The sequence below is a fragment of the Lathyrus oleraceus genome, chromosome 2 (genome assembly GCF_024323335.1).
Source record: "Lathyrus oleraceus cultivar Zhongwan6 chromosome 2, CAAS_Psat_ZW6_1.0, whole genome shotgun sequence".
NCBI classification, from domain to species: domain Eukaryota; kingdom Viridiplantae; phylum Streptophyta; class Magnoliopsida; order Fabales; family Fabaceae; genus Lathyrus; species Lathyrus oleraceus.
In genome coordinates, this window is record NC_066580.1 from 67,172,173 (window position 1) to 67,244,261 (window position 72,089).

Consider the following 72,089-nt stretch of genomic DNA (forward strand, 5'->3'; position numbering starts at 1 on the left):
AGTACTATGAGTCCAATTGGACTTGTTTCCCCTTGTATACACTTATGATTTACTTGGTCTTGGTATCCATATACCTTTATCTTATGACTCTTGAAATGGTATTCCATTACCATTCATCATGATGACACAATAGGAACTACATTCTTCTTTTTCTTAACCTAGTTTTGAGTTTGGATGAATGATGAAGCTCTTAAGAGCTCGGGGTCCATCCTTGTCTATTTTAATGTTATTCTTATTTAATTTCTTTATTTCTCAATTTAATTTTACATTTCCCTTTTACTTTGGTTGAAAAAAGGATTCCTTGCTTGGATGATGTCTACCTTTTGACTTGCTAGTTGTACATGAACTTTGAGTTTGTTAGTTTGTTGATACCTCTTGAAGTTGGGAAGTTATATTTGATGCTTTGAAGAGGACTTTTTTATTGCCTCATGACCTATAAGCATCCCTCTTTTAATCTTTGCTCATCTTGTTGATTTTTGATAAAGGATTCCTTTTCTAGGATGATATCTTTACTTATTTATCAAGTATCTTAGCTTTGATGTATGTGTGATGTTTTGGTATTATTGAACCTCATCTTGAGTTAAATTACCATACAATTCACAAAACCTCTTGATGTCATATGTATACTTTCATTATTTGATTACTTGTTGTTTAAGCTTCTTTGAACTAGTATGATTAGTTGCCTATCTTTTGGCCTATCTTGGAGCATAGTTTATGTGATTCATTCATTATGCTTGAATTGAATTGTATATGGAATTTAGTATGTCATATACTTCTGACTCATATGGTTTGATACCATTTTTTCTATAATTCTACTTCATTTATGCTTGCTTGAGTTTTATTGGCTTTTAGGGTCATGCCTATGGTTTGATTTTGATCACTACTTGTCTCAATCTTTGAGTGTTGTTTATAATGCCTTTGTGATGTCTTTAGTTTTATTGAATTCATGTCTATGTTTTTTATCTAATTCGTTTACCATGCCATTTGTCATGTCCAACTTGTCCACATACTTGTGTTCATTTCACTTTACAAATTTACATGATGATTGTATGCTTTGATGCTTAAACCATATACGATGACCTTTAGAAGTAAGACATGTCCTTATGTTTATTTGGATGTGATGGTGCTGCTCATTTTGATTTGATAACTTGTCATTTGCTTGTATCCTTCTTCCATGACTTGATATGGATTACTTTATTTATATTTCATCTACTCTTACATGACTTGATATGATTTGTTTAGTTTCTATCCTTTGGTTCCATGACTTGATATGGATTACTCTGTTTAACTTCTATTTGTTCTTTCCATGACTTAATATGGATTGATATGGCTCGTATCTTCTTTCCATGATTGGATATGGCTTACTCTATTATCTTTCATCTGTTTTTCCATGACTTGATATGGATTTCTTTTATTTTATATTCTTTAATCTTCCCCCCATGACATGATATGGATTGTTATTAATCTTCTTTCACCATGACTTAATATGGAGTTGTCTTCTTCTTTCATCCTTTTTCTTTCTTTCTTGTATGGATAACATGTTCCCCATAGGATTTCTTTATTTCATCATTAGTTAAGTTTGAACTAAAGTAGACTTTAGGTTTATTAACCAAGCATGACAACCTTAGGTAGACCCCCTTTGATCCTTAACTCTAGGTCAATCTTTGCATGCTAACTCAGGTAGATGTTTCCCTCTTATCCTAACTTTAGGACCACTATTGTATGCCAACATTAGGTTTTTTTATTTATAATTCCTTTAGATTTCCCATTTCTTATTCACATTCATTCTAAAAACAAAAACTTTTCTTAATCAAAACCCAAAAATATTCTAAATACTATTCGAACTCTTTCAACAATAAGAGAGAAGTACTCAGATACCTCCTATTTTGGGTGGATCATTTGATGTATTCTTTTAACAAAATACTCAACCAATCAAAATTTATTTCGTCATTTGGCTTTTCTTATGAAAATTTTCAATAAGGGTGGTTTCCCATAAAAAGCACCAACAAATCGACATTTTTAAGAAGAACTACGGTGCTCTGATTCTTTATTGATACATAGGCATTGGGTTGCAAAACCTAAGCGAGCGCAATAATAAAAACTTTTTTTTATTTTGTAAGTAATTCATCCATTTGCATGCATTCCCTTTAGTTAGTAAGTTTTAGAATAAACACACCCTTTTGATTAGAACAACAAGAGTGGATCCTATAGAGTACTACATACGTGAGGGATGCTAATACCTTCCCCTTGTGTAATCGACTTTCTTACCCATATTTTGGTTGTGAGATCATTAGATTCATCCTTTTGTAGGTTTACTCAGTGATTCCTTTCCCTGCCTTAAGATAAATATCATTGGTGACGACTTTGTTTTGTGTGCGTGTTTCTCCGAGATGCGACAGCTGGCGACTCTGTTGGGGATTCCCTAAGCAAGTCAGTCCTAGATCTTGACTATTTTCTTTTCATTAGGTATTTATTTCTTTATGTTTCACTTGCTCATTGCATTCATTTCATTTCATTACTCTTCATACGTTCGATATTGTTGTTGTGCTGCTTGTTGGATTTTCTGTTCGCAGGTTAGGTGGGATGTTACTATGAGGTAAAAGGCCCACTACCCAGGCCAGTGACATATAGGTTAGAATGGATAGTCGTGTTAACTCTCCTGGCGCCTGACACGTAAGAGTTTGTATGGAATACCATGCCCATATGAGGTTCTGGTGAGAATGCTTTGGTCTTGCATGCCTTATGCATTAGACATAGTGTTACCATGGGAACCATCGATTCTGGTTGCCATTTAGAAGCCTGATCTGTTCTGATTAGAACTTACCTGTGAGTTGGGGTGGTTGTTACAAAACAAGCCCTCATCATACTGAGTTTTCTCAGGATTACGTCAAATTTTTGAACTTAAGACATTTATCCAGTTATCAAGCACGACAACTATCCATTTATATGGAAACCACATTTGCGTTCATAAGCATCGTTATGTTCATTCTCTTAACACATATGTTTTATATTTCTAGGTGTTTTTTAATACTTGATTCTCGTTATTTAAATCGTCTTTAAAGATAGATACTGGTAAAGGTGGACATATTTCTTACAAGTTTCCTGAGGTCAACCTGGATTCCCTTCTCGAGATGGCTAAGAGATCCCCTCCTGGAAATATGGAAATTTTCAAAAGGGATTATGGGAAGATTGTAGATTACCTCAAAGCTCCTCTCAGCAAATATCAATACAGTGCACTTCATACTCTGCTACAGTTCTATGATCCTCCTTTACGGTGCTTTCCTTTCCTGAATTATCAGTTGGCTCCGAATTTGGAAGAATATTCATGTATTCTGGGAATTCCCATCAAACTTCAAGTTCCTTTCAATGCGTCTATGGAGGTCCCTGATTCTGAACATATTGTTGTTGCCCTTTATTTGGGCAAATATATGGTGGATGCTAATCTTAATACAAAATGAGGACTCCCTGGGTTTCATTTGAGCTTTCTTTTGACCACTCTGGATGCTTTGGCTATAGAAGAGAATTTGAAGGTTTTCAACATTGTTTTGGCTTGCAGTATCTATGGCATTGTTTTGTTTCCCAACATGGTTGATTTTGTCGATATGAACGTCATTCATATCTTCATGATGGGGAACCTCGTACCAACACTTTTAGGAGATGTTTACCATTCCATTCATTCCAGAAATCAAAAGAAGAGAGGTGGCTTAGTATGGTGTTGTGCTCCTCTTTTGTATCATTGGTTCCGAAGCCATCTCCCTTGCAAAGGAGCATTGCAGATAACAAGGAAACCTCGAAGTGGTCTAAGAGATTGATGGGACTTACTTCCAATGACCTTGTGTGGTATAATTTGAGATTGGATAGGATGGAAAAATATGAGGTGATTGTGAGTTATGGATAATTTCCTAATATGCCACTTATGGTCGTTAAGGGAGGTACAAACTATAATCATGTGTTGTCACAAAGACAATTGGGCTATGCTTTGAAAGTACCTCCATAGGATACAAGTATACAAGAGTCTTTAATCTACAATGTGGTTGATGGTGTTGAAATAATGAAGAAAGTTGTTAAGGCCTAGAGTCACATTTTATGTAAAGGAAAAGAGTTCTTTGGCAAGAAAGATTGTGTTGCTTATCTTCCTTGCACTGATTGGATCAAAGATAGAGTTCAAACTATATTTTTTGCCTTTTCCGATGGAGAAGCCATTGTATCCTCAAGATCCAGATCACCCTGATTTGGTGCCTAGAGAGTATTTCAATAAGACTTTGCTTTTGAACGAGAAGTTGAAGCAGGAGAAAGAAGAGTTAAGCATGCAAGTTTTTAGCTTTAGGCAAGAAAAGGTGGATTTGGCTCATAAACTTAGAGAGAGATAGATAGAGAGAGAGATAGATAGAGAGATAGAGAGAGAAAGAGATGAATTGCTTAGTGAATATGGTCTTGCTGTGGATGGAAGGGTCAGAAAGAAGCCTAAAGCCGACAGAATTAGAGGGGATACTTCTACAGTTATCGAAGAACAAAGGAGAGATCTTGAATAAGTTAAAGAAGAGATCAAGCAAAAGCATCAAGAACCTGAATCACTCAAAATCTCCAAAGTTAAGATGGAAAGGAAGTACAAGGCCAAGGTTAAAAGGTCAGAGAAACAACTTCAGGATAAGAATGTTCAATTCGAAGAGGAAAATACCCAGAGGCTAGGAGTGTAAATTCAGCTCAAAGGAAGCCACATTCATTTGGATAAATTTATGGAGGAGATTGCAAGCCTCAAAACTCAGTTGAAAGAAAGTGATGATACTCCCTTACAGATTCAACTCTCAGAATGCAATGAATGTGAGAAGTTGATTGAACAATGTCGGTACTTAGATGGTATGATTTTTCAAAAGTATGTGGTTATCTGAAGCCTTGTCCAGAAGTGCAATTGGAGGAGACAAAGAAGTTGTTTGAAGAGTCCAAAGCCTGGAGCCTGAAGTATCTCAAGAACGGAGGACCTCTGACCTATGTGGATTGGAAAGATTAAGATTGTCTTTTTGTTTTCCATATAGTGGCCACCATCAGAATTGTTGATGGGGTCTTTTGATTTGCACTTTTATTTTGATTATCTGCTTATTTCTCTTGTAAGAACTATTTATGCTACTCCGATTTGTTAATGAATTTGATATTTGGTCTATCTGGTGTTCATTATCTATCTTCTATTTCTTTTCGCTTATATAACTTGAATAAAAAATTTAGAACCCTAGAAATACACAAACATGTCATTACATGCATTACATTCATTCATGCATTCATGTTGCATTCATAATAGGTTTTCTGGTTGGACCTCTCTTATTGATTCTACTCTTCCTAGCAGAGGTTGCAAATCCAGTCATTCACCATGGCGACTCTATTTTGTGTGTGCGTTTCTCCGAGATGAGGAAATTCTGACACTTCATCTTTAGGTGCACCGGCGAGGCTACGCCAACTAGAATGGTTACAAAAGGTCTTTCCAGGATACTATTGTAGATGTAATTGTAGGGGATAACAAGGAATTTTGAATTTATCATCGAGGGTCCTTCTAATCACCTATAGAGAACATCACCTCGACATATCCCCATTGTATCAGGGTTTTCGTTACCTTTAGGTTTATTGACCAAACCAAAAGTAAACATACAATTCGAGTCGCCACCGCACTTTTATTTGTCCAAAGGAAAGGCTAAAAAGCGAACAAAAGCCAAGTAAGAAGTTTTTTAAATCAAAAGCTAATAAAAATGTCAGAGATTCGGGTAAGGGGGTTGGTTATGAAATGGGAAGCTTTTACGCACCCAAAACATCCTTAGTACTCTAAGGGAACCCTTTTTGCAAATATGTGTTGTAGGTTGGTATTTGTGAAAATATTTGTACAAAAGATTGGGGGATGAGAAGAGAATTAATTATTTACAAATTTGTTGTTTGAATGGATGAACCCATTGCCTACGTGCCATCACAAAGGAGGATCAAAATCTCGTAGTTCGGGGTAAAAATCTCAAAGATTGGTGAATTGATTTGATCAAAAGCCTTAAGGTCTTTTGTTATCAAAGGGAGAAAACTCAACCTAAACCAACAATACACCATGTGAGGAAGGCTTCAACATGCTAGTGAGGGGTTAACCCTATAATAAGCATGGAAGACTTATAATCCAACACTAAGGATGAGGTGAGATTTACATCAACCACTATGATAACTCAAACCTATGACTAATGTTTTTGAAAAGTTTTAACAAGTGGCCATTGAAACCACAAAAACAACTTGAAGTGAGTTATATTTACAAGTTAGATTTATTTACAAAATGAAGTCAAAGTTGGATTAAAGATTTATTCACAATGAGTATTAATGAAAATGGTTTTGAAAAATCAAAGGCTTAAGGCCTAGGTTTCTAATTTGAAACAAAGTCAAAGTTTGAAGAAAAAGATTTTTGGCTTGGTTATAGTGGGGAGAAGAAGAGAAGGGCTAGTCTTAAAACATACAAAGATAAGAGGGGAAAGATAAACCCTTGGAGTTCCTTTTCTTGGAATCATAGAGATGATTCAAGCTGCTCGTTTCCTTTGGACTTAGCATATAAGCAAGCAATCAAACAAATTGAACTCAAGCTCCTAGGATCTCCATTTGGCTTGTCTCTTAACTTGGCTACTCATGACAATGGTTCTCTTTTCACAATATCAAGGTGGGATCCTTATCACACAAAAGCAAACATCAAAAAGTTCACAACACAATAAGGGGAATGGACAAAGAATAAGTTTGGAGGAGAAGTCCTTTGAAGTCAACTTTGAATTTTAGCATTCTAAAGGCATGAGACCTAGTTTCTCTTCAACAATTTAGCATTCTAAAGGTATGAGGCCTAGTTGCTCTTGAACTCCTTTTAAGCATAGGTAAGTCCTAATTCTAAGTCCTTTCTCCTTTTGCATTTGGTTCACACAAAACAAACACAAAGCAAACACAAGATAGCAATATATTTATATACAATAATGAGCTCAGATGAGCAAAAGAAAAATGACATAAACATAAAATATGTGCTCAAGTGAGCAAAGGGAAAATCAATATGAATAAATGAGCAAGAAATAAATGGCATTAAAAGTAAATAACAAGAAAATAAATGCTCAAATTAAAGTTAGTAATTAGTGGAGGTTATGTTAGCTTGTCAGAAGACAATGTAGCGCTATGTTAAGCAATCGTAAGTGGACTAATATAGTAGTCACACCTATCTGAGGCCGGTCAATAAAAATATAGGCAAAGAACACAAGTTAGAGATCATGACTAGTAAGCCAAGCTCCACAAAATTGTCATGTCAAAACAAAAGGGGAAGGGCCTTGTATTAACTTTAGGTTATTTGCTTGACCAAGAAGCAACCTATCTTGGACACAAAACAACTCACTTGATCATGGAGCAAGTTGAGTTTGGTTTGGATCAAAGAAGGTTAAACCTCTCATTTGTCAAGACCAACCATATGACTTTAACTCATTGGCCATTGATGGAAAGAAAGGGATGAAGATGAAAGGGAGGGGAAAAGAAGACATCAATCAATTCCAGTTGATCAAATGTGGATCAAACCAACATCAATCAACACCAAACAGAAAAGAAATGAAGATTACAAGTTAACAAGTCAACAATATTTTTTTGGTATTTTTTGATTTAAAATAAAATGCAAATAAAATATAATCGAATAAGGTCAAACCTCAAATTCAATTCAAATCAACTTTGAAAAGTCCAATTAAATTCTCATAGGTTCAACATAGTCAAACAAGCTTTAACTAATTTTCTCATAAATTTTTGAAACAAAAAGCAATTTAAAACAATTAAAAACAATTAAAAATAACACAAAATGAATTAAAATCTCAAATAAATCTCAAATAAATCTCAAATCAAATAAGAAATTGATGAGACTATTTTTCATTGATTTATCATGATCCATAAATGCTATGAAAATATTTTTGGATTTTTCAAAAGTTAGAAAGTATTTTAAAATGAATTAAAACTATTAAAAATTAAATAATCCATAAAAAATATCAAATGAAGTCACAAAAATAATTAAAAATCAAAATATGAAACTAGATTTTTCAAGAAATTTTTTGGCATTGGTCTCATATTTTTATGACTTCAAATGAATTTTTTATGAATTTTTGAAAATCAAATGAATTAACTAAAAATAAAAGAAAATAGAAATAATGGAAAAAACCACAACCGCGTGATACAATTCATTAATTGACGTGGCATGGATGGACTGTCCAGATCTGAGGGCGCAACGTGTGCTTGAGTCAAACGCGCAACATTATGAATTAAAATAAGTAAACACAATGGAGGATCAGGATTAAAACGTGGCAAGGTGATCCAAGGGCCAGGAGACAAGACATGTTGTGGTGGTGGTGGAAACCACCGTCTTCTCCGACGAGCCAACAAAATCCGGCCATCAGTTGCAGAGAAAAAAAGTTTAACAAAAATGGAAAGTAAGGACATGGAAATAAAGCTCGTGTGATGGAGATCACCACTGTATCCATGGATCTTCCTCACTCTTCCTATATTGAGAGAAATATGAAGTGGAAGATCATGGTGTTCAAACTGAAAGTGCACGAAATGGAAAATTGAAACCACCATTGGCTTGCCTCAAGTGTGAGGACTTCAGAAAACCACACGAACACAAGAATGCTACATTGAAATGAGAGTTTTAGATCCAAAAAGTTTGAATGTATATCTCTGAATTGAAGCACTTCAGGCCACAAAACCTTCAAGATCTTGGCTCCTCTTTGCTCTAGGGATTCAGTGGAAGTGAAAGGCTAAGGAATTAAGCTTTGAAGATCAACTAATGATGCTGAATTTCAAGCTCGAAAGTTAGAAATTTTTTGATCAAATTCCTTTGGTATGGCTATGGTTTCAGTGCTGCAGCAATTTAGATCTCCAAAAGGTTGATGAATGAATGAGAGGGAAGCTCTATTTATAGCTGAAGGTCTCAAATGATCACACTTCTCATGTGTGCATGGCAAATTGAAATTGGATGCATGGGCCTGTACAGGCGCGTGTGAGGCCCAATGATGAGTGGAACATCTTGCTGAGTTCATATGGAATGGATTTGGAAATGTACATGAAATGAAATCAGCTTGCATACCATGAAATAAAATGAAATATCCAAAATGCACATTCATGGAAAGGTCTTTGAAACTCCCAAATGGTAAGTCCAAAAGAGTAATGTGAGTAATGGTTGGAAAGCCCTTGAAATAAGGAACAAAAGTCATGTTGGGAAAAAATTCATTTGGCATTTGGAAATTGATGAAAACTAGATATGAAAATCCAAGTACAAAACATGTTCAAAGTACTTTGAATTTTTTTCCCAAAAGCAAGCTTAATCAAACCCCTCTATTTTCATGATGCAAGCTTCAAATGGAAAACCTTCCACCATAAAAGTTGTAGATCTTTTCAAGATGATCAATTTAGGCTAAACGTTTGCATCATTTAAATTTTCTATGACAAAGTTATGGGCATTTGAAGTTGGGTACTTTTTCAAATTCAATGAATTAGGTCCAAGATGACCTATAATGTTTTGTATTATAACATCTGTTTATTTTAGGATTATGAAATTTTGTCCAACATAAAATTTTAATTAAACATCTCAATCTTTCCAATGAATTTGGTCTCACCTCAAAATCATAAAAATTAAGGAAGTTATGCCCTTGGTAAGTTGACCCAAAATTAGGGTTTCAGTCAAAATGACCTATAATATTTTGAAATGAATGATGACCTTCCAAGTTTCAAATGGATTTTTTATGAACATGAACGTTTTTCATATGGTTCTTAGGAACATGTTTTCTCTTGGGATCATCTTCATTTGACAAACACATCAAAATTTATATCTCAGTGGTGCTCAGCTTAGTCAGATGACTTGACTGGTCAACTTCTCAAGGCCAAACTTCCAATCTTGATGATTAAATGATTGAGGATTCCCAAATAGGCTCAATATGCATAAAATAATGAATTAAAGAACTTCCCTTGATTAAATTTGATCATAGGTTGAGGTTGCTTCATGAGCAAGGCACATTTAAAGCATAGTGAAATTAGGGTTTCCTTGGGAAACAATCCTCAAGCCCTTTGAGTTATCTTGATCAAATTGGCAAATTGAGATAATTGGGTTACATATATGATGATTAGGAGCTTTGTGGACCATTGTCATGCTTTTCCTCATCTTCATTTGGCCATTTCATTGAGCTTAGGAGCCTTCTATGAGCATTGGAGCACATGATCACTTGAGCTTCAAAACAAAAACAGTTAGTGACATATTTTTGTGCTTTTGGTTAGGGATCAAATAAGAAAAGTAATAATATACAATACAAGCATTCTTGGTGGTCTCAAAACACTCAAACAAGTCTCATTCCTAGGGTTAAGGAGCCAAACATGTTATGATCCTTGAGGCAATGCACTTGTGCAATAATATGATGTCATGAGGGATCTTAGGGTCAAAATTAGGGTCTTACACCCATGGACAAGTGGTGGTTCCATTGAACTCCTGGAAGTTATAACCTTCATATGGCCATAAGTTGCCCTTGTCGATGATTATCTTCATAAACAACTCCAAGTGCATAATGTCATAGTATTTGCCACCATCGATGAGGATTCGGGAGACATCAAAATGCTCAATTGTAACGGTGATTACCAGCGGAAACTTTTGTTGGGGACACCTCAAACTTTCTCTAAGTCCTAGAACCCTACATAGGTTGATCAAGAACCTTTGCCGATGACTTACATCACTCTATAGACAACCATCATCTTGACAATCTTTCTCTTCATCGTCCTTTTGGATGGGAGATTTTCCTGGGGCACATCTCCATTGATGGAGGAGATGTATGGATGTTTTCCTTTACTTGCCTATCTAATTTCACTGCTAGTCCCGACCTCTACAGTCTTCGAGGGGGATTTTTGTTTAGGTGATTCCTCCCTATCTCTTTTACCCCATTGACATACATGGTCAATCGGCCCTTATTAATCTTCCCTTCGATGGTATCCTTCAATTGGATGAAATCGTTCGTGTTATGGACGTGCTCCTATGGAAGCAGCGGTTCTTCAATTTATTAGTGCAAGATCTTTGCCTAACGGGATAAGGATGTCAGACTCTTGCCTTCCTAAATTCAATGTTGGCGCAGTCCTGATAGATCTTTTCCTTGAGAGACCGTCAGGGGGTGTACTTGTCATACCATCCCTGCATACCTCGGTTAGGTTCATCTCGGAGCCGGTCGGACTCCTTTCAAGCCTGGAGACCAATGTGGATTTTGGTTGATGCAGGATTGTCAAAACACACACACTTAGATTCTCCTCTAGGAGTATGTACGACTCAACCATGGTAAGCATCTTCTAGATGGTCTTCATTTTGTTTCTCCCTCTTAGACCTGAAAGGATGGTCCCTTATGAGGCCATTCTCAAAGATCCATCGTTGAAGGCCCTTTGATGCCCCATTGACCTCGACAATAACTTGCCTGAACTGATCTATGTAAGACCGCAAGATTTCCTTCTTCCTCTAGACGATATCGCTCAAAGAAGATTATGTTAATTGTTATCTCTTCCTTGTTGTGAAGTTTGCAAAGAACCACTCATAGAAATTGTAAGACCCTAATTTTGACCCTAAGATCCCTCATGGCATCATAACATTGCTCATTGCATTGCCTTAAGGATCATAGCATGTGTGGCTTCTTACCCTAGGGTTGGGACTTGTGTGAGTTGATTTGAGACCACCAAGCATGCTTGAATTCTATATTATTGATTTTCTTATTTTGTTTACTAACCAAAAGCACAAAAATATGTCACTAATCTCTTTTGTTTTGAAGCTTAAGCAATCATGAGATCCAAGGCTCCTAGGAGGCCCCTATGATCAATGAAATGACCAGATGAAGATGAAAGCAAGCATGACAATGGTCCCCAAAGATCTCAAGCATCATATATGACTCCCAAGTATCTAAATTTGTCAATTTGATCAAGATAAACCAAAGGGATTGAGGATTGCTTCCCAAGGAAACCCTAATTCAACTGTGCATTGACTGTGCCTTGCTCATGAAACAACCTCAACCTATGATAAAATTCAATCAAGGGAAGTTCTTTAATTCATCATTTTATGCATATATGTGCCTATGTGAGGCCTCTCAATCATTCATTCATCAAGATTTGAAGTTTGGTGTTGAGAAGTTGACCAGTCAAGTCATTTAACTAAATTGAAATCCATTGAGACCTAACTTTTGATGTGTTTGTCAAATGATGATGACCCCAAGATAAAAACTGTTCTTAAGAACCATATTAACAACTTTAATGTTCATCAAAAATTCATTTTAAACTTGGAAGGTCATCATTCATTTCAAAACATTATAGGTCATTTTGACTTAAACCCTAATTTTGGGTGAACTTCCCAAGCACCTAAATTCTTTATCTTTCATGATTTTGAGGTTAGACTAAGTTCATTGGAAATTTTGATATGTCTACTTCAAATGTTATGTTGGACAAAATTTCATAATCCTAAAAGAAACACATGTGATAATACAAAACATTATAGGTCACTTTGGACCAAAGCCATTGAATCTTGAAAAAGTCCAACTTCATGTGCCCATAACTTTCACATAAAAAGTCCAAATGATTCAAAATTTAAGCCCACATTTATTTTCTTCAAAAGATATACAACTCTGTTGTTGGACGTTTTTCCATTTGAGGCATGCATCATTGAAATAGAAGGGCTTGAAGTTGGTCACTTTTGGCAAATTTTTCAAAGACATGTTTTGTGCATCAAACTTCATGGCCAGTTTTCATAAATTTCCAAACTCCAAATGGTTTTTTAGTCAACATAGCTTTTGTTCCTTATGTCAATACCTTTCCAACCATTACTGACATGCCTATGTTTGGATTTATTATGTATGACTTTCGAAGAGAGGAACATTTGTGACCATTTATGCATTTCATGATGAAACTTCATACACAAGCAATTGTAATGCAAACCACACGTACAAATCATTTCCTAATGCTATCAGCTTGCAATTACAATTGGTTTTGGTCCTCACATGCGCCTGTACAGGCCCATGCATGGAGGACCCAGTGATCATGCACACGAGTTCTATTCACTCTCCTTGCAGCTTCAACTATAAATAGATGCATTGCTTCATTCAATTATCAACCTGAAGGCGCCTAAAACTCGGCTGGAATTGAATCCTAACCTCTCACCAAAAGAATTTTCATTTTCATTTCTCTTTTTCAAGTTTGATTTTCAACAACATCAGTTGATCTTCAACACTAACTCCTAAGCCTTGCACTCATACCATACCTCAAGATCAAGCTGCAATCAAGAATTAGAGTGGATCTTGTTCATCAAAGCTACACTTCAAAGGTTTACATCTGAACTGTTTTGCTTCGAATCTCAACATATATTGTGCTTTGCTTGAGTTTGCTTGGTTTTCTGAAGTCCTCGTGTGAGAGGCAAGCCAATGGTGTCTTTAATTTTGTGAATTGATGAACTTCAGATTGAACACCTAGATTTTCCACCTCAGATTTCTCCTTCCATAGGGATCTTGAGTGAAATATAAGGTTACAGGGGTGATGTACATCACCCCAGCTTTAATTTGGTATAAGGATCGTATGTTTTGGTTGAGGTTGCAAAACCTGCAACTGGTGGCCGGTTTTTGCTTGCTCGCCGAAGAAGAAGGTGGTTTCCGCCACCGTCCACACGTGGAACATCCACAGCCTTCAGATCTGGCTCACACGATCTAATCCTGGCCATGCTTTTGTTTGACTTCATTTAATTCATGATACTTCGCGCTTGACTCATGTACATGATGCGCGCGCGCCTCTGATCCGTTGATGATGTACACGTCAATTAATGAGATGGATCTGAGCGCTGTGGTTTTTTTCCTATTTTTAATTACTGTTTTATTTTCTTTTATTCCATTTATTTTCAAAAATTCATAATTCCTTCATTTGGAATCACAAAAATATGGGACTAATTACAAAAAAAATCTCTTAAATTCTAGTTTCATAATCTGATTTTTAATTATTTTTGTGATTCCATTTAATATTTCTTGTGAATTATTTTGTTTTTAATAGTTTTTAATTCATTTAAAATACTTTTAGATATTCAAAAAAGCCAAAAATATTTTCTTAATACATGTGGATGATGATAAGTCTATGAAAAATATTCTCATCAATTTCTTAATTGATTTGAGATTTTAGTCCATTTGTGTTATTTTTCTTCATTTTTAATTGTTTAAAAATAGTTTCTGTTTTAAAAAAATGTTGAGAAAATTTGTCAAACCTTGTTTGACCATGTTAGACTTATGATGATCCAATTGGACTTATCCAAGTTGATTTGAATTGGATTTGAAGTTTGACCTCACTTTGTTCATTTTATTTTATGTACTATTTTGATTCCAAAAAAATACCAAAAAATGTTTGACCTTTCTTGACTTCTAATCTTCATTTCACTTCTGTTTACCATTGGTTGATGATGATTCCATTCATATTTGACAATTATGTTTTGATTATGTCATTTGAATTTCCATTTTGTACATTTCATCTTCATCTCTTTTCTTTTTCTTTTTCTTTTGACCAATGAGTTAATGATCTGTGGTTAGCCTTGACATATGAGAGGCTTAACCTTCTTTGATCCAAATCAAATTCAACTTGATCAAAGATCAAGTGAATTGCTTTGTGTCCAAGATAGGTTGCTTCTTGGTCAAGCAAAGAACCTGAAATCCATACAAGGTCATCCTTCTTTTCTTTTGGCATGGCAAGTTGTAGGCGCTTGGCTTACTAGTCATGGTCTCTAACTTGTGTTTATTTGCCTATAGCTTTATTGACCGATCTCAGATAGGTGTGACTACTACATTAATCCATTTTCGATTGCTTAACATAGCGCTAAATTGTCTTATGGCACACTAACACTAACTACTAATTACTAACTTTTAATTCAAGCATTTAATTCTTGCAATTTACTTTAATGCAATTTAATTTATTGCTCACTTATTCATATTGTCTTTTCCCTTTGCTCATTTGAGCTCATGTTTATGTTTATGCCATTTTCCTTTTGCTCATTTGAGCACATTATTGTGTAAATATATTGTTGCCTTGTGCTTGTTTTGTTTTTGTTTGTGTGAACCAATGCAAAAAGGAGAAAGGACTTAGAATTAGGACCTCACCTATGCTTAATGGAGTTCAAGAGCAACTATGCCTCATGCCTTTAGAATGATAAAATTGTTGAAGAGAAACTACGCCTCATGCCTTTAGAATGCTTACATCTTGACATTTACTTGAAAGGACCCCTAATCTAAACTCTCTCTTTGTCCATTTCTTATTGCATTGTGAACTTTTTGATTGTTTGTTCTTGTATGATAGGGATCCCAAACTTGAGATAGTTAGAAGGATCATTGTCATGAGCATCCAAGTTAAGAGAAAGACAAGCCAATTGGAAGATCCTAGGAGCTTGATTGATTGCTTGAGTTAATTGCTAAGTCCAAAGGAAAGGAGCATCTTGAATCATCTTTATGATCTCAAGAAAGGAACTCCAAGGGTTTTAATCTCTTATCTCATCTTTGCATGTTTAGGACTAGCCCTTTTCTTCTTCTCTCCACTCTAACCCAAGCCAAACTCATTTTGTGGAAACATTGACATTGGTTTCAAACCTAGAAATCTAGGCATTATGTCTTTGATTTCCAAACTCTTTTCATTAATACTTATTTTGAATTGAACCTTAAATCAACTTTGACTTCATTTTGTGAATACTTATAATTGGTAAATCCAACTCACTTCAAATGATTTTTGTGGTTCCAATGGCCACCTTTGTTAATACCTTTTTCATAAACATTAGCCATGGGTTTGAGTTATCATAGTGGTTAATGTAAACCTCACCTCATCCTTAGTGATTGAACTATAAGTCTCCCATACTTATTATAGGGTGGATCCCTCACTAGTATGTTGAAGCTCTCCTCACATGGTGGATTGTTGGTTTAGGTTGAGTTTTCTCCCTTTGATAACAAAAGACCTTAAGGCTTTTGATCAAATCAATTCACCAATATTTTGAGATTTTTACCCCAAACTACGAGGTTTTGATCCTACCTTTGTGATGGTACATAGGCAATGGGTTTATCCATTCAAACAAAAAATTGAAAATATTGTATATTCTTTTTCTCATCTCCCCAATCATGTTTGCACAAATATTTTCACAAATACCAACCTACCATACAACATTTGCAAAAAGGGCTCCCTTAGAGTACTAAGGATGTTTTGGGTGCTTAAAACCTTCCCATTGCATAACCAACCCCCTTACCCAGATCTCTGACATTTTTATTAGTTTTTGATTTGATAAAACTTCTCGGTTTTTGTTCGCTTTCTAACCTTTCCTTTGGATAAATAGAAGTGCGGTGGCGACTCGAATTGTATGATTTACTTTTGATTTAGTCAATAAATCTAAAGGTAACGAATACGTCCATGATGTAATGCTACCGTCTGGAAGGCCATTAAACCACAACCTGGATAGTCTGATAAGAGTTAACAAATATAGCTTTCACTTAGATGTGTCATCAATGCTAAAGTATTTTAGCCGATCATTAACAATATACACATGCTCGTCGGGGCCTCCCTTTCCATCATATTCGCCCAGCTTGGGCATCTTCTCCATGAAATTTGGTATCTTAATTTCTAAAATCCTTATAGCCAGTGGATGCTTCGACTGCACCTTTCCCAACTGATTCTCTACTTGAGCTAGGGAAAGAGCGTGACTACTACGGTCCCCATCGGGGCTCTTGGGAGTATCTAATGCTTCCTGCTCCTATATTGATCTCTTAATCAAAGAGAATCGTCTTTATTTTCCCCTAATAGCTTTAGGACGGTAGTACGGGTTCTCTTTGACGCAACCTCTTGGACGACATTTCTGCGAGGTGGAGCATTGTAGAGGCTTTCTTCAAGGCATTGTAGCCTTTTGTCGAGTGTGTTTGAATTTTACTTTTGAGCAATAATATACACATTATTCAATAGTTCATTTACACCTTGCACTCAGAGGTTTGGTTAGGCAAGGCTTTTGGTAGAAAATCTGGAGGCGAAACAAGAGGATTGATCAAGGTAACTTGAATAGGTCTGGTTACCTATGAAGCATGAACCATATTTGTATGCAATTGAATCATTGCTCTATGATTTTTTATTCCTTGTGGAAGAGGGAGAAGTGGATGATTGAACATTGTTAGAGCAGAAGTGGCTGCCTCACGCGCATCGACAACTTTGCGAGTTGCAGAAAATCGAGTAGCTATAGATCCAACCATCACTTTAAGTTATAGAAACTGAAGATCTAGAAATTAGAGGAACCGTAATTGAGATGATTTTTGATTGAATCTAAACGCGATGGATCTTCAAATTCGATTAAGCATTTTCTTGATTTGATGATCTAAGGAGGTTACGGTCTGATGAATCAGAGAGACAATGTGAAATCACTAAAATTGTAGGAATCAAAAGTTAATTCTCACAGAAGGTGCCATAGTTTCGTTCAGAAACCAGAAATAAGTTAAGAAGTAGTGGTGACAGTGGATCAAGGCTTCAGATATAGTGGAGGGGAGGGGGGGAGGCTACAAGGTTAGCACTTCAATGCTCAAGTCAATATGTGAGAAGAATAATACACTTGTCATATCCCAAAATTTACCCTATCCTTTTGATTTTATCTGGCTTATTGCTACATTCATCTATATATTCATATTGATTAATGTCATTCATTTACTATTGCATTTTTAAATAAGCATCATCAATTCAAGGATTTTGTCAATTATGATACAAAGATGGGGATTAAGCTTATGAATCTCGTTATGACATGTCTTGACTGTTACAACCATGGTGGTTGGTTCATTCTTTATGGATCAAGTCTTGTGGAACCCTAATTCTTGGACTATGGTCTTTTGTTACTATGAACTACATCATGGCATTGAATTTTGAGGTTACTTAGTGATTATCTTGGGCTTTGATTTTGTTTGATTCATGAGATGGTACTTCATTCAAGAAATCAAGATTCATGTTCAAATTCATAATCAAGATTCAAATTCAAGAAGTCATTCAAATGCATATTCAAGTATAAGTGCAAATATTCAAAAATTCATTTTTGTAGGGAGAAGAATTCATTCTTAAAATACAAGACACATATTGTCATTCAAGAGCCATTTTCATTACAAAACCTTCAAACATTTCATTGCAAAAGGTCCAAAATCAAAATTCTACACAAAATTACATTTTTGACCTACAATTGACTTTTAATCAACTGTTGACTTTTTAGTCAAACAGATGACCAAATCAACTAATTATCCTAAACCCTAATTCTACTTTTTCCCTCATTTACAAGCCATCCCATCTTTGTGATTCTCCAAACCTCCTTCATTTACAAAAATATACTAAAATTGGTCAAGATTGCAAAAAAAATGTCATAGACCCAATATGGTCTATAGTAGAACCAATGGGGTCCATGGGCAAGCTGTTGACAGTTTGCTAACCACCATCCATCAAGCCATGATGACACAGATAAAGAGGAACATCTCATTCCTTCTAACCAAGACATCACCACGTCCTTCGTAGATGACATAACAAAGGCCAACCTATGGATATGTGGCTTTATCTTACTGAGAACGAGAAGTTCAGTGAATTTGGTAGTGAAACTGCTCTTGTATGTCATGAAACAATGATTCACATGTTGTTCTTTTTGAAGCCCTTGCTCTGATAATGCATCTTGATGCTGGAAAGGAGACGATGTCTCAATATGTTCAAGATATCATAAAAAAGACATCAAGCCCAAGATGCAACCTCATTAAAATATCATGACCTCAGTATTGAGATGCGTTCTTTAGATTCGCTTTATGGTATGTGCGATGTTACAAATGCAAGGGATATAATTGAAGAACTACTGCAGTATCTCCGTATAATAGAGCTTGCAATGCATGAAGAATTGTCACTTAAAGCGGCTATTTTAGTTGAGAAGTTTGCACCAGATCTTTCATGATGCAGCCTTAGGATGGTGTGAAGCATCCATATGATGGTGGTGTTAGAAGCGTTTGTGCCCGTCGATTGATGCAGTATCTCTACCATCAAAGACAACGACCAAGTGATAATAGTATTGCATATTGGAGAAAACTCATAGCAGCATATCTTCATCGTCGTGCTGCACAAAAACTTCTCTACAACAAGCTCATGACAAAAACTTCTCTAAGAATAAGTTCTTGTTGCCGATCTGCTCGAACTTGTTCAATTTTGGTTAAGCTTCTTGATTTTACTCAAGATATAAATTTTGCGATGGAGCAATACACCAATGTCACATACATACCATCATGCTTCGAAGCCGGCCAATGAGGTTTTTAATGGTCCTCTTTCTCATCCTTGAATATCATCAAACAAAACCATGATGCAATTTACATAAGAGTCAAATTCTTAATTCTTGCCTCAAGATTTGTTATGGGGCTTCTCAGAACGACGAAAAGAGTGATTGAATACGACAATAAAGTCAGAACAAAAAGTATCGTCCAAATTCTGAGATACTTATTAGCAAAGTACAACAAACCCAAACGACGGCTCGATGGACAGTAGTTGCTTAATATCGAACGAATGATCACAAAAGGAAAACATGTCCAATATTTGGTTTGAGTTCCATCAAAGGAAACAAATGCTAATGCTACATCTGTTAAATTTGGTTTCAACAAAAATATTGACAGTGTTCCATAAGCATCTTTTACCTTTTCTTTATCTGCTGAGCTTAATCAGCTCAATTGCTGCGGCCGGTGTTGTTGATTCGGTGCCAAAATTTCTTGAATCAAATAATGCTGATGTCAAGGCTAGTTAGTTTCTGAAGCCTCTGCTCAATCGACGAAATCATCTTCAGCACCTACGTCATTGTCAACATCACCCGCAAATATATTTACTTTGGATAACCGTTTAAGTCAAAATAATGGATATACTGCTTTAAGCCTTACATTGTCCTCCCCATTTCTACTTGTGGTTTCAAATAGTCCAACAAGTCAGAATATGTTCAGTAGTTCATCCCTTGCCATAAGCAGTATCAACATCAATTCCATATAACCCACTTCACTAACAATTTCTTAACCGCCCCTAACTGTCACTAACAGAAAAGTTAACACTGTTAATTGATCGAACTAACACTAACAGTGCCCTAACTCTAACAACCGCTGCCCAAAAAACTGACCGAAATAGTTGGGAAATTCCTCTATATAATCTTATTCCTCTTCATTTATCTTAAACCTTGATCCATTTTTCAAACCTTTATCATTTTTCTACAAATTCAGCACTCACTCTCTGAATTCATTCTCTCCCTCACCTCACACTAAAGCTCTCCATCATTGGAGCAAGCTTCACCTTGAAGCTTGCCACCATTGAACTAAGCCTCCTACACTACATTCTACACGCGCATAATCATCGACAACAACAACCAATGCACTAGCCTATAGACTAAATTTTCAAGAAGAAGAAGAAGAAGGAATTGTTGCAAGGGAAAAGGTTAAGGATTCAAATTGATTACCTATAGATTTTTATTCATTCTTCAATAGCATCTTCATCTTCAGTTTCTGACTCTGCAACAACTTCCAAGACAATCCTCTGTCTTGCAGGTCGGTGAGGCATTTCTATTCCTCTATTGTTTGCTTGAGTTTTTTATACCTCAATGTATCTATTTATGAGGGGAATCAAAACCCCGAGGTAGAGTGGTCCCCTCCTCCTCCATTTAATTTTAGTTTCAAAGCTTGGGGTTTATAACTTGTTAATTCAATTAGAAGATTCGATTGAATTTTGGAATGAATTGAGGATATATTATGATGCATATATTAGGGTATCCAACTGTTAATAGTATATTTGGATTGTTATAACTGCTTAGAAAGTTATATATAAATAAAAACTAATCATTCAATGTATGCTTTTGTTGAATAAATGAAATACTTCCTTCTTATCTCTATTCTCTATCCTCTCTCTATATATATTCTTCCTCTCTTCCATATCATTGGTATCTAGAGCCTGTCGACCACGGGAACACCATTCATGGCAGATGCGACGCGGCTGCAGAATGGCATTCGTGAGGCGGAGGAACACATTCTGGCGACGATGGAGCCATGTATCACCAGGAAAATCCGCGAATTGGAGAATTGTTTCAAAGTTCAATTCACCAATGTGCAAGAAACTATACGCGGAATTGGATTGCAGATGTCGGAGTTAACGGCGTCGCCATGGTGGCGTCGGAGATGGAGCACCTCGAATCGCAACACGATTAACGCGTTTGGATTTTCCAAAATTCAATCACGGCAATGTGGAATCCTGGATTGTGAAATGTGAAAGTTTTGTCGTGCTGGATGGAACGCAAGAAGGGGACAAGGTCTCGGTTGCGAGTATCGCTCTTGATGATAACTCTTTTCGTTGGTTCCAAAGTCTAGAACAGGGATCGAATAACCGATTGACATGGCCGAATTTCACCGAAGCATCGAAGATGCAATTTGGCCTCCAGTTTGACTCACCGATGGAAGAACTCAAGAAGTTGGTGTAGACTGGTTCGCTGGAGGCGTATCAGGAATCGTTTGAAAATTTGGTGGGTATAACAGCTTTGATGGAATCTCAAAAGAAACAATGTTATTTGGGAGGCCTTCGATAGGAATTGTGTAATAGTGTGAAGATGTATGTCCCTCGTACGGTGTTGGAAGCTACTCATATGACAAAGTTGCAAGAACGAAGCTTGGAATTATGGCAGAAACGGTTGGTGCCTTCAAATCAAACCCATAGTTCTTGGAGTGAGAAGAAGAATGCAGTTTCTAACACCTTTGACAAGAAATTGATGCCTCAGGAGAATAAAGGGATAATTGAAGGTTCTCAAAAGAGCGTTTTGGAAAAGCCGACATATACGTTTCAGAAGAAACTTTCCCCTAAAGAAATGGATGAATATAGGGCTAAAAACTTGTGTGTTTTATGTCATGACAAATTCTTTCCTAGACATGATTTCCCTCAAAGGAAAAAAATGCAAGTTTTCCTTATGGAGGTTGGGGAGGAATACCATTTGGACTTAATTGAGGTTGATTCTATTTCGGAAGGAGTGTCTAATGATCCTACTCATAGTGATGAGTCTACTGTTTCCCTTAATGTCATTCAGGGATACTCTTATCATCCTATGATGAGATTGATAGGCCGGGAAGAAAGAGAATTCATGTACTCATAGACACGGGAAGCACTCATAATTTCATTAGCCAGAAATTATGTAAGAAGGGCTCAATATTCTACAACCTATGCATCCCTTACGGATAACTGTAGTTGATGGCGGGCTTATACACGGTGTAGGACGGTGTGAAGGCATCAGGTTAAAGCTTCAAGGGTATGGCTTTCTTACTAATGATATTGTTATACCATTGTCTAGTTGTGATGTTATATTGGACATGCAATGGTTAAGGCAATGGGGTGTGATACAATGGAATTTTAGCAATATGGCTATGGAATTTTCTATGAATGGTATGCATATGAAGTTGCAGGTTGTTAAAGAAAATAAAAGTATGGCGGTTTCTGCTTCTAAATTGCATCAGTTAGTGGTTGAATATAGCTTTTGTTATATGTTGCAGTTGTTACCATGTTCCATTGAGGCATTGTGTTGTTTTGTGACCAAGGAGGAGCTAGAGGATCCTGTGATGAGGGCTCATAGAGAATTTGTTTTACATGAATTCCTAGAGGTCTTTGAAACACCTACTCAACTGCCACCCTTTAGGGTTATTCATGATCATCAAACTGTGCTAAAGCAAGGTTCTAACCCAGTTAGTTTAAGACCTTATTGATATCCACTAGCTCAGAAGGATATCATTAATGGCATGGTTATGGAGCTCTTGGATTCAGGATTAATTCAACCAAGCTCTTCCCCTTTTGCTTCTCTAGTTGTGTTAGTAAAAAAGAAAGATAGGAGTTGGCGAATGTGTGTGGATTATAGGAGGTTGAATGAAATGACGGTGAAGGCTAAATTTCCAATTCCTTTGGTGGAGGATTTATTGGATGAATTGGGTGGTGTCGTGGTGTTTTTTAATCTGGATCTTAGAGCTAGATATCATCAAATTAGGATGAAAACTGAGGACATACCAAAGACAACTTTTGAAACTTAAGGGGGGGTAGTATGAATATGTGGTGATGCCTTTTGGATTGTCCAACGCACCAGCTACTTTTCAGGGAATAATGAACACTAATTTTTCTAGTTTTTTGAGGAAGTGTGTTCTTATTTTCTTTGATGATATATTAGTGTACAACCCATCTTTGGAGGCATATGTGGTTCATCTTCGACAAGTGTTTCAAATCGTCAAAGGTTACATCTTCTATGTAAAGAGAAGTAAGTGTGCATTCTTCACTACACGGGTCGAATACTTGGGTCATTTAATTACAACTACAGGAGTCACCACTGATCCAATTAAAGTTCAAGATGTGAGAGCTTGGGCGACATCTCAAACAATTAAGAAATTGAGGGGATTTTTGGGATTAACAGGTTACTACATGAGGTTCATTAAGGGTTAGAACATCATTGCTTCTCCTCTTACTAATTTGCTCAAGCGGGATTCTTTCCATTGGTTCCAAGAAGCACACATTGCCTTCACTACATTGAAAGACGCTTTGAGTAATTCCCCGGTGTTGGCCATCCTTAATATGCAAAATCCATTTGTGGTTGAAACATATGCTTCAAGCACTAGAATTGGTGTTGTGCTAATGCATGACAGGCACCCTGTGGCTTTTATTAGCAAGGTTTTATCTCCTAAAAATAGGCTTTTGTCCGTTTATGACAGGGAAGTATTGGCATTGGTTCATGCAGTCTCAAAGTGGCACCAATACCTTTCCTTGAACACGTTTACTATCCTTACTGGTCAGCATAGCTTGAAGCACCTATTGGAGAAGCGTCTATCTACCCCAGGCCAATATAGATGGGTCACTAAGTTGATGGGTCTTTCGTATGAAATTTTGTATAAGAATGATAAGGATAATGTTGTTGCAAATGTCTTATCTAGAGCCTCTCATGGTGAAGTTTTACAATTGACTGTCTCTTCTATTTCTTCTGAATTATGGGATTCTCTCCTTAAGAGCTATGACCAAGATTCAGCTTTACAGGACCTCGAGCTGCAGGTTCTCTCTAATCCAGCCTTGCATCCCCATTTTTATGTCACAAAGTTCATTCAGCAATGTGAGACTTGCCTTAGATGCAAGTATGAGCCTAAAGTTGATGCGGGTAAACTTGTTTGCTTCCTCTATTCATTCAAGTGATCATAAGTCTCTTGATCACTTGATTGAGTTATACTTATGTACCTGTTTTGCACTAGATCTCAAGTCAAAGTCTTACATCCAAGACCTTGAAGAATCTGGACATGAAGTCCTTGATCACTGTTGAGCTTCATCCTTCAAGCAACAAAAAGACTCTTCTTTTAACACTTGTCAGTTATGATGCGAATTGCGCGCCACGAGCCTTAAGTAGTGAAGAAGGAATGAGAGGGAGTATTCATATTCTCATTCTGAATATCTTTGGATATGGGATGCCTGACCCAAGTGTTCACAGTATTCTCCTTCATTCATAGACTTTAGCGTAATTCAATTCAAATTGTCTTCGAGCTTACTTCCTCACAGTCAACACTTTCATTTCCTTATCCATTTAAGAATAAAATCTCTTTTTGCAAATAAACTCAAAAACATTTAAAAATATGATGTGAATTGCACGCCACGAGCCTTAAGCAATGGCGAAAGATGAGAGGGGTATATTCCTACCCTTATTCTGAATATCTCTGGATATGGGATGCTTGACCTAAATGTTTAAAGTATTCACCTTCATTCATAGACTTTAGTGAAATTCAAATCAAGATAAATTTTCCAAAGTTAAAATCAATCACATCCCATCAAGTTCAAAAACCTTTTCACAAAGGACATGTTATTTCTGTTCCACCGTAATACAAACAACGCTTAAGTCTCCCATGCATGATCATATAAGTAACATTTAATTGCTAGAACACGAACATTAACATCGTTCACTAAAAATAACCAATAAATTTGTACTTTCTACCATGAACTATGAAGCTATGATTTTCTCATTGCACTATGAGAATACGTAGGCACGGGGGTTCGAATACATGGAGAATATATTAATTAATAAGCTTATTTTTACCCTTATCATTTGTAAGTAACCTTTAGATAATAACGTTCATTCACGCAAAGAATAATCAAAATGGTTCCTGTTGAGTACAATAGATGTGAGAGGTGCTAATACCTTCCCCTTGCATAACCGACTTTCTTATTCATTTCTTTTCCCCCGGGTTTTATCAATAATTTCCCTTTCTTTCGAGAATAAATAAAGTTCAGTGACGACTCTGTTGTATCTTCGAGCGTGAGATGCACTCAAGTATATTTCACGGAGCGACAACACTATAACAAAAAGAATATTTTTACCCGATTGGGAGAAGCATTCTACCATGTTTAGTGACTCATGGTAATTAAAGATGTGGTAGTATATGCCCTCTTTACTACTACGGGTTGATACCCGTTGTAAAAACACAGTAGCGCATAACATATCACTAAAGTTGTAGAAATCATCCATAGTAAAATATGGAGGTCATGGGTTCGATACCCAGCTCCAGCATTTTAAGAAATTTTTCATCATTTCATCACGGTTGAACGTGCCAACCATAGTTAAAGACTTAATATACAACTTTTCACTACGACTATAACTCTCAACCGTGGTGATATGTTCACTTGAGTTTATTATAATTTATGTCGAGTGTGTATTTCACCAACTGCTAAATAAACATATAACATTTCAATGTGATTTAGAAATTAATAATAAGACAAATTGAGTTATATTAGAAGAACAAGTTACACTAATCAATGTTTTTTGAGCTTTCTACAATCCATTATTTGTATCCCGCTGGTTCAACGGTTATAATTCTTCAACCAACACTTCCTTCTCTATTATGTCATTCTACATAGTATTAATAACTTTGCGGAATGAACTAGTAAAAAAGAAAGAGTTGATTGAACAAGTATAAGCATTAAACAAAGTTCTAACCACCAAAGAGTAAGGTCTGGATAACAGGCTAAAGAAAGCTCGTAAGACATTGGTCAATGTAAGTTATTTTCTAACATAACTTAATTTTTCAAATTATTATTTTTTAATTTAATTTGAAAGGTTATATATTTAATGACGGGTTGGTAAAACACTCAACCCACATACGATATAATAAACTCGTCTTCTAGGTCATGTTGGCTAAATGAAAGGATAGCTGCAATGTACAAGTAATAACATTAACCAAAACATAAACAATAACATACATATATAAACACATCATACAATAACAAAACAACAACATTTTTCAAACATACCTCAATAACATTATTTATCAACATACCTCAAGAAAAACATCTAAACTAAAACAATACGCAACATTTATCAACAAAATACAATAACTTATCTTAACAAAACAACAACATATCTCGACAAAAATATCAACATTCTTCAATAAAACATCTAAAATAACACAAACAACAACACTTATGAACAAAATCATAAAACTTACCTCAAAAAAACACCAACACACCTTAACAAAATATCAACATACCTGATTAAAAAACATCTACAATAACAAAAACAACAACATTTATTACAAAAACAAAACTTACATTAACATAAATAACAACTTACTTTAACAAAACAACAACGTATTGTCGCATCTTGAAAAATACAATCCTTCGCGAGACGTTCGCGAACCCGCGAAAAATTATTGAATAGAGTCTCCAGCAAAATTTATTTATTCCAAAATAGGAAAGGGAAAATATCGATAAAACTTTTGAAAGGAATAGAAAATTATCGTCACAACCAAATTCGGGTTCGGGAGTCAATTATACAAGGGGAAGGTGTTAGCACCCCTCACGTCCGTTGTACTCAATGAGAACCTTTTAGTTAAACTTGCGATTGAATGTTAGGTTATGTCAATTGTTTTCTTCGAATGATAAAATGTGTAAAAAGAAAAAGAAAAGAGGTCACAAAAATGTTTTTATTAGGGTGTTTGACAAGATTGCGGGTTTTCCTCATCCTCACGTACAATAAGGAATTCAAAGCTATGTAGTTCTTCACAAGAAAAAAGATATTTTTGGTATTTTTTGTTATAGTACTTGACGAGACGTTGAATCTCGCTCCTATCTATCCCCATGTGCAATGGGGAACTTAAAGCTACATAGTTCTTGGTTGAAAAAACTTTGTTTGTTGGTTGATTTTAATTTCTAAAATGAGTTTAGTCGCACTTGGGCATAAAAATACTCAATGATTGAAATAGGTTCGCGATTGGGCAAAGAAAGACTTGTTTGAAAGTATTCGCACTTGGGCGAGAAAAGGTTTGATGTGCTGAGTATATTTTAGGGTTGAAAGACGATTATTCATGACTTGCAAGGTATTATGACTTTAGTCTAATAATCGAGACTATGATTGGACATTACACTCAGGTAGTCTTTTTAATCCATTTTTTTGTGAAAAAGGTTGAGTATTTACGAATGTTTTGAGTGGAAGATGGACATTTAGGCTTAAAAGCTATTACGACTTGGGCCTAGTATTTGGGATTATGACTGGACATTACACCCAGGTAGTCTTTTTCTTTTGATTTATTGCAAAAAGAAGACGTATTTGAATTCTTGCCGGAAGACAAGCATTTGGACTGGAAAGGTATTACGGCTTGGGTGTAACGCTCGGGACTATGACTAGACATTACACCTAGGTAGCCTTTTTCTTCCAATTTATTATTGGAAATGGTCAAAGTATGAGTTAGTCATTTTTATTTTGTTTGAGAAAAGAGCTTGATGTCAAGCGTTTTTATGTGCGTTGCAGAATGAATTATGAAAATGGTTTGATATTGAGAAAAAGACTTGTTATTTGAATTGCTCTCTAAATGAAAGAATGGTTTGATTATGATAAAGAGGTGAGATATTTTGAAAACCAACTTGATGTTGATCAAGTATCTAATTTGATTTTTGAAAGGCTGATTTTATGTCGTCAAATTATGTAAAAAAAATCAATTGCCAAAATTAATCAATTAATTAAGCTAATTAAAAATCAATTAACAAATATAATCAATTAAAATTAAATTAATCGTTTAATCAAGTTAATTAATAAAATTAATCAGTTAATCAAGTTAATTAAAAATCAATTAAAAAAAATTAATCAACTAATCAAGTTAATTAAAAATCAATTAATAAAATTAGTCAATTAAAATAAAATTAATAAATTAATCAAGTTAACTAAAAAAATCAATTAACAAAATTAATTAACTAATCAAATTTTATTAATTAAAAATATTTAATAAATTAGTTTTATATAAAAAAAATTAAAAGAGAAATGATAAAAATAGTAAAATTATAAAATAAAATAAAAAGAAGAAAAAAATAAAATAATAATAATAATAATAATAATAATAATAATAATAATAATAATAATAAAAGTTATGGGCCACGTGGGCTCCATGCTTCATCTTCCACTTTGGTTGTCTAACATAAGGTGTTTGAAATGCATAATGTAGTAATAGTAACGATTGCAAGAACTAATTTGAAAAACACATTACTAGTCTATTTATTCCACATGTAATTGTCTCAAGAGCACAATAATATGCTCAAAAATCAACAAACAACAATTAATTTTTTTTAAATTAATCGTTTACAGTGGGATGCTCAAGAACACCAATTTTCTGAAAATTCATATTTCAAGTTATTTTACACAAATGATTAAAGGATGTGAAACATACTAACTGCAGCAATAAGTTTATGTCAAGAAATCAAGTAAAAAGCAAAAATTGAACTTTATCCACGCGAAAAATCCTCAAGAACACGAAGAACACCAATGAGTTTTCCGACGAGTTTGCAAATTTCGGCAACCCTCCGATGAAGCTCCAAACATGTACCAATCAATGTAATATGAATTACTCTTCAATCTTCTCCTTCTCCTCTTTGAAATTATTCAATTATTTTCCATTTTTGAGCAAAATTCAAGTAGCGAAAATGTTATCTTTTTTACTCTTTTTTTTGTATGGTGATATGGTGTTGTTTAAATATGCTAAGATGAATGTGAATGAATTCAAATGTGAAGGTGAGTTTTGAAAGGAGTTAGAATATGAAAAATGAAAATGAATGGTTAGGATTGCACCAATTAGTGATCCATGTGAAAAAATGTTTAATCAAGGGTTAGGATTGTACCAATTAGTGATCCATGTGAAAAAGTGTTTAATCAAGGGTTAGGATTGTATCTAAGTGTATTTGTTGAAGTTAATTTTATGCTAAAATAATATTCCAAGTTGATTATGGTTTTTTATTTGTTTGAAGTGGTTTATGTAGTGGTTTTGGTTCATGAAAACCACGTGGTCCCAAGTTGAACTTTGATGCATGTATGCATGTTATGGCATGAACTAGTGATTATTTAATTCAAAATTTTGTCACCGCAATACTTGATTATCATGTTAGTATGCTTATGTTCATCTCATATTGGATTTTATGATTAAACATGGTTTTATAGGTCCAATGAACATGGTAATGGAGCATGGCATGATGGTTTGATGAGGAGAAAATAATCATGGAAATGAAAGCAAGATGATATTGTATGATGATATGTGAAGAAAATAAACATGTTTTTTTTGGACTTTATTAAAAATAAAAGTATTCATGGTTTATGATTTGAATAAAAATTGGTTTATGGTATGATGCAAAACAAATTAAATTAAATTGTGATTTTTGTTTATGAATGGAACTCAAATATGAATGCAAATGCAAATTGGTTCAAAATATGATAAAGAACAAATAATGATGTAGTTGACTTTTGTTGACTTTTCTTAAAGTGTCATATGATTTCTAAAAAATGCCAAAAAAAATGAATGTTAATGATATGGTAAGAAAGAAATAGGTTAAACCAAAAATAATAAAAACAAGGCTATGCATATGATAAATGGATGAAATAATCAAGGGAAAAAACTGGGGTATTACACATATCTCAACAATAACTTAAACACTTTATTCATCTCAACAAAAAAAACAATATAAAAGCTATAATCTCATCTTAACGACAAGAAAACAATAAATCTTATGTTGGACAAAGGCAAATGTTTCACGTAGCCTTTGAACAATAAAAACAATAAATATATCACAAGTATTTTGAACAACAACAACATGATATCAAAACTCATAAAATGTTTCATGTACGTAACTTTCCTTGAAAATATTCGTGGAAAATGAAGATAAGTATATGAGCTAGCTACTTGTTTCGTGACACATTTCCTTGATTTGTACTAGTTGGAGAAGTTATGTTGGAGTTTTGTAAAGTTATGATGGAGAAATTGGGATAAGGCGAGAGAAGTTAGGATTTCATTTTCAAGGAAGTCAGTTCTGAAGTGAATTAAGTTAGCTTATATAGGTAATATATTTCAGAATGGTTGTTAAAAAGAACCACGATGAATTGTCCTGATACTTCATCATGGTGAAGAGTGTTTAATTTTTATTTCAAAATATAAATTAAGTGAACATACCATTTTTCTAACAAAAAAAACATAAAATTGTAGGTGTTAGGATTCGAAGCGTATCACTCTTAACATATCACAACGGTTGCTAATTTTGATCATGGTTATATGTGATTTAAAAATAAAATAAAAATTAAAGGCGTCTAATGAACGTATATTATTTCGGTTGGTTATGTAGCAGTAGTAAGAAATGGTTATGAAATGTGTTTTTTGTAGTATTGGTAAAGTGAAATTGAATTTGAAACTTGCTACCTTAATTTGGTGCATTCTCTCTAATATAATGAGAGGAAAATAAAGAACTCGTTATTTGTTAGGAGTGAATTATGAAGAGCCATCAGATGTACTTGGAGTTGAGATCCTTTGTAATCATTAGGATGATAATCCTCGTGGGATGATAAGATTATGGAAGGAGTATGGCTCTTTCATGGTGGTCGGTCGGGGTCGATATGGTCGGCCTTGAACAAAAGCAAGGAAATATAAAAAGAAAAGGAATGAAAATAAATAAAAAATGTCAAAGATAATAAAAAAAATAGAAATCACCAAAAGAAGTTGTAAGTGGGAAAAGAAAAGCGAATTTTAAAAAAAAATGGGAATAAATTAATATATGCTCTCTTACTTTCAAGGAACCTTTGAATCCAAAGAAAAACCATTACAATTTGTAGATCAACCATATTACAACCCTAATAAAAACTTTAGTGATCCATGAATGACTGCATATTATGTGATATTGCTTAGAGGAAGTACAAAATTGATTTGTAGATCAACACCATCCAAGGTATGATTTAAATATAAGCCCAGTGAGATTATGATTCTAATGAAAAATGATTATTGATTTGAACTTATATTGAAATCATATATTGGTTGAGAAAGGTTTTCATCTTCATTCTTTGATTTTCGGATGGTTGTGAGGTTGATTTTGAATTTGCATTTAATTAATCATGCAACATTACAATGATTTATTCCAAAAGTTCTTATTGATCATAACTTTTGTTTGAGGATAAACAAAATTACTTATATAGCATAAGCATGTATTAACTTATTTAACTTATAAGCACTTATTAACTTATATAACAAGAAATAATATTAAAAACTCCCAATTTGTTATAAAAGTAGATAAAATATTTATGTGAATATTTTAACTATAAAATTCATATTTATAGGTGAAAATAATAAAGAAAATGACAAAACAAAGATGTTGAGTAGCAAAGGACTTGTCCAACAAAGATATGAAAGTGAGCAAAAATCACCCTTTTGAGACATCCTTGTCAATGAATACACAAGATCATTGGACGAATATAGGTGGTACGTATGACCAATGGGTTAAGTTACTTCATAGGGAAGCAAAGTATTTTACTAGGTAAAGTGTCAACCTCACTGAGCCAAATAGAGAAGTTCAAGAACACATGACTAAGTTACTTCAGGGTGACGAAAGGATTTCCATGTTGGGAGAAAGGATAGGTTTTCTAGGTTAAATGAGGTGGTCATAACCCACTTGGATGAGTTGGACATAACTTACAATTGAAGAAAGGCATACTCGTCGGGCAAACTAATGACCTTGCTAAGCGAAACTGTCTACTCGGACCCCTATAAATAGAGGTCACAACTTTCACAATTGTCATTAATTACATAATTCCATAATTCCATAATTCCATAATGAATATTATAGAGAAGAGAGAGAACTGAGGAAATCAAGGGGGAGAAATCCCAAGGGAGGTATTGAAGATTGAAGGTGGATGCGTCGTTCGATCAGAGAAATCATTGATTATGTTTTTCCATCTCTTTATTAATCATAATTGTAAATCTTATTATGAGTAATAGTAGTTAAATTTTATCTTTTATTAGGGTTAGGTGTAATTTTTCAAATATCATGTACTCCTTTTGATCATGGTGTTATATATGTTCAAACTATTAATTAATATTGTTGATTATACTTGTTCTTAATGCTTTTTATAAATTAGATAACTATAACTTATTATATGATTTTGAATTTATATTGAGAAATACTTTTCCTAACTGGATCCATGATTTTGATTTGTTAAGTACTAAACCTTAGAGACTAAGTTAGGTTTAGCATTCATATATATTGTTGAAATGTAATGCTATAGTATTGGTTAATTGGATGAGAGATTCTAAGTTAAGAAATGTGATTGATTTCACATTATTGTTTATAGATAAACAACATATACAGAGCGATAGGTGATTGTTCCTGGTATGAACACTCATTTGATAACTCTTCTAAAGCTAGTCAAATAGAGCCACGAGAGAGTTACAATGGGTGACTTATTTGTTAAAAGATTCGAGTTTGTCCTTTTGGTTTTGAAATGAGTCCCTTTTATAATGATTCTCTCATAATGATATGAGACAAGGAAGGCACAAGCAATTGGATGTCATTCAATGGTCATAACGACCAAGTATTCGATCATTATGGAATTTAATGGGAATGTTTGAACATGACGACATCACGGTGATAAATACTCATAAAGGCCAGTCAGGGGTATCTCGACCATGAGGTGGCTTATATAGCTTCTCATGTTGTATCTCAACCCAGACCCATGATGTACCTGTATGAGGTTCAAAACTTGTGTTACACTTAGTCCAGCCCAATATCCTTACATTATCCCACCAATATCTGGGACGGACACAGTCCCTGAAGCACGAGACTTAAAGGGGAAAAGTGCTTAAGAGTAATTTCTTTCTGACTGACCTGGTTTTTTTATTCTGATCCGACTACGGATATATTCGTCTTAATATTTTGAGTTGTCATGTTGTTATACTAGGTCCTCTAGTGTTAACCTTATCCTTATAAAATTGTGGATCTATGTACACGCAGGTATAAAATTGAAAATCTCGTAGAAGATCCATCTGAAGTTTTAATGATGACAACGATGATTAAAGTCGGTGGCAATAGCCTTCAACCTTGATAATGGTGATCTAACCAAAGAAAAATTTCATGAATAATCAACAAAAAGAGACTCAATATCAAAGTACTTTAATGATCATAATAAATTAGCATAGAATCTTGAAGCCACAGACTAAGTGTAAAATCTCGCCAGATCATGTTTGTCTGTTTGAGTGACCATAGTATTATAAAAGGAAGTAACTTAGAAGTACTTAGGCAACTCACACACACCTAAAAATATATTTTCAAATGTTTTTATCTTGAAAATAATTTTCTAAGCCACACCAAGTGATTAAAAAGCTTTACCAACCATTCCAAACTATTTTTGAACTAACCAATCAATTGGTAAGTTGTACCAATCGATTAGTAAAAAATTTATGATCGAGTCAACCAATAGATTGGAACATTAATCCATTCAATTAGATAATATCTAAACAACTAATCAAACAATTATGCTAGCATATTAATGACTTGTTACACCTCTATATCAAATATTTCCTATTTTTGCTTGCTAATCGATTAAAAATGAGTTGGCCAATCAATTGGTGCTTTTTGCCAATCGATTGGCTCATTAAATCCTCATATGGATAATTTCCTATTTTGGTGTTTCCAAATCCTATATAAAGCAGGCTCACCCCCACTTCATTTCATGCCAATTTCCAATTATTTACATTTTCATTGGAATTTATCTCTCTAAGTTTTCTTTCCCTCTCTCTCTAGAAAATATTTCTTTCAACAAAAATTACATTAGTGCTTGTGAGGAAGAGTTTTGTAAGTGGTTATGTTGTCTATTTAACTCTTGGGAGTGTGATAATCTTGAGAAGATTGAGTTTGGTTCGTAAGATAAATTAGTCATAAAATATCTATTATGGTTTATTGAGCTTTGCCAAAAAAAGTTTTGTTTTGGTTATTGAGATGAGTCTAAAACTCTCAAAGAAGGTTATAGTTTAGCTTGTGGTAAAAGCTACTTGTGGTTAGGGATAAGCCTGTAAAAGTCTCAAGATCAGCTTGTATAAAGGTCTATGGGAATAATAAAAAAAAACTAAAAAGTCTATAGTCAAAATCTCAAGAAGACCTCTTAAGGGCTGGACTAGGCCAACGTTCGGGCAAACATAGATAACTCTTTGGTGCAATCTCTTTAAAATTTTCCTTTTAATTTCCTTTATTTATTTTTTATTTATGCTGAAATTTACTCAAACAAAATTACTAACATAATCTTAAACGTGAAAAATATTAAATTAATCACGAATTTTAAATATCACAATTCACCCCCTCTTTTACTTGATGTCAACTGTTCAACAAAAGTATCACCCCATTTTGGTAAATTTGTGCTCACCAGGATTTATTCTCTAATCATCCTTACCTTCTCACCAAGAGTAGTGTAGGTCGAGATCGATGTCAAGATATGCTCTCTAATCCTCCTCTCATTCCCACAAAGAGCAGTGTAGGCCGAGATCAATGTCTGTTATGATAGATTATACTTGAACTTTTTGTCCATGTGGTTCTCTTGGATGACATGCCAGCTTGATAGGAGGCATGTGTCTTCGTTTGGAACTTTGGGCTTTTGTGCCTTGGGAAGTGCTTTAATGCATCATGATTGATTTTATTGGGACTTGTAACATTTTATTAGTCATCATTGCCTCCTATTACTATGCTTTTTGGTTGTTCACCTAGAAGACTTTTGGTGTTCTCAAACTCAGCCTTAAATAGCGGTTTTTCTTTTTGCCCAATCCTTCATCTTTTAGAAATTCATTCAACCGTCTTTCTCTTTCCCTATTCATAAGCTTCAAAAACCTTTAATTTTCAAGGCTTTGACTTTTTATCCTTTTTCTAGGTTTGCTGATTACTCTATTTTCTTTTTTAATCCTCCCCTAGTACATTCTAATGGTTCTGATTCACAAGTGTGATGAGAGTGGGAGGCTAATTTCTCCTAAAATGTAATTGAGAGGCATGCATTGTGGCAACAGTACGTGGAAGCGTCTAGACATGCTACTAGGAAAATATATTGGAAATATATGGAGAGAGATATATATGGTGTCGTATTTGATGGTGCTTCTATGAGTAGTGGCACTGACTTGATGTCTTCTTCCTTATATTCAGTAGAGATTTTCATGGAGCTTCCTGTTATCTCTTTTAGCGATGAGGTTCAGAGTTACAACTTGGTTTGACTTAAAGATCCCAGAGTGACCAACATTCGAGATCAACTAGAGTTTTCCATTACCGACGACGAGGCCAATATTAATTTGGAGCCTTGTGTCCTATGAGAGATAGTTTGCATGCAGCGACTACCTAGAATACCTGATGAATATTTCTATTTCTATCCTGATGTAATCGAATATTTTTGCGTGGGTATCCCATTAACCATCTTCCTATCTAAACTCCTAAAAACTCTAAATGTCGCCCATGCACAATTTCACCCTAACAATTAAACTTTTTCTCAGGCATTTGTTGTGAATATTTAGGGCCTCAATATCATGCCTACCATTGGCATCTTTTTATGAGTCTAAGGGGTGTACAAGGGGATTGGGTTACGGTGAACCGCGTGCGTTGTCGGGCCATCCTCTCCTCTACACGTCAAAATATAAAGGATGGAAGGATAGATTCCTACAAATAACGGGAAATGCTCAATTCCTGGAGGTTACCTACGAGGAAGATGAGACATGTTAGTTTCCTATTTATTGGACCAGTAACCCCATTTCGATCATGGGTTATGATCCACACAGATTGAGTGCCACCAAAAAAGAAGCGGCCGAGTTTGTGGAAACCTTCCAGACCATGTGGGTGAGTGACTTGTTCAAATATGAAGGTGACCTAGATAGGTTGGTCAATTTTCTCTATATAATTACTTTTTCGTGTCCCTTACCCTTGGTTTTAGTTATGTCGGACATCTAATTTATTTTCTCTTTTGCTTGTGTAGATAAGATGACTAACGTCACAATGGTCGAGAAGAAATTCTTGATGGCACAAGAAAAATCTCATCGATGAGAGTTCCAACCCGTGCCTCATAGTGTTCTTGTCGTGGTTCAGACCCAGGTTGTCAAAAATAGAAATAACTTGGAAATTCCTATAGTGAAGGTTGTCCCGGTCACCAATCAAGCCACTTCTGGAACCTCTAAATCACCTCATACGAAAAAATATAAGGGACAAGCCCGCAAGTCTATTATGGGTGATGGGAATTTGGCCCATATTGATCTGGAGGCCAGCGGCCTATTCGGAGACAAAGGGGGAAAATATATGAGCCCCCTCCCATAGACGATGATGAATTTAAGTTTTGGAAGCAGAGTTTCAACAACATGGGTTGTTTGTATGTCCATCTTCATGCCATTGGGGACATTGAGAAAGCCAAGACAGTAGGTGCCTAAAAGATTCTTTAACACATGGGCATTTATTTCATAAGGAGCTATGTTTTAGAGTGGGAATTATTCAAAGTAGTTGATTCTTCCAACTAATAAACAGATGAGCTAAGACTTGAACTTTCTAAGGTAAAGGAGTCTCAAGGCACATATCAGATACTCCTCACCTCTGGTAATGAGAATATTTTCAGGCTCAAGAAATAGCTGAAAACTACTTAGGAAGAGTGTGACTTCCTTGAGGCGGCGAAAAAGACCATGGACGATGGATGTAAAGCTCACAGCAAGAAGTCGTCTTAGGCTGAGTAGGAGGCAACCTCACTCTAAGGGACCATTGAAATGTTATCCAAAACTAACTACTGAGTTGAATGCCTCTGTTTATGTTAGACCTGTTGAGAGATATGGGCTTGAGAAAAAATAATGTCTAAGAGGTGGAGGTCGAGAAGACGGTGCTATCTGCCCATGAGATTTAAAGTTTTTCCATTTTTCTTGTTTAATGACTTTTTGTCCCTTTGAGGTTTTTTTTAATGTAACGTTACTATCAAGTATTTGTAGAATTGTCTTTCTTTTGTCTCTATAATTTTCATGTTTTCTTGCATATTAGACTTTATGAGGTTTATTTCATAAACTGTTTATTCTTTTTACATTTTCCTGGCCCGATGATAGACGTTTCTTGTGGAGGTCTTGGGTTAAGTAATCTGGAGAGCCTAAATGGTTCTAATCAATTCCCCTTTGGGTTAAATAACCTAGAGAGATTTATGTGTTCCAGTGGCCGCCCATGCTAAGGTCTTGGGTTAAATAACTTGGAGAGCCAAGTGGGTTCTAATGGCCGACCCTTATGGAGGTATTGAGTTAAATAACTCGGAGAGATCAGTGGGTTCTGGTGACTGCCACATGTGAAGGTCTTGGGTTAAATAATTTGGAGAACCTCGTGGGTTTCGATCAATTCCCCATGTGGAGGTCTTGGGTTAAATAACTTGGAGAGCCCAGTGGGTTATGGTCAATGTCCATGTGGAGGTCTTGGTTTAAATAACTCAAAGAGCCCAGTGGGTTCTAGTGGCCACCCCATGTAGAGGTCTTGGGTTAAATAACTTAGAGATCTAATTGGTTCTTGCCAATGCCCCCTGTGGAGGTCTTGGGTTAAATAAATTAGATAGCACAATGAGTTCCACTCAATTCCCCTATGGAGGTCCCGAGTTAAATAACTCAGAGACCTTTACGCCTTTCGGCCTATAACTCGTTGATACCTCATTAAAAAAAGTCTCCATGTCGTTGTTTACTAATAATTCTCAATTTAATATTTACAATTTATTCTTGATAACAAGAAATTCTCCTAACTAAAATAATGCCTTAAGCTGGCCGCATTCCAGAGCTAAGAAACCTTCACCCCTTCCAGGCTCTTCAGCTTGTACGCGTCATGTGACAACTTCTGTAGTATTATGTACGGTCATTCCCAGTTAGGGTGCAATTTTCCTTTCTTGACTGGGTCCATCATCCACTTCAAAACCAAATCTCTCTTTTCCATCACCCTTGGTCGCACCTTGTTGTTGTATCTCCTTTTCGCCCTTTGCTTTGCTACGTATTCCTAAATGTGTGCTATTTCTTGGACTTCTTTGACCAAGTGTGTTGCACTTCTCAATTCGGCCTAGTTATCTTCTTTGGTGAAGTGTTAGACCCATTTGTTAGTTTTAGTGGAATAGTCTATAGAAAGTTCTAGAGAGATGTAGAAATAGATTAGTTGAATCATAATAATAAATGTAAGTAGTAGAGAGAACCGTGTAGACTTCTCTCTCTTTTGAAGTGTCTATAATACTTTAGGGGTAAATGTAGAAATTTTTATTATAGCCTATAAATAGAAGAAAACTTATCTTCTGTAAATCAACCAAATAGAAGCAAATAAACTAGTTTTTAAAGTATCCTTTTAATAAAAATAATTATTCTCTCAAATAGTCTCACTTTGCAATTTCTCGTAAAATTTTAATATAACCTTTTCCTTTTCCAACAAATGATTCAAGATTGCTAAAGATGTCGTTATTAGGAAGGCTTCAATAATTATCCTCCCATGGGGAATGAATAACCTGTTAAAGGCGGCGATGTTTGTTTAGATCGGTGATCCTTTATCGGGCCATAGTTGTTGGGAGAGACAGAAGGCCATGGATACCCTTTGAATCAGGATTGCTTTTTTAATTTTACTTCTAATCTAGTATCGGATTCTTGTTTATAACTTGGGTTACAATTCTCAATTACATGTCCTAACAATATTCAGTGGAATGACGGGGACATTGATAGAGGTGACTATATTATCAATAGATGGTCGAAAGCGGTGGTTGAGACATACAAAAATTTGGATTGTAAACACTTGAATAGAAACAAAATGCATCGCGAGAAAGAAAAGACTGAAGTGCTTATTGAGGTTTTGAATGGAGATCGCCTTGATAGTACTCCTTATGAAGTTCATTTTAGGAAGTTGAAAGTACAACGTTGTCTGCAAGAGGAAGCTCACAAAGGAAGAAGTTGCTCAGTTTAGGTATTAAAAGGAGCAATACTTCTTGTTGGGGGAGTTTTTCACTAGGGAGCATTGATTATTGTGGGACTTTTTCTTTTTGAGCAATAACTTTGTGAAGTCTGGTTCAAATAAAGAGATCGGCTTACTTGTATCAAAATTCCCAGGAATGGGTGTCTCTTTCAAATCAAAATGACCAGGAAGAGGTGTATCGAAATTCTCATGAAGAGGTGTCAACAGCGGTACAAGTGTACTTGGACAAAAGAGTTTCCACTTGAGGGGGGAGCATTGCGAAGTCACACTTGAGGGGGAGTGTTAAGAATAATAAGTCAAGTGTGGGTTGGAGTCCCATATTGGTTATAAATATGGAGATTTTAGTATTTATAAGTGGGAGAACCCACACATCTATCACCTTAACATTTTGGATTAATATGTGGTGTTTTTCTCACAAAGGTGTTTCTCTAAAAGAAAACGTCCCACAATGTTCAATGCTTCTTAGTGAACCTCCCCCCCCCCCCCCCCCCCCGAACACATGGTATTAGAGCCTATTTCGAATAAAGGGACCGACTTACTTGTAATTCCCAGGAAGAGGTGTCAACGGTGGTACAAGTATATGTGGACAAAAGGGTTTTCACTTGAGGGGGAGAATTTTAGACTCACACTTGAGGGAAAGTGTTATGAATAATAAGTCAAGTGTGGCTTGGAGTCCCACATTTGTCATAAATGTGGAAACTTGAGCATTTATAAGTGGGAGAATCCACACACCTATCACCTTAAGGTTTTGGATGAATATATGGTGTGTCTCTCACAAAGGTGTTTCTCTAGATGAAGAAATATCACAATGTTTAATGCTTCCTAGTGAAAAACTCCCCTAACACATGGTATCAAATCCTAATTTGAGAAAGGGATCGACTTACTTGTATCAAAAGTCAACGGTGCCACAAGGGTGGTGAGTAAGAAATGTTCTATTGAAGAGCGTCAACGGCGCCATAAGGGTGGTGAGTAACAAAAGTTTTGTGTGGTACAAGAGTTTGTGGAAGTAATAAAAGCTTCCAATTGAGGAAGATATTGTGGACTCACAGTTGAGAGGGAGTGTTGAGAATGTAGCAAGTGTGAGTAATTTGGGTAATAGTCCCAGTTGATTGAAGATTTGTTAGGGGAGTTTTTCACTATGGAGCATTGAACATTGTGGGACTTTTTCTTACTTTCTTTCTTTTGTGTTGCTTGTTGTGCATCTGTTGCACCCGCTACAAGAGGAGTAACCTTGTTCTTGATCACTTCAAGAGCATCTTGGTAACCAAACAACACTTTTGTTTGCTTGAACCATTTGTCGTAATTATTCACATCAAGGATAGGTAGGTTTGCAGGGATTATTTCATTAGAAACAGAATTCATGTTGCACACTAGGTGTTTGTGGATCAGAACCAAGCTCTTGATGCCAAATGTTGGAACTTTGAACCACAAGATTGGTGAATAATGGTGGAGAGAATTGGAATATGGAGGGTGAAAGAGGAAATTGAGAGAGAGAGAGAGAGAGATGATTAAGGGTGAGAATTTAATATTGCATTGGTTAGAAATGTGGATACTTGAGCATTTATAAGTGAGAGAACCCACCCACCTATCACCTTAAGGTTTTGGGTGAATATGTGATGTGTCTCTCACAAAGGTTTTTTGCTCTTAAAGAGAAGTCCCAAAGTAAAAATGCTTTATCATGTTGACCCCTGAATTGATCCCAACAATGGTATCAGAGTCTGGTTCGAGAAAGGGACTAACTTACTTGTATCTAAAGTCAAAGGTGTCATAAGGGTGGTGAGTAAGAAATATTTTATTGAAGAGCGTCAACGGATTAACATTTCCAAATGTACCATGAAATCCTCTGGGGTGAAATTCTCTGAACAAGATATGATAATGCAGTTAATATAGCTAAACACATGGAATCACGCTTACATGAAAAGAAAGAATGAATAATGTTACAACCAAACTCACTCTATTGAGTAGAGAAATTAGAAGACTACTACTCAAAGGCTACAGAAACCAATCTCATCGTCGCTCCATGGCTTCGAACCTTTCCCACTTGACATTACCTATGAGTCAAACTCAACACCCACTCAAATGTAGAAGCCAAGTTTTAAGATATGACACAAGGAAGAAATTTGCAAGGCACTGGATGATTTATCACATTAAATGACCTGAGAGTTAAGTATATGAAGCTCTTATCAAGTTGTTTTGTGACAAGAGTTATGCTATTAGCCTTACTTTTGATCTTGTTCAAGATAATAAGAATAAAACATATTGAAATAGTTTGGCACTTTATTTAGGAAAGTTAAAAAAGATTTACCTTATGTTATTACCATCTATCAAGTTCTTGTATAATGTTTAGCCATGCAGCTACATAAAAGTGCTTTCAAGATCTTATAGGCAACCTAAGATTTATTGATAACCCATCTATCAAGACCTTTCGTTGTACATATTACCTTGTTATATTTTTTTTATCTGCAGACTTTTGTTGCGTTTGTCAGGTTTTTAGCGCAAGTTTGATAGGAATATTACAAAAGAAATTTCTAAAATCATCAGCAGAAATACAAATAAATTTATTTCAATATACGGTGTATATTGCATCTTATGGAATGTTGTTATGCCCTACCTGGTATAGTTGTATCCTAAGGGGGGACATGTCATTATAATAAATAATACACCCTCTAATTATCTATCATATAAGCACATAATATATTTCATAAAATACATAATTACCCTTCTTTCTTCCACAGCTTGCCATGTCTATGCTTTCTCAACAACTCTTTATCTTTTAAAAACGATTCAACCCTTCTTTTCTCACCAATTTTATTTATTATGCAACCAAATCAATGAATTCTACACATTAAATTCATTATGAGCTACACCCTTCTTATTAAACACATTATTTTATGTCTCTTCAACTCTACTTCCTCTCCTTTCTTTCTGTTGTTTTTCTTTTTCTACAACTTCTTCATCCTTTTACTAATACATTATGCTTATGTTTTTCAGGTTTTTCTTCTTCATCGATTTTCTTCAACCTCGCCATCAACATCAACAAAGTGTAAGACCCCAATTTTAACCCTAAGATCCCTCATGATATCTCATCATATGCATTAGCTTTGGGATCACACCTTGGCATCCTTCTTACCCCTTATTCATTAGGTTTGCATTAGGAGAGGTCACCAAGCACATTTTATTGTATCATACCTTTTTTTCATTATTTACTAACCAAAATACCAAAAATATGTCTATGTATAACTTTGTTTCTTTTGTAGGTAGTGTGTGTGTTCACCCATGCTTCATCAAGCCTATATCTAGGGTTTGAGACCCTCAATGCAAGGAGAATAATCAATAAATGTTTCAAATTGACTCTAGACATCACATATGGGTCCCCATGATCTTCACATATCATTTTGATCAAGAAATCATCAAGTGTTTGAAGCTTGTTTGCCTTGGTAGCCCGAATTCATCTAGGTATCTTGTGTAACTTCCTCAGTAAGTTTCTTCATAATTTGATCAAATATTTAAAGGGATACTTCATATTACATCATATTATGCATATATTATCCTCCATGAGTCTAATAAGTCAAGATAACTTCAAGTTTGCAAGTTGGTTCATGGTGGTTGACCAGAGAAAGTCAACTCGTCAAAACTGAGGTTCCCTAGACCCTATCTCCTACAAATTTTGTCATATGAAAATGATTTCAAGAGAAAAGTTACTAAAAATGACATTTCAAACAACTTTCATGTTGAAGTCAAGACCTAGTTTTTCTTTGAAAGTCATTTTTATGGTGAAAGATTATAGGTTATTTTGTCTGAACCCTAGTTAGGAGGTCAGCTTCCAAGGACCATAACTTGCTCAATTTTTATGAGATGAAAGCCATTCAAGTTTCATGATCAAATTCAAGATGTCCTATACAACTTTTATTCTTGGAAGAAATTCAAATTCAACATGCAAGTGCATGTGCCAAGCGGAAACATTATAGGTCATTTTGGGCCATTACCATTGAACAAGTGATTTTCCTCAACTTCTAAAATGCATAACTCCTTCATGCGAAATCCAAATAAGGTCAAATATATGACAAAATTTAAGAGGTTTCAATTAGATACAACTTTTATGAAGTAACGTTTTCCATTTTAAGCCCATAGTAAAAGTTATTCAAGGTGGAAGAAGTGAACATTTGACTTGGTACTTAGAAAATTTTCAAATATGTTTGATTTTCCAAGGCCAATTGGAAGCAAGATCAAGCAAGTTTCAAGATCCCTCGAAGGTGATTTTCCAGAATTTTCATCTCTTCGATTCTCTCTCAATTCTTCACCATTCTTTATGATTTTTGGTTGGCTGAAGTCCTACCAATGTAGGCAACAAGATTGAGTTGCTTTGAGGTCAAATCGAAGCAACTCAGTTCATGATCCTCAAAATTCACATCCTTGTATCTCTTTATATACTTGGAATTGGAGAAAATTGAGGTCAGATTTGTGATCCTGAGCATTTTCTCTTTGAAATAGTGTCCTTGTTTTTCATTATTCATTGAGATGAAGTTGGACCAGTCCGGTGGAGGTCACCGAATAAGATGATCGGAGCCCTAACTTCGGTGGTGTGTTGTCACACTTCCTGGCCATCTGATCATGTTTGAATGTTCTAATTTGGACCTTTGGTTTGCATTACCACGCATACAACATGTTGACCTGAGTCCACCATGGAACGCGCGCGTGTGGCCATCAGATCTGCCACCTCAGTTAATGAGGGAGATCTGATGGCCCTTGTTTTTTCTTATTTTATTTTAATTTCTGATTTTTATGTTTAATCCTTTTATTTTGTTTAATTCATATTAATTTCATTTTTAATCCAAAAAATATGGGACTTTCACCAAAAATCTTTAAATATTTTTATCTTTCATATTTTGAATTAAAATTATTTTTTGGATTAATTTTGATATTTTTCATGAATTAAATGTTTTTTGTGCATATTTTTAATTGTTTAAAAATACTTTTGACTTTTCAAAAATCATGAAATTTTTTGTCTAACATCCTTTAACCTTGTTTGACCTAGGATAAATCTCTTGGCCATTTAGTTGGTATTTTGAAGAGATTTTAGGTTTTAATCAAATTAAAATGTATTTTAATTCATTTTTTAATTGGAACTTTAACTGATTAAATGTTTAAAAGTTATGTTGAGCCATTTTTATGGTCTTGTGATGTTTGACTTTCTGTTTGGGCCTTGGTCAAGATTCATTTGACTTTTGTTGGTTCAAAACTATTGGATTTAGGGGATTGATGAAATGTACATTTCATCTCCCAAAATGAATGAATGGTTTTGATTTGATAAAATCCCCCCTTGGTCAATTTGTGTTTCTATCTTCCCCTCCCTCTTCATCTTCATCTTTATTCTTTCTCATTCCCTCATTTGACCAATGAAATCTTTAATGTCTTAAGGCTAATTGGTTCATCAATGACCTTGTGTCAGATGACCCAATACAAGTATGACTGAGATAGATCCATCCCTCTTGATCCTTTCTTTTAGTGTGTGGTATGATTTAGGAGTTTGGTTCTTCATACCAAATCTCTAACATGCATTAACATCTAAATTTTATTTCCCGACCTCAGAAAGTTGTGACTTCTACATAAGTCCAATTATGATTGCTTAACATAAGCTAAATTTGACCCTAAAAGCATAGAATTCTAGTAAGTGAGATTGTAAGTCTCCCATTCTTCATGGTATTATGTGGAAACTGGACCCTTTTTCCTTTCATGAGAGCTAGTTGCATACTTGTTGAATTATCCAAGTTGGAGCCCTTCTCATGGAAGATGTCTTGGTTTAAGAATTCATACTTGTGAAAGAATGGTTGAGTGTTCTCCAAAGAACGACTTAATCAATTAAAAAAATACCACTAACACATGATTAACCTTTGACTAACATTTGACTAATTATTGTTAATATTGCTTTACTTTTAAGTCATTTACTTTATGCAATTTAAATTTCAGTCATTTATCATTCTTTGTCATTTACATTTCATTTAACTTGTTTATGTTTATGTCATTTTCACTTTGCTCATTTGAGCCATATCTTGTGATTGTATATATTTGTTTATGTGTTTTGACTTTGTTTGTGGTCTTAGGACCTTAAAACACCTAATAACAAAAAAAACCCTAAAAAAATGTCTGGTGGACTGTTGATCTTGATATGAATTATTGGACTTGGGATTAGGCAACATTCCCTGTGCAAAAAGGACTTGGCCAATGCCAACATTTTGAGACCAAGCTATTATGGACTGAGCTTTCATCTGATGCAAGTCTTGGGATTAGTTTGAATTCATCTGCTACTTTCTCTTGGTGCTAATTGTTATTTTGATCTTGTGCCTGATGCTTTGTTCTAAGTTGATCAAGGAATATTTCATCTGATACATGAGAAGACAAAGAAGACTATTAGCTATAGAAATTGCTTGCTTGTGGCTATCTTTATTTGATGCCTTGATCTTCATAATGTCTGGATATTGCTAATTTATACTTGTTTATTGCTTGATTCAAAGTCCAAAAGGAAAATGGGTTTTCTATATGACATCTTGTCTGTTGGATTGCATCCCATTGGTCAGACCTTTTCAACTCTTAACTTTTAATTTTATGCTTAGGGTAGCCTCTTCATCTCCCCCCACTTCTTAAATTTCAAAATCTCTCCCCCTTTTGAAAAACTTCTTTTGCTTATGATTTCAAACTTAGACTTTGTTTAAATGATTAGAAACTTTGGCCTTATACCAATGAATTTTTAAACCTTTTTCTTAAATCAACTTTTTAAATAAACTTAATCATATTGACTTAAAATTTCAAAATACAAAAATAACTAACAACCCCATTCAAACTTTTGGGACCTATTATGCCCATTTCTTATTAAACTTTTGTTAAAAACAATTCACCAACTTTGAAATTTTTACCACGAACTACGAGACTTTGATCCCTCATTTTTATGTTGGTACATAGGCACAAGTTTGAAGGTCGTGTCAAATAAAAAAAATATAATTAATGAATTCTTTTCTCATCCCCATACTTTATTTTTCTCAAAAATCATTTATACCAAAAACACATGCGCACATAAAAAAGGGCTCCCTAGGAGTACCTAAGATACTTTTGGTGTTAACACCTTCCCTCTGTGTAACCAACCCCCCTTACCTGTAATCTCTGACATTTTATTAGTTTTGTTTTGAAAACTTCTTATCTTTGGGTTTTGTTCGTACTTTTCCCTTTTCCTTTGGAAACAATAAAAGCGCGGTGGTGAATTTGGTTTTATTGACGTCAAACTTATCCATAGTTTGATGGTCATGAATTTACCGCTACAGAAATTAAAGGTTTTATCTTTAAAAGTTTTATTTGATTGTATGTCATTTTCATACTTAATTTTGTTGTTTTTTGATGAAAGATTTCACCTTTCCATGTCTGTGTGTTTTAAAAATTACAATTCTACTCATTTTTGTTCCACCTCAAAATGCTTTCTTCAAACCTCTCTTTCTCTTTTCAATCTCTATATTTTCTATTCACTTTGATGATTTTTGGGGTATGTATCTTTTCGATTTTGTATTATTGCTTTTACACTTAAAGTTTAACCTTTATACTTTGTTTCATGTCAAACTTGATTTCTAAAAACGCTTTCTTCAAATCTCTCATTCTCTTTTCAATCTCTATATTTTCTATTCACTTTGATGATTTTTGGGTTATGTATATTTTCTGTTATGTATTCTTCATTTTAAACTTGAAGGTTCAACCTTTATATTTTGTTTCATTTCAAACTTGATTTTTCAAAAAAAATTGCTTTCTTCATATCTCTCATTCTCTTTTCAATCTCACTATTTCATAATTCACTTTAATGATTTTTGGGTTATGTCTCTTTTCTGTTTTGTATTCTTGCTTTTAAACTTAAAGGTTCAACCTTTATACTTTTTTTCATATCAAACTTTAATGTCCTACATGGCTTTTTTGTCTATTTTTGTTATTTTCAAGGCCTTGCAATTGGGATTCAAATCAACTGAAGTTTCATTCAAAGTTTAAGATTCATTCAAGAAGACAATACAAGTTCAAATATTCAAAGTTGGATTTTGGAGGGAAACCATCTTTCTTGAGATACAAGGCATACATATTCATTTCAAAAGGGCATTTTTCATCACAAAACCACCAAATCACATTACAAATCCAATATTACAAAATTCTATACAAAATTGCATTTATGGCTTATACTTGACTTTTGGTCTAGTGTTGACTTTTTGGTCAGTTAGTTGACCAAAGTCAACCATTAATCCTAACCCTAATTCTACTTTCTATTAGTCACAAGGTCCTAAATTTCTTCATGATTCTTGATGCACTCCATTTTCTTCACCATATGACAACCTTCATACCAAGCATTCTCCTTTATGATGCAATGTTAAAACCAAGCCAAGTTTTCCTTCCCAAAGTCACAACCATCCATGCAAACCAATTCATACACATACACAATTAGGGGAAAACCAAGGACACAAGATAGAGCAAGAATACAAAACATACTTATTTGCATCCCTAACTAGGTAACATAACAAATAGTTCAAAGATTCAAATAAGATCCACCAACATGGTAACCTTCATCATAACTAGTTCAAACCTCATGGTGATTAGTCCAAGTCTATTTGCATAGCATGTTCAACTTAACCCTAGCTATTATTTCCTAAACAACTCAAGTTAACACCCTTCTACAATCATGGTTCAGTGGTAATTCAAGCAATCATAACAGGTAAGGCATCCTTTTAACAATTCACGTATTTTCATATCAAACACCAATAATTTCAAAAAACTGAAGATAGATAATCCGAAGGGACTAACAATAGCAAGCTCAATTTGTAACTCAAATGTAACTAACAATTCAAGCCCCCTAACTAACTAATTGATCTCTCCAACATAACATAGCAATTTAACTTTCAGTCCATTAATAGTTCAAATATAGGCTAGCATTTTCACAAAGATTCAACAACTAGTATAACAGTTTAGGCATGCATAATCAGAATATATTACCATTTATCCCAACTAATGACAATAATAGTTCAAGCTTTAAGTTTTCATCAGTAGTTGTGATTAACTAACATGATAATTCAATAATTTGATTTAACTATCACATAACAAATGTTCCTAATAGAAATTGTCATGTTCATATCAATTTCACTTTAACTAATTGCTTCACAAATAACAACTAACTCTACTTAAATTAGACTTAACTAACTAAGTTCAATTCTTAAGTCCAGTTACTAACTCAATTCATACTAACCAATTCAACCTAACTGAATTGAACAGAACTAGTAGAGTTGATAAACTCCTAACAAACTTCAACAGAAAAATTTAATAGTGTTATCACCGCTCTAACATCACAACTAACATAACTGAATCTAACAGAATTTACTAACACCGTTATCACATCTAACTACATTCTACATGAAAAATATAACTTTGTTAATTCTGTTACACTCTCACTCCTATAAATCAATGCCTTCATCATTCAATTGATCAATCACAATCTCAGAAATTCACAAACTCTCTTTCACCGTTCAACAATTCTTTCTATCTCTCTCTCTCTCTCTCTCTCTCTCTCTCTCTCTCTCTCTATCTATCTATCTATCTATCTATCTATCTATCTATCTATCTATCTATCTATCTATCTATCTATCTATCTATCTATCTATCTATCTATCTATCTATCTATCTCTATCTATCTATTTATCTATCTATCTATCTATCTATCTATCTATCTATCTATCTATTTATCTTTATCTCTATCTATCTATTTATCTTTCTCTTTCTCAACAATTTCCCCATCATCCACCACCCTCACAAAAGCTCCTTCGAAATACTCCATCAAAGTTTCACCTTGAAGCTTCAATGAGTAGAGCTTAGCCACATCATCATCATTACTCTCGCTGAAATTCTCAACTCTCACTCTTTGGATCGTCTCTCCCAACTCTCTTTAATCTCACACATATATCAACAATCACAAAGCCATAATCAATCACACCTAAAAATTAGGAAGAAGAAGAAGAATAGAAAATCAAAGTGTAAAGCAAAAGAGTTCAGAATCTTACTTGGATATCCTCTGGTGTTATTGATTATTCAAACTTCATCATCGTCTTTGCCACTGCAACAATCACCGGGACTCGTCTCCGTCTCAAAGTTTAGCTCGCTTGCATCTTCTTGCTTAAATTTCCTCACCATGGTGTAGATTTAGCCTTGGGGAGCTAAACCCCTAAGGTTTGGGCTCCAATTGAGTCGTTTTCACCGTTTAATTTCAGTTTATAGTGCTAGGGTTTTTCCTTTTGTGGATTCAATTTGGATTAGAGAATAGGTTTTGGAGAAGATGTGTGTGAGATTATGAGAGAGAAAGACATGATAAGCGATTTGGTGTGAGGTTTTAGGTGTTTGGACCTCCGCCGTCACCGGAGGCGATTTCTGGCGTGACAGAGTTCTTTGGTCACAGACGAGGATTTTTATTTTAGGTGTGAAAGCATTGGAATGAAATGAGGAATGAGAGGGAGATTCTAAACTCTCCTCTCTCTCACTTGGCCAAGCATTTGGGCTTCAAGCCCACTGGACCTACTCATACACCCCTATTTTCATACGCCATACACCCCTCTTTGAGCATGACTTCATTTCATTCGGCTTGAACCAGGCTAGGCCCATACACTACTAGTTTCTACTATGTACACCCCTTGAGCCAGGCCACATAATAACCTTGTATTTGGGCCTTCTGGCAAAGCCCAATGCCATTTGCTTTGTGCACTCCCCTTGAATCATCGCACCTCCTACAATGGTTTTTTTTGTTGTTTTCTTAATCTTTGTTCTTTATTTGTTAACTCTCGTGCTTAGTTTTTTTCTCAATTAATACATGTTTAAAATACACTTTTTACCTTCATAAAATATACAAAAACATGTTTTCTACATAAAACGTTAAAAACTAATAATTAGCATGATATATGTTTAGCTTTAATTAGGATTAATTTTAGATTAGTTCTTTTAATCTTCATTATATATTAATCATTTTTTATTTTTTTATTTTCCTTTAGATGGTAAAGATTTGGTGAATGTGTTGATATTAGGGTTAGATTAGCCCTTAATTGGCTAGTTTTGATTAATATGTATCGCGGTGAGAATCGGAGATCAAGCTATTGGATTAACTTGACTCGCAAAACATTGATATCACCACCAAACTTTTATTTTCCCAAAGGAAGGGGAAAATATTAAAAATACACCCAAATTAGACATGCATATCAAATAGTAAAAACTAGAAGCAAAGCAAGTACAGATCGAAGGTACGGGGATTGGTAATGCAAAGGAAGGGTATTAGCACCTTAAACATCTGTAGTACTCTATAGGAACCTCTTGAATTTATCTATGTTTTTAATAGTTGTTTGCATTTTTGAATGGGAGGATAAAAGGGGTTAATAAATGTTTTGGAAAGTGTTACTTGACTGAAGGTAAGTCAAAGTTTGAGTTGAGATGCTTCATGGGTACTAAATTATTTGTAATTGAAAGATCCATTGACTAATATTTGAAATGCGTCATGTGTACTAAAGCATTTTTAAATGTAGTTGAAAGATCCATTGACTAAAAGTAAGTCAAGGTTTGAATGGGTGTTTTAGTTTGAAAAAGGGGTAGGGTTAATGCATGAATAATCAAATAAAGTAAACAAACAAATAGGCAGTATATGACTAAGAAGTCAACATAAGATCATTTCCCTTGGATTGGTGCATGAAGACACATAAATTGGTAAGACATGGACAATCTACTTGCATGTTTTTTAGGCATGATAAACATGAACAAGGCATGACAAAGGTTTATATAACATCACAAGAGATAGCACACGAACAAGTATGAGATACATATTCAATCATTATGGAAGTTCATGGAGAAAACACTTGAATGAAATGATAAACAATTATCAGACATGGATATAACATCACAAATTGAGATAGAATTCAAGTGGAGTGTCACAAGACAAGTATCATTTAGCAAGGGTATCAAACCATATTAAGCAAACAAGACAAGTATCATAATCAAGATATATGGTTATCAAGTCAAGTTGTGACAAAATAAAGATATCCAAAACTTGGATCATATGAACATGATATGGACAAAGTAAAACCCTAAGTGCATCATTATGCATTCAAGTTACACAAGAGGCAAGAACATGATAGCGACAAGTTTAGGCCTAAACCCTAATCATGGCATGGACAAAGAACAAGTAAGTGGAAACCCTAATCACCTTCTAACCATTCATTCAAGCATGTTTTCAGGGTGAATAAATTGAGACATGGTATGAAAAGAATCAATTTTAGCATGTTAAGGACAACAATCATTATTTAAAAGAGTGTGTTATAATTATACAAGTTTTCAATATCAAGAACAAACAAGAGATAAACCAAAGGAATTGATTAGGAGCCTTAAAAACACTTAAAAGTACATGTTTTCTCTCCAATCAAAAGTGGTTAAATAAATAATATTTTTGGTATGTTTTGGTATCATCATAAAGTAGACATCCTCATGAACATATGTCAAAAAGAATGGATCAAAAAGGCTAAGGGATCATGAAGTTATGGACTTTTGAAGTTTGTGAAGAAAAATGGACATTTAAACGAAATGAGAGAAGTAAACATTACATTGGCCAGGTTCGAACCCACACTCTTGGGGTTACATGCGCTGCTTGAAAAAAATAAAACAAAACCAAAGGTTGGGGCTAGGGGGATTCGAACCCCAGACCTTTTGGTTACAAGTTACTTAATACGCGCGCTTCTACCACTGGAGTGGCGATACATCCGTCTACTAAAACGCAAACATAAGTATATATTATATAACGCATCACATTTTGAAATATCAACGCCATACCAGCATCTTCTTCAACCTCATGCTCTCTTTCTTTTTTTCATTTTTTCTTTCATCATTTTTTCCAGATTTGCTACCAAACATATCTCTCTCATTTCTCAACCATTTTTCATGAAATAAAGATCAAAATTGCTTAGAAAAATGTAAGGAACACAATGGTCTGATAGGTTTTAGCTAATACTCAAATATGAAGATGCACGAATGCCAAACCCAGAACTAAAACTTTAGGTTTCATTCAACTTAAATTCACATAAACAACAAGATAAATGGCATGCGAGTTAATGTTCAATCTTAACACAATAAATGCTACATGTTTGCTTCAGAAATCACATGGAAATTATGCATGTATAGTGAGTTTCGAAGTGAAAGAATATACCTATTGGAGCAAGGTCCAATGCCTCTTCAATACCACTTTCAGTTGTTGTTTGATGCTTCTCCTAATTCTTATGAACTCCCAGAAGATGATTGGAACCCTTGGGTGGCAGAATGCATGAGCAAAATGAGAGAGTGGAGGTTAAGGTTGAAAAGCTCTCAAGAATGGAGTTTCACTTGTAAAGTTTTGTGTGTGGATAGCTTAGGCTTTGTCCTTTATTTATAGGGATCCTTGATAGTTAAAGAAACCTCATATATCATAAAATAATTGTGGCTTATACTTTATTGCTTGCTTGATTGGTTCTTGCACAACTCACCAAGTCGGAAGCATGGCAAAAGCAAGGAGTTTATGGAGTGTTTTGTGATGTCATTTCTGAAGCATAGGAGTTGAATTGAGGTTTGGAGTTGGTATGTATCAAATCCAAATCCGTTTCGGAGCTCAATCGTATCTCTTGTTGGATTAAAGCTACTTTATGCAAAAGATGGAATAGTTCATTGTGTATTGGTTTAGTTACTTAGATAATTGCTCAAAAGTGGGTGAAATATTCTGACTAGGGGGGATTTAGAAGCAAGAAGTACATGTACTTGTGGATTTTTTTGGATTTGTAATGTACTTTGGCTTGGAATTCGACTTATGAACCATTCCATGAGGCTGTCTTCCCAAATTCGATTCTCTTAGCTAAAGCATGGGAAATTCTTGCTCTTGGACATTTCAGAAAGATGGAATCATGATCTACAATTTTCATGTTGATCATTTTTCTTTAATCAACTATAATTTTGGTGAAAAATTGGCATAAACTTGGTCACTTGACTAGGTCAGCATGCTTGAAATTTTACTAAGTGTTTTATTACTTGAAGAGTAAAAGAATCATCTACTTCATGGTCTCATATCTTCTCATCCATGCATTTTTTGGGGTTTCCTCACCTAAGACAAAATTGAAGTATGAAGCAAGCCCTTTAATTTGACCATTGGAGAAAAGAAAATGGTGGTTTGGATCATAAGTTATGGCCTTGGAAAGTTGGGTACTTCATGATTTTTAGGGACTTAGCAAAATTCCCAAATTCTCCATCTTTGCCCCTTTTGCAAGTAATTTTGATTTTATTTATTAAACTTAATCAAATGAATTAATTGATAATTTTTCATGATCCTTGACTTGAAAAGTCCATAGTTGACCAAAAAATTTAAAAGTCAAACTTTGACTTTTAGGCATTTGTTGACTTTTCATCAGTTCAGTTCAAAACTTTTATCTGTTCATGAGCCTAAATTCTTGAGCCATTTGAATTATATGAGTGGGTTATGTGTACACATTTTAGGACCTTATATAATGCCTCAAGCCATAGTATCATGCTTTGGTCAAAGAGTCATCATTAAGCTGACTTTGACCAAAAAATCCTAATTTGGAGTACCAGATGAATTGTGGCTTGATGAACTTGAATTGAGGTGAGTACAAACTTTGATTGTTGATGGAGGGAGACTCTTGATCAACTTGAGATGTTTATGATCATGCTAAGCCTTGATTGATCCATTCCCTAAACTTCTTTATGCCAAAACCCTATCTTATAAACAAAGCAAAACAAGACATATATATTTTCTTGTATTTTTTTGGGGTTAGCAAATCATAAGGATATACCCAAAAGTATTTGAAGACCTTGAAGTTATGAAAATGATAAAAATGATAAGGGATCTTAGGGGTTAAAATTAGGGTATTGCAGCTGCCCCTATTTAAGTTTCCTCCATCCGGAGATATGAAGGTTGAAATCTTCGTCTCGACGAGATTGGAGATACTTAAATATTAAAATGCACAATTTTTGATCCTAAGATACCGCAATAATGCTTATGACATGATGTAAATGAAAGACTCTAAATTTCATGGGTAATTATGCCACAGGAGACACACTACTGCTGGAGAAACCAAGCAGGGAAAAGAGGGACTAACACCGGGGGATAGCACCAAAGGTTAACAAACTGGAGAAAGTGTTTAAATTACTGGGGGTAATCTTAACACTCCACCGACGAGAACATAAGCTTTGATAAATGAATGAGAACCAATTTCCAATATTAGAATAGAGGATCCAGTTTCTTCTCCAATAGACTTTTATTTGAGAAAAGGGTGATCACTTAAAAGGGGAGATGGGAACCAATGACTCCATCGGAGATCTTAAAAATAAATTTCTCAAATAAAGGGAAAATAGCATCATCTTAAAGGAATCTCGTCAAATTTCTTTAGTGGGAGTTTTCGGAAAGATATCCTTTTGATAAGAGGATGATTTTGATAATGGACTTACTGGGGAAACTGCCATTAGTCGTGGTTAACTTCACTTTGGGGAATATAAAGCAAAGGTGATAATTTTCGACAAGCTTCTCTTACGGGATATTTCCAGAGAGATATCCATTTAATGGAAGAGTAATTGATATTTTGATAAACTTCAAATGGGGAACGGATAAACTTCTCAGATAAGAGACTGCCATTTGTCATTGGATAATCAATTTCAACCATGATTCGGGTTGTATGCCACATTATGGGTTTCCATTTCTTCTTTAATCAAGTATTTCACTTGAAAAGGATAAATAAACTTCAACAAACTATTCAGGTTGTATGCCGCGAACGAGTCTCAGTTTCTTCTTTAATCAAGACTTCCTCTTGAAAAGGGTACATAAACTTCCCCAAACGATCCAGATTGTATGCCGCGAACGGGTCTCAGTTTCTTCTTTAATCAAGACATCCTCTTGAAAAGGGTGAGAGAGCTCCAACAAAATTTTCTGACAGGAATTTTTAGAGAGATAGCCATTTGGTGAAATGACCTCACTGGGGATAGACAATATTTTTTGGAAAAAACCTCCATTTGCCACCCAAAACGAAACAAGCTTCTCAAATAAAGATATTGCCACTTGTTGTTGAATAAATTTCCACAAGATTCAGGTTGTATGCCACGAATGGGTTTCCATTTCTTCTTTGATCAAGTTTTCTACTTGAAAAGGGTAAATAAACTTCAACGAACTTCTCTGACAAGAATCTTCCTGAGAGATAACCATTTGATTGAAGAATAAGGAAGTTGATATGTGTTCAAAACTTCACTGGGGAAGAAACAAACTTTCTCAAAAAAGAGACTGATATTTTCATTCGAAACAAAATCTGGGAACAAAACAAACTTCTCAAATAAAGGGACGACCACTTTGTGTAGGCATTTCAAAGGGAGTGTTACAAGGACACTGTTGGGGAACAATATTCATTTTTGATGGGAAACCATAAACAAGTTTTTTTCACGGGGGATCGAAGTATTTGAAGGTACAAAATAAATGTACCATCAATCTAGGTTTTTACAGCCTAGAGAGATTCAATATTAGATCTGTCAGAGATCAAGTTCGATCCATGATAAGCTGAAAAGGGATAGTCAAACAAGACTCTTCTCAGTGAGGAAATGATCTGAAACTGGGGATTTTTCCTATCCAAGTACGGAAAGGATACCTAAAGCAAAATCTTCCATGAGGAATAAACTCAGTGGGGATTTAGAAAGGGTATACACTTTCTGCTTAAGGTTGACGACTCTACTGAAGAGAGGAAATATATATCACTTGGGGAATAAACACAGCCAAGTTAAGGAAATCAAAATAGGGGATGCAATATGAATATGAATTATGAATTTAATTACGCATGATGTATATGCATGCATGAATGCGTGTTACGTTTATCCTGGAAAAATAGGAAATAGTAGATGAATTGGAAATGAAATAAACATCTTAGTACAAATGAACACTCGACAAATCTCAACAGGATGGAAACCTCACTAGAGATAAAACAAGAAGTCGTCAATGGAGTAAAGTTTTCCTTTAAGCCCAATCTTCTCTTGGGATACTAACATAATGGTGCCAAATAGAGGGAAGGTATCCTAAAGAAGCAAGAATCGTCCACTAATGTAATTCCATTGGGGATAATAAAGACATTATTTTAAGAAAGCACTGAGTTTCGCACATCAAGATCCAACCTTTTATGGGATTACTGTAGACATTCCTTATTGTGTTCATAAATTAAAATAAACACACGCACACTTCTTAAAATCAAGAACAAAATATTTTAAGCTTTTGTTTCAAGAATTTTCTCATCAAAAGTAAAAAGTCATTTTGCGAGAAGGAAGTAAAATAAGAGTTGTAAACAAATGGATAAAGTCTCGAATTTTACTGAAGGAATGGTGGTCCACAAATGGCGGGACTCCATAGATTATTTACAAAGATGAAAAATGGTAAATATAGTAAAAAGGTTACATTAAAATGCAATGGCCACTATTCTCCCTATCAACTTTGACATCCATTGTGTTCGAGCTTCTAGAGAGAGTAATTTGATTGAGAAAACTTTGATGGGTGAGGTCGCTTTAAGTTTATCAAATCTGGCCTGATGCAGTTACTTGCCATAATCCCTAACTTTTGCCTAGAATGCCCCTTGCGGGTGTCAATCTACCGGGATAATCATTTTATGTCTCTAACTTTTTCCTGGACCTCCCTTTCGGGGTTTTGGCTGACCGAGATGCTCTCTTTTTCCTAAGCTACCCTTTCGGGTTTTCAACTTAGCGAGTTGTTCTTTTATATTTTAGGCGAAGTATTTTTTGACTATATCAACATTCACATGACGAGGGAGCTGCTCACCATCCATAGTTGTAAGGATTAAAGCACCACCAGAGAAAGCTCTCTTAACAACATATGGTTCTTCATAATTAGGAGTCCACTTGCCCCTAGAATCAGTAATGAAAGACAATATCTTCTTGAGCATGATGTCGCCTTCTCTGAACACACGGGGTCAAACCTTCTTATCAAAAGCTTTCTTCATCCTCTGTTGATATAATTGGCCATGACATAAAGCCGTCATCCTCTTTTCTTCTATTAAATCCAACTGATCAAATCTACTCTAACACCATTCTGCCTCAGACAAATTTGCTTCCATCCAGACTCTCATTGACGGGATCTCAACCTCCATGAGGAGCACTGCTTCCATGCCATATACAAGAGAGAAAGGGGTTTCCCCAGTTGAAGTGCAGACGGATGTACGTTACCTATGTAGAGAAAAAGGGAGCATATCATGTCAGTCATTGTAAGTCACAACCATTTTCCGGATAATCTTCTTTATATTCTTATTCGCAGTTTCAACTACCTCGTTCATCTTGGGTCTGTAAGGAGATAAGTTATGGCGTTCAATCTTGAATTCTGCACACATTTCTTTCATCATCTTGTTGTTCAAGTTTGATCCATTATGAGTAATGATCTTACTTGGAACATCATAACGGAAGAATAATTGATTCTTGATAAATCAGACCACCACTTGCTTGGTCACATTGGTGTATGATGCATCTTCGACCCACTTGGTAAAGTAATCAATGGCCACTAGAATGAAGCGATGTTCATTCCAAGCTTTAGTTTATATCATACCAATCATGTCAGTTTCACACATAAAGAAAGTGCAAGGAGAGGAGATAATGTTGAGAAGAGTTGGAGGCACATGAATCTTATCAGCATAAACCTGACATTTATGGCACTTCTTCACATACTTGCAACAGTCAGATTCCATTGTTAGCCAATAGTAACCTACCCTTAACATCCTTTTAGCCATTGCATGTCCATTGGCATGGATACCAAAGGATCCTTCATGAATTTATGTCATCAGCATGACTGCTTTATGTCTATCCACGCATCTTAGCAAGACCATGTCAAAGTTTCTCTTGTACAACATGTCTTCATTCAGAAAGAAGGTACCATCCAACCTTCTAAGTGTATTCTTATCTTTGTTTGATGCCCCAGGTGAGTACTCATGTCTTTGAATAAAGCATTTAATATCATGATACCATGGTTTATTATTGATGACTTGTTCTACAGCGAACACATGAACAGGTTTGTCAAGGCGTATAAAATTTATTATGGGAACATCATTCCACCGCTTGATAACAATCATGGAGGATAAAGTTACTAGAGCATCTGCTATCTGATTCTCCTCATGAGGTATATGATGAAATTCAATTTGGTTAAAGAAAGTTGACAGCCTCCTCGCATAATCTTTGTAAGGAATCAAACTAGGCTGATGGGTTTCCCATTCTCCTTTGATCTGATTAGTCACCAAAGTTGAATCTCCATATACATCCAGAATTTTGATTCTCAAGTCGGTAGCCTCTTCTAGACCCATAATACATGCTTCATACTCTGCCACGTTGTTCGTACAAGTGAATGTCAATCTTGCGATAAATGGAATATGAGAACCTTGAGGAGTGACAATGATTTCCCCAATTCCATTTCCATAAGCATTATTTTTTCTTTTCTTGGACCCCAAAACTTCTTTGATTTTTACTGTCAAACAATGAACTCCGCTCTCCATTTGAACCCCGTTCTCCAGAAAACACCCCGTGTCTCCTTTTCTCCCCTTGAACCCCGTTCTCCAGAAAACACCCCGTATCTCCTTTTCTCCATTTGAACCTCGCTCTCTAGAAAATGCCCAGCACTTCCTTTTCTCCATTTGAACCTCGTTCTTCGTGTTGATCGCGTAACATTCTCCGATCTTCATTTCCATCTCCGCCCGACGGAATTTCCTCCTCCAATATCGCGCTACTGGGGAATATTGTTGATCCAACGTCATGATGCCGAACTCCTCAGAGTAACATCTTCCAACTTCCATCTCCGCTTGATAGAAATTCTTCCTCCAATATCGCACTACTGGGGAATACCGTTGCTCCAACGTCATGATGCTAAACTCCTCAGAGGAACATCTTCACCAATTAGCAAAACCAACTCTCAAACGGTAACCACGGTTTGAGACTAGCTTATGCTTGCAATGCTGATGCATGATTTTTTTTTCAGCGTAATGCTCCATAACCATGGAAATGCTACGCAATGAATTATGCAATATGCTATGCTTCTCTAAATGATGAATGCATAAAAAGTATACCCCTCAGGGGACTCTACTGGGGAGCTCGAGGAACTCGATATCGCTCCAAACTCCAACCCTGCTGGGGAGAAGCACTGCTACTGGGAAAAGATAATCCTCACTGGGGACGACCTCCACTGAACTCGGTCCGCTTGGGGACTTCGCTGGGGAAGCAACCAACCCAAACCTCCGTTGGGGAAACAGCAACCTTCAGGCCTGGCTGCTAGGGAAATAACAATCTCGACACTGCTAGGGGAAACAACAATCTTCAGGCCTGGCTTCCGAAGAAATACCGATCTTGAACCTGCTGGGGAGATACGGAACATTTGACATGGAACACCTGTCGACTCGTCGAACCTTGGTATTCACCATCTAACCAGAATGTCAACTTTCCACTTCTGAGACTTTGAAGAGTCTACTTGATTCATCACCTTGTATTCTCGACTTCTCTCTACTTCGAGACACTCGATCTCCTCATATTCGGGCCACCTCTCCAGTCCTCAGACTTTGAAGAGTCTTCTTGATTAACCCTCAAGGATCGTCGCAATTCTTTCGTCGTCTTTACACCATTCTTCTACTCCTTGTCCCTGATTGGACTCGAAGGATTCTTTCGTTAAAAAGCTTCACATCACAACCTGCAAGTGAGTGAAAACATCTAACAGCACCTGCAAAAGAGATCGTTAGATAAAAACGTGCCCCAGGCATGCCAAAATTTCAACACCCAGGTCACTCTACCTTCCAAATAAGATTTCAAGTTCTCAATCCTATAAACATGCATTGGAAGGGATCTTTATGTTCTCAAAATGCAAAGATTCTTATCAAAATAAACGGATGTTTTTGCAATCAAAGTGGTAATGAAAACAAAAACAAAATTATTTGACTGAATATGCATTTTATTGATTGAAAAGGTGGCTCATAACCGAGCAATACACAGGAAGCAATCCCTGAAAAGAGGTAATTGCGCATAAAAGGAAAATATATCCTAATGGCAATGTGAAACCGCGATCTCACCAGGTTCCAAACCGATTACAACCCATATGTCCTCAAGACTCTCAACGCTTTCTGCCTTCTGAACAAGACGCTTCCGACCGATCTCTGCCGGGGATTATCTACGTGTCTTAACCAAAACACAAACGATCATGCTAGACGCAGTTGTTCGTTTCATTCCCTCTTTTGCCTGGACCTCCGTTTCGGGTTTTCAGTCCACCGGGATACCCTTTTTTGCCCAAGCCGCCCTTGTGGGGTTTTCGACTTGTCGGGTGTACAATGTTTTTCTTTTTATCCCTAATTTTTGTCGAACCTTTTTCATTTTCATTTTTTTTGGTTCGCCGGGATACCCATTTTTGCCTGGACTATTTTATTCTTTTCGTCCAACGGGTCTCTTATACGAAGTATTTTTTAACTGCGTCCGCATTCACAGGGGATGGAAAATCCTCGCCATCCATGGTCGTCAACAACAAGGCTCCGCCAGAGAAAACCTTCTTGACCACGAATGGACCTTCATAATTGGGTGTCCATTTGCCCCGACAATCGTTCTGAGGAGGAAGGATCCTTTTCAACACCATATCCCCCACATGGTATACCCGAGGTCGCACCTTTCAGTCAAAAGCACGCTTCATTCGCTGCTGGTACAACTGCCCATGACAAATGGCCGCCAGCCTCTTTTCCTCAATCAAGCTCAACTCTTCATACCGAGTCCTTACCCACTCAGCCTCTTCCAATTTCACATCCATAAGGACTCTCAGTGATGGAATCTGGACCTCAACCGGTAGCACGGCTTCCATTCCATACACAAGCGAGAAAGGCGTTGCCCCAGTAGATGTACGTACCGAGGTTCTATACCCATGCAATGCAAAAGGCAACATCTTGTGCCAATCCTTATAGGTCACGACCATCTTCTGCACAATATTCTTTATATTCTTATTAGCTGCCTCGACCGCCCCATTCATCTTTGGACGATAAGGAGAAGAATTGTGATGCTCGATTTTGAACTCCCGACACAGTTCTGCCATCATCTTATTGTTGAGATTAGAACCATTATCAGTAATGATTCTTTCGGGAACCCCATATCTGCAAATGATGTCTCTTTTCAAGAACCTGGCAACGACCTGCTTCGTCACATTTGTATAAGTGGCTGCTTCCACCCACTTGGCGAAGTAATCAATAGCCACTAATATGAATCGGTGCCCATTCGAAGCCGTAGGCTCGATCTTTCCGATCATATCAATTCCCCACATAGCAAACGGCCACGGAGACGACATTAAACTCAACGGATTTGGAGGCACGTGCACCTTGTCAGCATAGATCTGGCATTTATGACACTTCCGCACGAAATTGAAACACTAAGCCTCCATTGTCATCCAGTAATAACCAGCCCGTAACAACTTTTTCACCATCGCATTCCCACTGGCATGGGTACCAAACATCCCCTCGTGCACTTCTTTCATCAATTGGCTTGCTTCTTTGTCATCGACGCATCTAAGCAAAACCCAATCGAAATTCCGCTTGTACAGAACCCCATCTTTGTTCATATAGAACACCATGGCCAACCTCCTCAGAGTCTTTCGGTCCTTCTTAGACGCTCCCTCATGATACTCTTGGGTTTCCAAATAGTGTTTGATATCATAATACCACGGCTTTTCATCATCAGGCACCGTGTCGGTAGCAAACACATAAGCCGGTCTATCCAGTCGTCCCACCTCAACACTAGGGAACTGATTCCACCATTGCACCTTAATCAAGGCGGCCAGAGTAGCCAAAGCATCTGCCAAAGGATTTTCTTCTCTCGGCACATGGAGTAATTCCACCATGGTGAAGAACGTCAACAACCTCCTCGTATAGTCCCGGTATGGAATTAAGTGAGATTGATGCGTATACCATTTCCCGTTAACCTGGTTCACGACCAAAGCTGAATCTCCATAAATGACAAGGTTTTTGATCCGCAAATCAATCGCCTCTTCGACCCCCAAGATACAAGCTTCGTATTCAGCCACATTGTTGGTGCATTCAAACGTTAGCCGGGCAGCGAAAGGAATGTGGGATCCCTTCGGCGTAACCAAAACAGCACCAACTCCACTACCATTCACGTTAACGGCCCCATCAAACATCAAAATCCATTCGGATTTAGGGTCAGGCCCCTCCTCCGGGATTGGTTCCTCACAATCTTTCGATTTGAGAAACATGATGTCCTCATCAGGTAATTCAAACTTCATCGGTTGATAATCCTCAATGGGTTGCTGGGCGAGGTAATCAGACAATGCACTCCCCTTGATTTCTTTCTGAGAGGTGTACTGGATATCATATTCAGTCAAAATCATTTGCCATCTTGCAACCCGTCCGGTCAATGCTGGCTTCTCAAATATATACTTGATCGGATCCATCTTGGAAATCAACAAAGTGGTATGAACCAGCATATACTGTCTCAATCGGCGAGCAGCCCATACCAAAGCACAACAAGTTTTCTCGAGCAGTGAATATCTTGTTTCACAGTCGGTAAACTTTTTGCTAAGGTAGTAAATTGCATGCTCTTTTCGACCAGACTCGTCATGCTGCCCCAGTACACACCCCATAGACCCCTCGAGGACTGTCAAGTACAGGATTAACGGTCGTCCCTCCACAGGAGGCATCAGAATCGGAGGCTCCTGCAAATATTCTTTTATCTTTTCAAATGCCGCTTGGCAATCATTATTCCACCTGACCGTTTGATCTTTTCTCAACAACTTAAATATGGGTTCATACGTGGCTGTTAGATGAGATATGAACCGTGAAATGTAGTTCAATCTACCTAAGAAACCACGAACCTCCTTCTCTGTTCTCGGTTCAGGCATTTCTTGTATCGCTTTTACTTTAGCAGGATCAACCTCGATTCCTTTTTCGCTTACAATAAACCCCAGCAACTTACCGGACCGCACTCCGAAAGTGCACTTGTTCGGATTCAACCTCAGTCTAAATTGTCTCAATCGATCAAACAGTTTGGCCAAATCCACCAGATGCCCCTCTTCTGTTTGGGACTTTGCTATCATGTCATCAACATAGCATTCGATTTCATGATGAATCATATCATGAAACAAAGTCACCATAGCCCTCTGATACGTGGCACCGGCGTTCTTGAGACCGAATGGCATCACCTTATAACAAAAAGTGCCCCATGGTGTGATGAACGTTGTTTTCTCTATATCATCTGGCGACATCTTAATCTGATTATAGCCAGAAAATCCATCCATGAAGGAAAACACCGAGAATTGAGTTGTATTATCTACCAACACATCAATGTGAGGTAATGGGAAATCATGCTTCGGGCTAGCGCTGTTCAAATCCCGGTAGTCCACACACATCCTCACCTTTCCATCCTTCTTCGGCACCGGCACAATATTCGCGACCCAAGACGGATAATTAGTGACAACTAGGAAACCAGCATCCAACTGCTTTTGCACTTCCTCTTTAATTTTCATGGCCATCTCGGGTCGAGTTCTGCGCAACTTCTGCTTCACTGGAGGACAATCTGCTCTCAATGGCAACTTGAGTACAACGATATCGGTATCCAACCCTGGCATATCTTGATACGACCAGGCGAAGATATCAACATACTCTTTCAACAAGGCTACCATTCTGCTCTTGACATTCGCCTCCAAAGCAGCCCCAACTTTCACTTCCTTTCTAACCTCCTCGGTACCCAGATTGATAATCTCGACTTGCTCCTCGTGCGGTTGAATCACCTTCTCCTCTTGTTTCAACAACCTGGCTAATTCCTCCGGCAGTTCACAATCTTCTTCGCCTTCTTCTTCGGCATGATAGATCGGATTGTCGAAGTCATATGAGGGTGTAACAGGATTGTTATCAATGAGATCCGAAGAATGATCGCATCTGCATGAATGTTGATTCATGCATTGCTTTTAGAACCGGAGCGAAGCAAATTAAAAGGAAAATGAAAACAAACATTGCCATTTTTATTTATTTTTATTAAACTGCAAAAATAAATGAAAAACAGGGAACACCGCTTTTAGTGAAAAAACATCCTTTTATTGATGATGCAAATATTGCAAAATGAAACACATGAGGTGGCCCTTACAATGAACCATTACGTTTCGGGTAAAACATATGGCTTTCATGCAGACAGAATTGAAAAACAGAAATATTACTCTTCACGTAGAGTGACAGTGATGATTTTTTCGGCCTTCCAGTTCTGGATCTCCATCCCTGGTACGCACGGTTTTATCCATGAGTCGAGCTCGCAGTCACTGTCGATCTCTTCACCCACCGCACAGATGTGATCTAGATCTAGCATTCCAGCACTGGTGAACGTGAATGGCTGACGACGGCCTCTATTATGTCCCGACGAGCCTCGGCCCAGCTGATAACCAACCCCAAACCTGTCTTCCTTTGCCGCGATATCTATCATCCTCCCCCAACCTGGGGCTTCTCCACTCTTCACCACCTCAGCGGCCTGTTTGTACGAAGAAATGGACAGCTTCTTCTCTTCTTTAGCAAAAATAGCATTCTCCACCTTGACGGTTTCGAATGCCTGACTTGGTGTTTCAAATATTTCACCGTCCATTTCCACGTACTTAAACGATGACAAGTGGCTGACAAAAATGTCCTCCTCTCCGCAAACTGTTACGACCTGCCCGTCCCAGATATACTTTAATTTCTGGTGCAAAGTCGACGTAACTGCCCCAGCAGCGTGTATCCATGGCCGACCCAACAAACAACTGTATGCCGGCTGAATATCCATGACATAAAACACAGACTTAAACACCTTGGGCCCGATCTTCACAGGAAGCTCCACTTCCCCAAACACAGCCCTCTTAGAGCCATCAAATGCTTTAACCACCAGGTCAGTCGGCCTCAAGATCAATCCTTCACAATCCAGCTTAGCCAGGGCCTTCTTAGGTAACACATTGAGTGACGAGCCGGTATCCACCAAAACGTGCGAGAGCACTGCTCCTTTACACTCCATTGCAATGTGTAATGCCCTATTGTGATTACGCCCGTCCACCGTAAGATCCAAATCAGTGAAACCCAGCCCATGGCTGGCATTAACATTAGACACCACTGTCTCCAACTGATTGATCGTTATCTCCTGCGGGACATAGGCTCTCTTCAATATTTTCAACAAAGCCTTTTTATGCCCTTCGGAGCTTAACATCAATGACAGGATTGAAATCTTAGACGGAGTCTGCTGCAGATGGTCAACAAGCTTGTACTCAGACTTCTTGATGATCCTCAGAAACTCCTCGGCTTCATCATCAAATTCTTTCTCCGACCCCACAGGCGCCGGTGTCGCTACAGGAGTACCCTCACTCACCACCTGCTTCCCTCTTGCCCTGGCTAAAGCCTCGGCCTTATCTCTCTTTTCTTTTTCTCCCTCCCCACTCCTCAATGTGTCGGGTGCAAACAACCTTCCGCTGCGAGTGAAACCACTAGGTCCGGCATTATCCACCTTTGAAATAGTGGTTTCACCTGCATCCTGATCCTCCTGCTTCTCTCCATTGCAATATACCTCCCCACCATAATCCCACGGCACAACATCGTCGTTTTCATATGGAATAGGCCCCGGTACCATGATGGTAACTGGAGCTGCCTCTGCCGACGCTAACAAGTTGATCGGATCAAAATAAATGGTTATGGCGGAAACATCCTCCCTCTCCAAACCAACTCTCTCAAACCTGAGACTTCCCTCGTCCATCATCCTCTGCACTATCTCCCTCAACAACACACACCCATTAGGAGCAACGGTGCAAGCAGCACAACGATTATCACAACCCGGAGAAACTCCATTCTTCAACAACTGCCTCTTGACCTCAGCCAATGGAGTCCTTAACTGATCCACGTTCATCAGCCCAGTTCTCCTCTCATCCTCTGAAATCTCATTCACCCCCATCTGACCATGCGCCGGCATGGGATTAGCATTAACATTTGGCGATGGTGCGAAATTGATGGCTTTGGAGTCTACCAGATCCTGGACCACATGCTTGAAGGCTTTACAATTCTCAACATTGTGTCCAGGGGCACCAGGATGGAATTCTCACTTGGCGTTCTCATCATAACTTGCAGGCCTCTGGTCTGGTCTCACCGGAGCCAATGTTCTCAGTTGAACCAACCCCAGATCTTTCAACTTTTTCAACAAGGCATACGTCACGGGTGGCCTATCAAACTGACGATCAGTCATCCTCCCTCTCACTTGATACCCGACCCGTGGTGTTCTCTGCTGAAATGGCTGTCGTTGCTGTGGTTGTTGCTGTTGTTGTTGTGCAGGTTGATTATCAGCAGGAATTGTTACTGTAGCAGTGTGCTGGTAATAACGATCCCTACCATGTCCTCTCTGGGCATACACAACACTCGTGTCACCCTCCTTCTTTCGCTGACCGTTACCAAAGGGCTTCTTCGACCCATACGACGAAGCAATTCCCTGTATCTTCCCCATGTTCAGCCAGCTTTCAATTCTCTCCCCTGCCACCACAATGTCTGTAAAACCAGCGACGGGACAACCCACCATTCTCTCAGCAAAAGTCCCCTGAAGGGTACCCATGAACAGATCAGACATCTCTCGATCTACCAATGGGGGTTGAACTCTGGAAGCCAACTCCCTCCACCTTTGTGCATATTCTTTAAACCCTTCATTTGGCTTCTGAGACATACCCTGCAGCTGGGTACGGCTAAGAGCCATGTCAGCATTGAATTGATACTGTTTAAAGAAAGCATCTCCCAAGTCCTGCCAGCTCTTGATATCCAATAATCTCAACTTGGTATACCACTGCAGAGACCCACCAAACAAGCTGTCCTGGAAGAAGTACATCCATAGCTTCTGATCCATAGTATAGGCAGAAATTTTTCGGACAAAGGCCTGGAGATGAGTTTCCGGGCAAGAACTCCCATTGTACTTATCAAACGTGGGCACTTTAAACTTTTGTGGGATCACAATCCCCTCAACCAGCCCCATGTTTGTGATGTTGATAGCCCCAGGAGTAGCATGGTTTTCCAAAGCCCTGATCATCTCTGTCAGCACCTGAATCTCTTTGTTTGGCGGTTGAATACCGTACTTACCAAACTGTTCGTTCAACACAGAGAACTGATCCTCTTCTTTATCCTCCGTAGCCCCAAAACAAGGAGGAAACTGATTATCCTTCAGATTATTGCCTGCAGGACCTAATCCACCGCCTGCAGCAAAACCAAAACCACCACCATTATTAATCACTACACCAGCAGTAGTCGCCTTCCTTCTGGGATCACCACCATCCCTAGAACCACCGAGACCATTGTTGGAAACACCCTCTATATTATTGCCACTATTGGCAGCCGAAGCCCGCTCAAGCTTTTCCACCTTCTCAACCAGTGCCTTCTGCCCCAAAGCGAACCCTTGCATGATGTTGATCAGCTCTCCCATCTTCTCTTTCAGTTCGAGAATATCTCATTGGGTGGATCCATCAGTTTGGATTTGTTGCGCCTGGTAGGGTATCTGTGCGGACGAGCTACGTGCAAAGGAATGATTCTACGTGCGCGAGCAATGATTCCTGAAACAACCAAACACGTTAGAAACCGACACCTGTAAAATAGAAGACAAGTTATTATGATTCATGCATGAATGCAATGTCTATCCATATGAGAAACACTCTGTCTTTTGATCCTGGTTTCATCGAGACAGATAATAATCCGACAGCAACATTTTGACATCAATCATCTGGTTTCACCATACAGAGCAGAGAGTTATGATTTAGCAAAGATATCACCTGACCATGTGTGTGTTATGTGAGTGCACACATAAAAGCAAATAAAGCTTGAAGATCAATCATTAACTGATAATAACCAACGTATATCAAAAGTGCACTACACGTGCGAGAATCATACATCAGGCTTGATACAAATCAATTTTACAATTCTCCGGAATCAGAAAGAAAATACAAGCAAGTGAATTCCGCCAACATGCCTGACGGTAATCCAACACATGAAAATACTGCAATAAAAGTCTAAACTGAAGAAGGTCCCACAGAAGGTTCTGCATCATCAACCATCTTGGTAAACTTCATGGCGAACCTGAGCTCAGTGTTCTCCTGCTGCAGTCTTCCCACCTCTTTCTGATGAATCTTCATCTGTCGGAAGTAATGGTCCCTCTCGGCAAGATAATGATCCCTCTCGGCCATAATCTTCGTGTTCTCTTCTTCCTTAACTTTCAGCTTTGCTTCCCACTCGGCAGTAAGGGCTTTGGCTCTAGCCTCTCTCTGAGTCTTCACAAGGACTTGTCTCCTCTTCTCATCTTCAATGACCTTCAAAGCTCTAGCCAACTTCTCCTTGGTAATGTCGTGCTCCTTCGTAGATGACTCTAACGCTTGGCTGATCTTGCGGTAATAGGCGGTGTCTATCTCAAAGCGCTTCACCTCCAGAGCATGTCTCTTAGCCTGGTCTTCTGCTTTCCCCTTGATTTCTTGATTAGCCATTTGAATCCTAGCAACACTCATCTCCAACTCAGTCTTCTCTGCTTGCAGCTGACCTCTCTCCTTCTTCTTCTCAAGAAATTCTTCCATGCTGACAGAAGAACGTGGCCCCTCAATCAACGGATACCAAGGATCACCCCCAGGAAATGGTAGATGCGTGAGCTCAATCCTCTTTCTGATCCAATCATCAAACGGAGGAAAAGACCTACTATTAACCCTACCAAAAGGAACCTTGCCCTTCCTTTGAATGTCGCTCCAGGCATCAGACACTTGCCTCAACCACGTCTGGTTACCCTCAGTCGGGAAGTAAAAAGACTCCTGAATCTCACGCTCAAGGGGAGGACCCTCCATAGCGAATCTCATTTGTCTCTTAAGAAGCACCGGGTTGTAATTAATACAACCTTGAACTCCTATAAGAGGCACATTGGGAAAACTCCCGCAACTGCAAATTAAATCTCGTCCAGCCACACCATTGTGAGTCCAAGCTATGTCCTTGGCTCGCAAACCCATCAACTTGATTGCCCACTTGACAGTATGATCAAGAAAGACAAAAGCACCTCTGGAAGGCAAATATCCCATGAACCATTTGTATAACAGTTGAGCACAACACCTAACAAATCCCCCACGCCGCTTCTCGTTCCGATTATGGACTGAGTAATAGACATCCCCAATCAAGGTAGGAATAGGATTCCTCTGCACAAACACCCGGATGGCATTAATGTCCACAAAATTCTTCTGATTAGGGAACAAGATAATTCCATAGACGCTTACAGCAAGCAGAGCACAGACAGCCTTCCAATCACCCAAAACAGCATGCTCCTTGGCTTTAGCCTCCAAGAAACTCAGATGAAAACCGAGAAACCTTCCCTTCTCCTTCAAACCTCCTCTAATCACTTCGGGGCTCAAATAAAGAGCATGAGAGATCTCACCAACATCAGGTTCTTCCTTAGTAGCAAAGAAAGGAACCTGGTTTCTGATCTGAATACCCAGGTGTAAGACCCCAATTTTGTCCCTAAGATCCCTCATGGCATCATATCATATCATATCATTGCCTCAAGGATCATTGTGCACCTTGCCTTCTTTCCTGTGGGTGGGTTGTCTTTTGAGAGTGGTTCTTGATCACCAAGCATGTTTTGCATTTGTATATCATTGCTTTTCATTTGTTTACTAACCAAAAGTACAAAAATGTTGTCATCTAACCTTGTTACTTGCAGATGAAGCAACATTAGGTCAGACCAGTCAAAGGCAAACATTGAGCCATAGATGGTGGCTATTCTGAAGAATTTGGGCACCATGATCATTCATCAAGAGTTCATATGAACCATGACATAATTTTGAATCAAGATCTCAAGTGGTAGAGGCTTGGATTTCATCAGAGCATAGCTAGGTCATCTGAAACCCTAGAAAAGTCAACACAAGTCAACTGTGCATTCAATCATGGATTTGAAGGTGGGAGATGGTTAGAGAGGCCTCATTCATGTCCATACAAGTCCCATTTAACATGTCAAACATCAACAATGAAGAATTTGAGGTCAGATGAAAACTTGCCCAAAATAGTAAGTGACCTGTAATTTCAAACTGCCAAAAATGGAAAGGTCTTCTCCTCAAATTTACATCATCAAGCAAGCTTCAAATAAAATTTTTCCCAACATTAAAGTTGAAGATCTTGCTCTCACCTTTCCAAAAAGTCCAAGAACATCCATTTCTCATTTGTGGTTGGCAAGTTATGATCAAATCATTGCCAAGGAATTTTGAACTTCAAGAATGCATAACTTTTGCATCAAAAGGCCAATTCATGTGGTTCTTTTTGGAGCAATTTTCTCTTGATGTGAACTATCATAATCATGCATCATATTTCACAAATTCTCATCACAAAAATATTGCATTTTTTACTTGAATTTAATTTGAATTTTTGGAGGGAAAGTGCTAGTTTGAAAATTATGCATTGCATTCATCTTTTACCAATTACACTTGCTTCCAAATAACATTTGAAACTCATTCAAAGTGAAATTTCGCACTGTTCCATTGGCCATGTGTGCATGAGGGTATTTTTGCCATTTTGCATAAACATGCTCATTTAACTAATCCATCTTGCATTTGGCTAATGATGATTAAGAACATGATTAACAGAGGGTATATATTCCTAATCATAACAGAAAATCACAAGCACAACTCACAAATTTAGATCTCAAATTTTTTCTCTCAAATTCCTCTCAATTTTTCTCTCATTTCTTGAAAGCATTTGCATAGTTCTTGCTCTGTTCATCATCTAGCATCATCACTGAACAATTTTCAATCCAAGAAACACCTGAATTCATGCATATTTGGAATTGCTCAAAGTGAGAACAACAATGGTGAAGTCTTGAAACTGTGGAATCGTGCATAGCTGAGCTTCGATCTTCCTTCTAAACATCTCCATAAGCATTGTAGAAGATTCTCCAAGCATCACAAGGCCTATTTCCAGCTGAATCCGCTTCTGTTGCTACAAGAGGTCACGAACTAATTCTCATAATCTTGCTTTTTCTTATGTTAATGTTATAGATCCTTTATTGCTGAGTTGATTGAGCTTTGAATCGTGTAAAACCATGCCAAAATGAGAGAGAACGGTTGATTTGAAGTTTGATGGATGATTTTTGTTTTGATCGACTCATGCTTGATGTAGTGTTTTTGGATGTGTTAGTTGTTGATTCTAGTTGCCTAATGTTAGATCTACATGATGCAATGCACGATTTGTGTTTCTGGAACCTTTTAATTTTTCTGGAAAAATCAGTGATGAAGATCATGAAGATCTTCATGTGTTCTTAAATTCTGGAAAATTTCCTGCGGATTTTACCGCAACCTTCATCGCCTTTGCCACGGACTTACTTGCGGATTCCTGAGTTTTTCCTGCGGATTCACGCTTTGCATGGCTGTGCATGCGCCTAGGGTTTGAGGTAAAACGACCGTGTTTTGGTCGTTGGCGCGCATCCAGTTTCAAATTCGCCTTCGGTTCGAATCCGAGCCAAGGCACTTTCCAATTGGCTTTTGGCATTTTATTCCACCTATGCTTATCATATTCATGTATGCTCATATATGTTTTTTTATTTCTTTCTTCATTTAAAAAAAATCATAACTCTCAAAATAATTGTCCAATTCACATGAGATTTTTTGTGCAATATTCCTTGTAATGTCTGCATTTTTATGGATATTTTTCCAAGATTTGTGCACGGTTGAAATTGTTTTTAGCCTAGGGTTTGTTCATGTA